The following is a 51,519-nucleotide window of genomic DNA, read 5'->3' on the forward strand; positions in this document are numbered from 1 at the left end:
CTCTCTGCTGATTAGAAAGACAGCTTATCTCAACTGTATATCTACCCACTGATTGAAATCCTGGTATTGCGACCGATTTATTTACCTAATACATCTTCGTACAATAGGATGAAATTGTCGCTATCAGCAGAGTACAAATATTCATATATATATATATATATACGTACAATAAGCGTTCAAGCTGTCGTTCTTTCTTCTAATTTTGGGTATACGATAAAGATCTGAGGCACTGTCTTAATACTTTTACTTGAAACAATAATCGTAGACTTACCTACCAGCTGTCTACGATTTGCTCAAAAGTAAATCAATGAACAGGATTCGTTGGCCAATAATAATCGTTACCTTATATTATATGTATACTTGTCTTATTATCCAATATTTGAATAACTTCCTCAAGAAATTATATCGTATTTTTTCTTGGACTGAATTGATGATCGCTTCGGAAGCTCGTGTCGAACCAACGTTTAACTGGCAAGAGCTTGAATTTATACTAGCATCGCTCAGTATCGCGCTTCAGCATTTTGGACATCAACGCTGATGTCTAAAGGCAGCCAGGAGGTGGGGTCATGGGATTATCGGTCCGAGTGACGTGCGAACTACTTTTATCTAAAGGCGTACGCGCTTGTATGGCAAAAAAAATAAAAAAATGCTTTCGTTCCGTTCGTAATACTCAAATGTAGGCGACGCATATATGCGTGTTAATAGAATAATCAAATTTCGCAACATTATCGTCCGTTTGAGTGGAGCGTCAATAATTATAGTCGTTTAAAAATAAAGGCAAACGTCCGTTGAAATTTTTTTAGCAATTTAAATTTTTGGTAAGTTTTATTTGAACTATTTTCTATCTTACATCAAAAAATGTTATCTTGCGTTCATTAATTAAATGATATGATGATTCGGACTGGTGATTTTGAAAAAATAGCGTAGTCAAACATGATTCCATTAAACAATATTCATTTGACTTGATGTCTAAATTATATGTGAATATTCACTTTAAATTTTCTGTGCCTTGTTGTTTTTTCAATGCGTGAATAAGCATGAGAATTCAAATAAGCACAACATTTGAGAAAAATATGGAACCATCCTCGAATCGGCTACCGAAATTTGTACCGGAAACGTTATTACTGCCACTGTTGAACACTGTTGCACGGCTCACGTTAATGAAATCGAAAATAACTGCGGATTATTTATGTGACAATGAGAAGTATCGGGTTAAGACTGCGTTGGTAATGTAAAACCGTTGCGCAATGAAGCCTGAATAATTATTGGCCCTGTTTCATTTGCCAAGCTGTCGTTTCTCAATCACACAACTCAATATAGTTGGGGGTTTAAAAACAGAAGCAAAACTTGCAAGGTTCTCATGCATCGCGTTTTGCTCATTCGAGAAAGAATATCCAAATCTTACGTTTATTAGTCAACTGTGCTCGGTGAGATAGCCCATATTACTATCTTGAAGACAGTAAATATTTTTGCTGAAAAATTAATCGCAATACCGCAATACGTTATTAGCACAAACAACTGTGTATAAATTATTTTTTTCCCTTTTTTTCGATATCGTTCACGCTTATTATCATTTTCGACTCAACAGTTGTTAGATAAAATTGGTGGAGTTTTTCCGCAAATAAATATTCCGCAACATTAATTTGATCACGCATACTGACTTTCGTTACGACGAACGTGATTTGAGCTTGATCTGCAACATAGCGTCATTCATTTTTATTTTTTGTTATAAACATTCGTTACACTTAAGCCATCCATTGATCTCATTGAACTATCAAGACTGTTCCCGTTTCACAATCAGTAATCTCTAGTGTGATCTAAGTGTTATAAAATACGTAGTGGAAAACCTAAGACGCTCAAGAATTATCTTTGAGACATAAATAGCGGTCGCTTTGTTCCTTTTCCAGCTAATTTACAAATTCATTGGGCTTCAGACAGTATATTCAAGAACTAAATAAATGCGTAGATTTTAGTTTTGCGAAACCTTCGATCGATCGTTCGATGAGACTCGCCGAAAATATTTACTCACCAAAAGAAAAAGTTTGTGTCACTAGCATCAATTATAGAATGTAACCCAAATATGATTTCCGTCAAACAGCCAGTTTCAACCATTTTTTTAGAGATTGTTTTAGGAGACTGCTGTCCATCAGGCATGATCGTTTTTCACATAATTTATTGGTTTCATTATATAGTTTGGTTATTCTTTCCATCTAAACTGCATAATGTTGTGAATGACGAATATTTGGAAACATATTTTCAGGGATAAATCTTCGAATCCTACCAAGGTTTGGTGAAATCTTTTAAAAATTTTCTAGTTGTGCTTATTCAGAAGGGTCAGCTGATTTCTGGCAGACTCCATTTCATTATCGCAAAAGTCAAGTCATTTGCGTCAATAAGCAAGCATGGTCTGGTGTGTTTTCTTTCTAATTTTTTTTTTTTTTTTATCCTGCTTATTTTAAAATCTGAACAAAAAGAGTGCTGAGATAACGGTAATATAAGTTGTTTGCCAATGAGAATGAGTGAGTTATTACACCGAGGGCTCGATGGGATCAAAATCCAATCACAGACGGACTTTGCACGATTTACAATGAAAACGATTATAAAGTTTTCTTCATCATATTTTCATGTTTCTTACTATAAAGTTGGCTCTTTTATTTGTCTTTTTGTCTAGTTGTTTGAGAGTGCGATATTACAGCGTGTAATGAATCATACAATCGCCCTCCGTCCGATGGTCAATATTTCCCAAGAGTTCTTGACTTGCAAAGGGGTGGGCAAACGATTGCTTCAGAAATAAGGATAAAAGGAATTGAAAACGTTTCGAGTAAACGTCACTCGATCCGAAACTTCTGAGTTTATTACTCGCGTACTTTTTTTTCTTTTTATCATTTACTTGGTATTGTTACACTTATCGCTTGGTTGCAGGTCGTCGCAGTGCACGTTGATCCAACAGTATTCGATTCCTACTACAACGGGTGCTGCAATGGTACTTTTTGGCCACTGTTTCACTCCATGCCCGACCGGGCAACTTTCATTGCTGATCATTGGCGTGCTTATGCCACCGTCAATCAAGAGTTTGCTGCTCAAAGCGTAGGTCCTTTGATCTGATTATAAATCACTCTAAGTTGTAAGCACAGTTAAAAAAGCGAATACGAAAATGTGTAAATATTACAACAGCACCTTCCATTTATATCTGCAATTCAATAATCTGGTGTCAGTCAAACGGTTACATATCCGTTAGTAGAAAAACGTTTTATGCTGGGTTTCATGTTCTTTACATCTCTTGTCAACATTTGTTTGGCGCCTGCTTTTTCGACTCTACATTGTACCCTTGATTGTTTATTCTCTTTTCTTTTTTTTGTAATCCAATTTCACCCTGTGAAATTCATTTGTTCAGGTTAACGCCCTCGAAAAAATTCACAAAGAACAGTCCGGGCAACCTAATGGAACACCTTTGGTCTGGGTCCACGACTATCACTTGATGCTGGCCGCAAATTGGATCAGACAGTCCGCCGAAGAAAAAAATCTCAGGTTGAAATTGGGATTCTTTCTTCATATTCCATTCCCGCCTTGGGATATTTTCAGGCTATTTCCATGGGCTGATGAAATACTCCAAGGAATGCTCGGTAAGAATGACCCACAAAATGACTTGTATTCTATTGGATACGACTGAAAGACATCAAGTTTGAACTGAAATCAAATTCGACCTCGTAAATCCGTTGCTTTTCTAAAATTACTTTCACTTAGGCTGTGATATGGTCGGTTTCCACATCCAGGACTACTGTTTAAACTTCGTCGACTGCTGTCAAAGGAGTCTCGGCTGTCGTGTCGACCGCAAAAATCTCCTCGTCGAACATGGTGGTCGAACAGTTCGTGTAAGGCCTCTGCCGATCGGAATCCCCTTCGACAGATTCGTTGCTTTATCCGAAAGTGCGCCGAAGGTTATGCTTACCAATCAAAAAATAGTCCTGGGTGTCGATCGTCTCGATTACACCAAGGGATTGGTGCACAGGTTAAAAGCCTTCGAGATGCTATTGGAAAAACATCCTCAACACAGAGAGCAGGTATGAAGAATCGCATGAGTACATTCAGGAACAAAAAGTTGTGCATAAATTGTAATTTTGACAACGATTTCACGCAGGTAACCATGCTTCAAATCGCTGTCCCATCGAGAACGGACGTGCGCGAATACCAGGACTTGAAACTCGAGATGGATCAATTGGTGGGACGTATCAACGGTCGATTCACGACACCAAATTGGTCGCCAATTCGATATATCTATGGATGCGTTAGCCAAGAAGAATTGGCCGCTTTTTACAGAGAAGCCGCGGTCGCACTTGTCACACCTTTGCGCGATGGTATGAATCTTGTGGCGAAAGAATTTGTCGCATGTCAAATCAAGGTGCCTCCGGGTGTCTTGATTGTTTCACCCTTCGCCGGCGCTGGTGAAATGATGCACGAAGCTCTCATCTGCAATCCATACGAAATCGACGAGGCGGCTGAGGTGATACACAGGTATGTTGTAATATCCTTTATAACCATTTGAATTGACGTTGAAAAGGGGAGTGCATCTGTCTCCTTGACGCATCTTAAAGTGGTACATTGCTTATTGCTGATTCCGCGCATTCATTTTGAATTTTGTTTGTGTTTAACGTATGTCATTTACAAATTTGTATCCTTGTATTGTACTGTATATACGTATATTTTATTATACAACACAATGACGATAAAAGTGACTTTCAGAGCTCTGACGATGCCGGAAGACGAGCGTACCCTTCGTATGAATCATCTTCGTCGTCGGGAGAGAATCTACGACGTGAATTACTGGATGAAGTCGTTCCTTCAAGTAATGGGCTCGCTCGAAGAGAGGGACGCCGTAGGTGCGACGACCATGCACCCAGTTACCATGGACGACTTCGACGATTATTTGAGCAAGTAGGTACCATAGACAGGAGAATTGTGCATGACTGGGCCCAGCCAGCGCATGTGCTAGAGGGCACACATATCTAACACTGCAAAGTCAATGAAATGTTTAGCCGACATTTTGTGGATGTCGTTTTTCTCTTTGTCGCATAAATATTGTTCAATAGCAAGATGAGGACTTTTGTCAATCGAATGATTCGGACCATCTGGAGAAGAAAACGAATGTGTAAGAGGGGATTGCAATGATATTATATGTTGCTCGAACGGTGTCATGGTAATATTGATATTCACTTTCTAAATTCGTTTATCCTCATCTTTCTGCAGGGTAAAGAGCTGTGTTTTACTATCGTGAGATACATGTTTTCGATATCCTCGTTTATCGAGGTCCAGTTGATGTGGGAATATTTATTAAAAAAACTTGATAAAACGCATGAGTTTGGGTACGTCACTGCGAAGGCAATGCCTACGCGGGGTCTTTTAAATTTCTCAGTCAAATGAGAGGTGCATGGTATCTCACCCGTGTTTGGGGACCACTCGGTAAGAACAAGTATACAAATGGCCTCCCTGCACCTGCACGTACTTCCGAACGATGCAGGGAGATTTAAATTTGCTACGGAAATGGGCAGCTAACTGCTTCTAACGTGGCGGGCCCGTGCTGTGCCGCGACCTGACTCATGATGAAAGCCGGGTAACGATCCAGTGATGGCGCATGTCCCCTAGGTATATTGGCGATAATCACAAGTTGGCCCTCCTCCTGGACTACGACGGTACCTTGGCTCCGATAGCGACTCATCCCGACCTGGCCATCCTACCTTTAGAGACAAAGAACGTCCTTCAGAGGTTGTCCAACATGTCGGACGTCTACATCGCTATCATCAGTGGCAGAAACGTGAACAACGTCAAGTCCATGGTGGGGATCGACGGTATTACTTATGCCGGAAATCACGGACTCGAGATATTACATCCGGATGGAAGCAAATTCGTGCATCCGATGCCCGTCGAGTTTGAAGGCAAAGTTGCCGGTTTGATGCAGAGTTTACAGGATCAGGTAAAGAGTATTTCCAATCGTGCGGTTATTCTTTTCTTAGCTTAGGCTTATGCAATACATGTGAAAACGACTACATTTGACTCGCATCAAGTTGCAATAAGTACTGTTTTAGGTTTGCAACGAAGGTGCCTGGGTGGAAAACAAAGGGGCTCTACTGACTTTCCACTATCGAGAGGCGCCGATGGAGAGCCGACCTCAGATGGTTGAGCAGGCCAGAAAATTGATAGAAGAGGCTGGGTTCAAAGCTTGTGCTGCTCATTGCGCGATAGAAGCTAAGCCCCCGGTAGAGTGGAACAAAGGTCGTGCATCTATCTACATACTGAGAACTGCGTTTGGTCTCGACTGGAGCGAACGGATCAGGATCATTTACGCGGGTGACGACGCGACCGACGAAGACGCCATGAAGGTGTGTTTTATAGCGCGGGAAACCTAGTGCACATGCATGCTGGTAGTTGAGCTACAGATGTTTTTATCCATCATCATTCATCGGCGTAAAAAAAATTTGACGAAAAGCGAACACTGCTTCCAAGCATGAGCTGAATCTAACGACCTTGAAATTTTTCAACATTGGTCGTATAGTATAACATTTAAACGATGTCTCAAAATCGAGTTTGCTTTCTGCCAAACGGCGAAAAAGTCTATCAATAAGATATATTGTTGAACTGGTTTGTACAGGCATTAAAAGGTATGGCGGCGACTTTCCGAGTGGCTTCGTCGCACATAATTCGTACATCAGCAGAACGACGTCTTCCGAGCACGGATTCGGTGTTGACGATGCTGAAGTGGGTCGAGAGGCACTTGAGCAGACGCAAACCACGCAACAGCGTAGATATATCATCAAGATTCCGGCGAGGAAGCACCGGCATTGCTATGGAGATGTCATTCACGTCGCCAGAAAAACAGAAAATCGAGCAACAGGTAGCGTAGTCGTCGTGAGTCGCGGACTCGTGTGTCGCTCTGCTATAAACGATGAGAGTAGTCTGTAATAATTATTATCGTGTCCTCGCAACTATATAATACCTATATGTGTAAATTTGTAATGATGGCACCGGACGCAGCGAGCGAGCAACGGTCATCCGTATTTCACTTCATTTACAGCGATCTATTAGTTCGAAAATCAATTTTTCTGACGAACATACCTACCTGTTATTAGGAAAATGACGATGTTCGCCGTGTCCTTCGCAGATTTTTTCTTCCGTGCTGTAATTGTATGTCACTGAATTATCGAAGGTGTATAATTGCGACCGTTCGTATCGATCAAACACTCGATCAATTCTTCCAGCCTATTGCAATCGTCCAGTGGTCAATGTAAATCAACCAGCCATCCTGAAACCTGAATTCTGTTATCTTCGAGATTATGTTTGCGTCAATTTAAGGATCACGTATGTGAAACGATTCCCACCAAGTTTCATTCCTAATTTTCTCATGTTTTGCGAACGAATGGTTTTGACAAACACGAAAGAAAGTATTCAAACGATTGATGAGTAAAGTCAAGATTTTGGTCGAGAGCGAAAAAATTCACTTTAGTTGGAATGAAGCGCCCCGCAACAGTGGATTTGCGCAACTGCCCAATCAACAAGTAAATTATTTCCTGACCAAGGGTTAAATTTAAAGTATTTGTTTTCGTTTTTTTTTTTTTTTCATCTAGCTTAAAGACTAAATTCCAATTGATGTATTAATTTTTTCCGCATGTGCCATATACGCGAAAATTCATTCTCTGTAAATTTAAATTTACGTCGTTATTGTCACCTATGTAAGATACAAAGCCAATGGCTGAAATTATTCGTAATGTTGCACAACGTGCCGATTAAAATCTTCCTTGTTTTTATTTTTTTCCTCCCTCCTGAATCGTAATTGTCAACATTTATGATGGAGTCACGAGTTCGGACTTGGAAACGGAGTAGCAAGTTGCACAAATAGTTTTGGAACAGTAACACGCGTTTTATACGTTCCGATGCCATACTAGATACGTAGATTTTGTCAGATACGTACTATGCGATCATTACAGCTCAGTTGGTTGAACATCGCGTGATTCATTGTGCAGACTTAAACGCTCAGCTTAAATATTCTAGATTTCAATTTTATTCTTGAATATTGATCGAGAGAACACAGAGTATTATCAAATATAATCACAAGAATTTTTATACCGACAAGACTGCTCGTTAAAATATCATTATTTTTGCAATAATCAAAGATGGTATATGGCCGTAAAGAAATTATGCAAAACCGTAGAAACAAGAAATAAAGGAATATATTTTTAGGTATTTTTACATCGATATCTTTGTACGTTCTTCAAAACATTCACACTAAAGTTTACGAGAAGAAGTAAACGGAAAAATCCAAATAAACATTCAACGAGAAACAAGCAAAATATTTAAGAAAAAAGAAAAAAAAAAAAAAGAAACGAATCAATACTTCAAGGCATCATAAACTGAAACAGAAAAAAGGAAGATCAAGTTGCGTAGAAATCAATGTGTGAAAATTTCGATCTTAATGTCGCACATTTGTGAACGGACCTTTAGCCCGAATTTGTATAGTAAATTCGAAATTTCTGTGTCTGTTTCAAATAGGTTCTATGTCAAATTAGGGTAAATACGTATAATTCATAACTTTCGATCTTAAAACGAATTTCATTTTTCAAGTACGAAATCAGAGCAACTTGTATTTGGTCTTTTCTGTTACTCGCTACTTTGTTTTGCGTTTATCGTTATTTAGTATTTAGCATTCAAATGTAGATTTTAGTCCACTTAAATGATAGTAATTTGAAAGCTACTGAGTATAAGGCTAATAACCGCAATCTCGTATTTCCAGGCGTATTTATTAGTCAGTTATCACTACTAGTCAATAAAGAATCCATAAATATGGAGTTTATTCATTACACGCTGAGAAGCCGGAAGTCAGAAATTTTTTAGCTCATTTTTACATTACATTTATTGAGCAACTTGTCAGTTTTTGTAAAAACAAGATGTTTCTAAATATTGAAGCAATCCATTTAATGAATAAAAATTGCAAAATTATTTGTAAAAAAGAAAACGTCACGCCGCTCGAACCACTCGATCGGTGCGTTCAAATAATTGTAAGAATTAAATTACTGTCAATCAATGTGTATCGAAAGTTCCTTGACGTATCATCAAAGTACAAATAATCCGATCAATTTTTTGATAATGGCTCGGGAAATTGAATCCAATGCTCTTATGCCAAAGTAATAATGATTATTATCAGTCAATTTTTATTCACTACACTCCCATAGCAAAAAAATCCGCGATTAAGTTATTACAGTTGTCAATTTGCAGTCGATGTGAAAAAGTAATGTAGTATAAGTGTAGGGACACCAAAGGTAATCTATCCTCGTAAAATTGTATTCAACAAAAAGTTGGAGAATGTTTAGAAACTTGAAAATAAGTATAGCGTGAAAGTAAATTTGGTGTGCTCTCGAATTTCGCAAGTAAGTTTTCGACAAGTATATTTTATATAGCATGTCAAAGTTTTTGATGATTTATATAACTTCTGTTTTAAGGTGTTGTTCTCAAAAAGGCTGTTAGTAAGAATGTGTATAAAGTAAAGTAGAAAGAAAAAAACTGATAAGGCTGAATCACGTTGTATCGCGTTTGCCTGCCGTGAAAGTGGCCCGGTATTTTATACTTACGCTGTAATGAAATGCTACTTGCTATAATACTTGTGAAAGATGAAAAATGGAAATAAAAATAAAGGAACGTATCTACTTCGTAGTTATAAATAAGTAATTTTTTCCTTCGTATATTTGTACAAAGAGTACGCTATGTACATATCAACTCAATACATAGTGTTTTTTTTTTATCTATTCCTCGAATCGTGCATCTCCAAATTCAAATTCGAAATATCAAATTACACTTCACGTTCTATTCCAACTATACAACACTACCTAGTAGAAGTATCTAACATATGCGACGCCGGTAATATCGCGTGATAATATTCGTTCGAAAATATTAGCTATCAACGCCAGTTAAACGTGATAACATTTATTGGTAAGACAAAATAGTAGGAACCACCGGTATGGTGGCTGTTGGTATACACGCTCATACCACCATCGGTAAGCACTGACGGTGAGTATTGATTCATTCTCAATTCTAGCATCGCCTGCCTATTCGTACAAATGCCAGGCGGAGACACTCGGAGCTGTGAATTTGCCCAATTTTTTTCTCAAAGCGTTTACAAATAGGTTCAATTTAAAAACTAATTTTCAGACTTCAGAGAGTTTGAAATAAGTTTTACATAATTATTGCAGGCATTCCGAAGTCACTGGCTGATTTCAAGCGATGAGTACTTTTTGAAATAAATTTTTGAAAGAACAACATCAAGAAAAATAGGTAAATAATTAAAGATGCGGATCAGCTTACTCGGAAAGAATGTATTTTTTACTCGTCATTAATCGGTTCTTTGTTATACGCTACATTCAATACATACTCAGTTGGATTCCCCCTTTTTTCCCTCGGAGAAAAGGCATGAAGAGCTTCTCAATGATAATAAAATTTAATTCTCCTCGAGGAAAACCCTAGCGTAGACTGTAGAGTTTGATGTCAAAGGGAGAAATACTTTTCACCGGACATAATACGGCTCTCCTCTATGCGATTCCGAAAACATCCAAATATTTTCATTGGATCCGACGGTCGGTTGCTACAATGGAACGCATGGTTTCGGAACCCTTAGAAATCGCGCAGCTCGCATAATATATTTCTCCATTGCAAGCTCGTCGCTTGCGAACGGAACGGCACGCATAAAGGCGCGATTACACGGTGTCCATTTCAGATGTAGGGAAGAAAGAGACCAAACACTCGGTTTGCAGCGGCGATCGCTTTTCTCGCTCTTGGTCCCGGTGGGCGGGTGGGTATTATTTTCGGTATTTTGCCGATTCAATTGTGTGCGATGAAAAGGCAGCGTTTAACAAGAGTTTAATAAAAGGCAAACAAGGATGTCTTGGCCAGGCCAAGGATCCTGGATTATTTGCTTACAATGGAACCAGAGGACCGCAGCTGCTGGCTCACTGATTCCTTCACTCGTGGTATATTCGCGTTTGCCACGTTCAGCCGTATATCCTTCTCTTTCAAGGATGCAGGACTACCAGGGCTTAAGACCACGAAGTACGAATTGTACAAATTCTCCGTTCAAATTTGTTAAATTGCAAATTTACGCGTCGTCAACAAACGATTACAACGTACATGCAAATATGGTCAACGATTACACTCGGAAGAATGCTCAGTTTCAACAGCTAGTATCCTGTTGCCTTGGTAAATTTTAAGATCAATGTACGAACCGTCAAACGTTGCGGATTTCGACGCGCCTAAAACAAAATTACTAAAATTATTTTACTCGTGAAACACAAAATTTTACACAGTCTTTTTATAAGTTTTCATAAAGTTTGTCAAGACATTCCGAAACACTTTGCAGCAATTGTGACATATCAGATCCACGCATTGAGATTATTCTCCAAAGATTGCAAATCGACTTTGTCGTTCTTTGCCGTGGAGGAAGTCGTACGATTTGCGAACCGAAATTCAGGGGGTTGAGGTAACCCTGTGGAGGGGTTTGAACATTTTTACGGCTCAGACCTAGGGACGCGGTCTAAGTTGCGTAAGCCTGCAGCCTAACTTTGCCGGCGGCAACAATCGATGCTGATGTAATTATCCAAACGTTGAATTCTTTATCGGGCTGAAACAATGGCGTATTTTCAGACCAAACAACATCGCGTACCCACTGACTGGGGTGGCACCCCCCTGCCGTGTTCTCTTTGTTTATACTACGCAATAGAATAATCTCTGCACAGAGTTCTGTAACTACAATCGTGGAAGAGCCGATGGATGTGTACATGCTAGACGTACGCGGCGCACGTACGTCGTAAGAAAAATGCATACCTCAACAAGCAATCCCTTGGAGAAATTGTCCATTATTATCAGTGACGATAATTCTATAACAGACGGCGACAACTCTAAACAATAATGGCGCATGTAATCAGTGAAAAAGTTTTGCTAGGCACGGGGACGAGAATTGTGGTGAGCAATCAGGTGCCTGTTTCAAAGTTTTCCTCGCGATGGAGGATTGTAGTTGTTTCGTACAGTCGGCTGAGTGTAGACCGACTCCCTTTAGACTCAAGGAAATTAATGAATTTTGCGGGTCGTCTCGAGGATCACGTTAGGATTTCGGAGAAGCTGAATTCGGATTTCAGTTAACAAAACAAGATAGAAAAGAGGACGAAGCTCCGATTTTCCCGTACCGTCTTAATTTAAATCAAAGATCCATGCTTATCTGGTGTGCGATAGTGCGCGGCGGGCTAAGGCTTTTAGTCGAAGAGTTATTCGAACGTGGATTTTACTAAGTGAGATGATAATGCATTGGGACAACAATCCGGAAGGCGATGCGGCAGCGAGCGTCCGGGCCCTGCATAGATATCTTACCGGGGATCCCCGCGTATCCGCGGTATATAGCGTTATCTAATCCCGAAGGAGTGTTGATTCTGCAGCTCACACCCGCATCACGCGATGAGGTTTTCGTGTCGCCGGGGATTACCCCTATTTTGCGACCGGGAACCCCCTACCTTCGGCCACCTACTCAGCCAGCACCCTCGGGCCGCCGTCGTAAGTTCGAATGAAAACAAAATTAATGCTTTGCCACAACACGGTTGTAAGCTCCTTGAGTAATTACCCAGCCGTTTTGGTTCCTCGGTTGGTTGCATAACGAATTGTATAAGTAGGAAAACCGATCGGTATGTAGAAGAATAAGTGACTTGGGTAGAATTTTCACCTTCGCCGAATCACCCGATCTTACGAATCACCGCCCTGCGAACTTTATTCGGCTTCCTCAGTTTTGATGATACTGTAACCGCTGATAAAAATTTACTTTAAGTGTAATGTATAATTAACTTGTATACCGAATGTAAATCCTCGTGCCTTACGTAATTTTTACAAATCTTTCCACCAACATTTCTCCAATTTACCGAAGCCTCGAGTTCGGCCATCGATTTACAGTGATAATGAGAAAAATAAGAGAGATAAAAATGTTTTTATCGGAAAAGTGAAAGAGAGAACGGACGCGGGCGGATTTTGTTTCCGTTGAGTGTTAATTGGTTCTATCGAAAATATGACGGTCACGCCAATTGGCTGCATTTACATGTATCTCGTATGTATATGTACACTGCCGTTGTCCAATTATAGAAAATTAATTGGCAATCGATCAACTACGACGACTCGGTTGCATTAAACTAGCGACGAGGCAAACAGCAAATAACGCGCCAGATTGCACGGAATTTACTGTCAAGCCCTTTGAATATATCGATGTTATTGTAACGCGTCCACCAATTACGTTTGTGATAACCGTTGACGCGTATATTTACTCCTCGTTCGCCGCTGCAGCATAAAATTAGTTTCGCCCAACATCCGGTTTCCATGACGTGATTTGGTGCGATCGCGATACCAATAATGATCAATTTATAAACCGGACGTGGCGTCACGGATGTTGTTACAGAGATCATTTGCAAGACGAGTACCTGAGGGTAAATTATGCGTTAACGTAAGTTTCTGCTAGATGAATACTGGAATTACGTTTCGTGAGAGTTCCCGTAAAAATCGCCTGACAAAGGTATAATAATATATAATACATTACACTCCTTTTTAGCGGTCCGTTCCTCTTCATCTTTCCTGCTCGCAGCGGGTCTAGAAAGCAAATATTTGCCGCAACGAATTATAATCCGTGTGGAAGTTAAAATATAGTGACGCGGATGCCCGAGCTTTTGTGTTGAGACTTCTTTTTTTATAGAATTCGGCATCTTTCATGATGCTGCGGCAGGATTTAACGCGGGATGGAAATTGAGGAGATATTTAGCTTAGGATGAAGAGGGAATTCGCAACGCGTAGTTCTCTGTCGGCTCTATTCTTCCAGCTCCGGCATGTTACTGCACAGAATTCTTTCCTCGATGAAGGTGACATCTGATATCTTTCTTAACGAACCCATCAGTCGCGCCTTTATTATACGTACATTACACTATCGGCCAGAAACGTATTTTTTTCATTACCGCGTCCCAATTTCCAGTGTCGGAATAATGAAATCTGATCTGTTCAGACTTTCTTTTTTTTTCTCTGTTCAATTTTTCTCGCAAAAATAAATGTTTATTTCTCACGAGTATAAGTTATTACGATGAATCGGAGAAAGGCACTTTTGGCGAAGATTCACGTAGACGCACAGAGATAGGATTAGGACCTACGGGCAATCAGTGCGAAAATCTAATACCGCCGTGCCCTAATACCGTGACAATACCTGCAAAACAGACAAAACAGATGTTTTCACGTCTATAAGCACGACGTTAAGTGGATGCTGGGGACACCTGCTGAGCTTGTTTCTCGGGGGTCACACTCGAACCTCTTGGCTTAAAAATCAAAGGCTTTCGTCCGGGAAACACCCGTGAAACTGCGCCAGTGTTGCCGCGCTACGGGATGCTCGTCCTTTCCCGCAAACGGAATCGTGGAAATTCGCAAAGCCATCTTTACAGGCTTGACGTTGAAATTCTGACATGGAATGTGCCTGCATAACGACAAAGAAGAAACTATGGCACAGAAGAATGCCGCCTGTTTGTTGTATCGGTAACAGTACAGCCAGCAGATACCAAAAAGCAAACAAGGAAACTACTGCCGTGTTAAAAAACAGTGACGGAACTCTTGGGGATAAGTGAATTCAGCAGCGTGACAGTATTATAATTGTTGAACTTGATTACACGTATGCCTTCTTTGTTGTTCTCCCGTGACTATTTATCGTAATTAATTATCCAGACAAAGCCACGTATTCGCCGGAGGCATGATCACGCTGTATGCAATAATTCCTGCAGGCGATGCCTGTATAATAACAAGTGTAACAGCTGCTGCAGGCGCGAGCGAATGAGGTAATATTTTCACGGTAGGTATACTTTAAGACCGAGATTCGAAACGCACGTCCCTGCCGCGGATGCCCCTGGGGGATGAAAATATTCAGAGTAAACTTCACCTCGGGATTATCCATGAACCTCATCTTTTCGCGTTGAGTACCGCAGCCAATTAGGTGTTACATCTCGTGAAAATACGACTGGAATTGAAGAGATTTGGGAGGACGGTGGGTTCGGTGGTTACGCGTCGCGATGTAATTTGTATAATATACTTCTTGACTTGGGATTCCTGATCCTTCCACAATGTGTTTATATCCTTGTAAATCCTTCGAGCGCTAAAAAACTCTGAGTGGAGTAAAAATCAGGTTGCGATCTTACGCGAAAACCAAACTCGAAACGTTTGACTCGAGAGGAATCCGAGTTCATGCAATCGGTCTCCGTTTGCCGGACTTGAGATTCTACGCAGCTGTAACGCTCGATTATCGCAAAAGCTTGATTCCGAAAAAATTAAGTCTCGCCTCTCAAACATCCGACGTAACATCTCCGGCAGCGATGCGACTGGATTCGAAGACTTTTATTGACTTCCGATTGCATTACCATTTATTTCACTCACCCGTGATAATTTGATAAGATCGGTGAAAGGATAGCGCGGCACTCTGCCGTTGACAATGCAATTAACTTTTCCTTTGTCCCGCGAACGCGAGTTGTCATATACTTGTCGCGGGCAGGCCAATAAGCAGGGCTCTCGCCTCTCCGACAATGGGGCCAACTTATTATATTCATGAGTCTCAGCTCGTTCGCACTTCGGGGGAAGTGAGAATACGAGAAGTACTTTGATGCGGCAAATTTACCCATCCTCGATCCAGTCGACGCGTTCTATTATATGATTTGCAGAGAATGAGACCACCGCTGCTGACAACAATTCACACGATGGTCCCATAATTTTTTTTTATCACGAAGCAGCGAATACTTGGAACGGAGATGAAATCAACTGCGGCGCTTAAAAAAATGTTGAAAGCCGTTTCGCTTTGCGATACGTTTTGATCGGGTAATGGGTTAAATTTTCAAGAAACAAATCCTTTTTATAGGCCTTAATGGAGTTCGTACGTGGTTTTGTAATTACTCTCTTGACGAATCTCCGTGAGACGGAAAGCTGCTCACAGTACAGAATCCTAGTGAAATGCTATAGTAATCTAAATCGTGTTTTGTACCACCATCTTGGTCTCGCATAGACTTCGATGTGCGACGAGTCGCAAGGCTGGCTCGCGCCAGATCCTTCGAACTGGTCCCACAAAATGGGCCCTAATCCACAGCGCGGCTAATCCCACATCTCGCACGCTGCCTCGAATTGCAACTGCAGCCTAGTACGGAACTTGTGGATGTGCAGCATGGCCCGTTTATATCCTCATATCGCGCATATGCCGGTATCCTATGGTTGCTCCGAGAATGCGAGCAAAACATTTAAGGCGCGGTTAGCGTTCGACATTTGGACTCGGATTGCAACCGAATTTGAATTTTTCAATCAAGTATAACTATAATTGGAACTGCAACGAACAGCGTGCAACGTGTGTTCAATATTCGTCTCTGTAATGACGGACGTACAGCAACCAGAAATTCATATAAAAGAAGTAGAATGACGAAGGGTTCTAACAGCATCCCGCGTGTAAAGCTGTAAGGGTGATTCAGGGGGCAGGGATACATGGGATCTAGGATCTCTGGATTCGACCACGATTAACGTCCGGATTAGGATTAGGGTTGGCATATATGTATCCCTGCGAAAGAATAGCCCATATATACGTATTCGCACACGCGGCGAAATTGTACGCGTATGTAAGTTTCCGAACGGTTTCAACGTATGGACGGACTGTTATATAATACAACGTCGAACACACGTACGCGGTTTCGTTTGTACCGTCGTACCCACACGAACCGGAACTATGTACATAACATACACATACGTACGTGTATAATATTTCTACTACGCGTGTAGAAGCTGCACGCGAGATTTTCCCATCCCCTAATACCCATTACAACGGTTTTATGTTCTTAAATCGGGCACACGGACGCGGGATTTTAAATAATTGAAGAGACATTTTACGGATTACAGTTCAACGATACCCGGCGTATCTCGCATCACGACGGGTACCTAATTTTTCTACGGTCTGACGAAAATTTGAATAACTCTAATAATATCAGGTTTAAAGTGTTAGTTTCACGACTGTTGTAAAAAGAGGTATTAAAGAAAAAAAATTCTTACGCTAAAGAGAGCGATCCGGTCCGATTATCTCAATACGGTACAAGTTCGATAATTGAGGAATCAGTATGAAATGATTAATGTCGAATAATCTGGACAATATGGAAATTGGAAAATGGGCATTTGAATTTGCACCCGATTATGACATATAATTCACTGTACATTTTGGACACAGAATTTGCGTAATTGTACAACCTTCGTGGATGAGGATCTTCGCGTAAATGCATATCGCGTATGCAGAGACGTACGTGCATAGATCCAGGGAACAGACGAACGGAAGGTACAAAGAGAACGGCGTGAAAAAACGGTAACACACGGGGCGTCTGATGATTATCCACACTAAATGCGTCAGCCCCCTCCACCGGCTTCAACCCTCCGGTTACGAAGTTACGCTTCCGGTTGTCATCGCGAAATTCTGTCCCCGAGAGCGGCGTTTTCCTAGGGGATGGAACTCGAAGCCACGCCTAGCAGCCAATCCGCGAGAAGACTGCAGGGTGGCTCAGGCAGCGAGGGTGGCGCGTCGACGAGGAACTACGAGGCCGGGGCTTCGTGTCTGGACATTTGTCTCTTCTAGTTATCGAAAAGCTCGTCGAGGAGAGGGCGTCGAAATTCGCCAATGCACCGGCCCGAGTTTTCAACCAAGTTGTAAAATTTCTTTCCGCCTTCCATTGCCGTCAATTTATTTTCTCATTCGTCTCGGTAATCAGTCGACGAATCGAAACACCCGGGGTGTCGCAACATGTTCAAATCGACGATTTTCATCAATCGACGCTGTTAAATCATCGCCCGGCGTGTTTTAAACGGGCGGTAAAACGTCCATGATCAGAAGTTTCGTGAAGTTAGAACCAACGGGATTGAAGAAAGATGAAAAAGTGCCAGAGTGCCTGATTCGTTGATTAGTTTCTTACTTCGATTGGCTCGGGCTGATCGAATTCGGTCGATTTTAAGGTGAAAGTGATCCAACACTCGGCCGACGCGACGGATGCTGAAATCTGTGCGGAACACCGATGTGAAATAGATGTAGAGAGTGGGAAAGCTCGAGAATAATTCGCTACAAACGTCGAGGCGATTGCTTTGAGTTGCAAATATCGTGGACAGGGAGATCCGTCCGTCAAAGCGAATGTTGCCTCCGACTTCCGGTGAAGTGGATCCCCTGAAGGACCTCGGAAATACAATTGACAAAGCTTCACGGTCTGCCAATTCGTGCGGAGTGACATCGGAGGTAATAATATTTGGAACATGGTAGAAAGCATCTTCGCCGGCGATTCCCCAAAATCAAGATCCTCGATGACCGAACCTTCCAGCCCTGTTCAGGACGGACCAGGACTTTCTGGGTACAGTCACGCCTACTTGTACGGCTACGGGGCCGACACCTTGCAGCAAAAGATCAAGTCCGAATCCCAGATAATCCAGTCGTCAAGAGATCATGCGGATCTCGATCGCGAACGCGTATTTTCCAGGAATATCCACAGTCCCGCGAGCCCTGACCAATTGAATTACCGTCCGTCCGTCTCCAGGCCCAGCTCTTCGGCTACCATGTCTTCGCCCACGTCCATATTCACCATTGACAGTATCCTCGCCCCTCGCACAGGTGGCAACGTCACCCCGACGAGCTCCGGGAGTTTGTCAGCCCTGCCGAATGCCGAACCAATTAACTCGCCGCCGAGGACAGCGACCATGCATCCCCTTCAGCAGCAGCTCCATCACTTGGCGTTCACGTCTGCAGATTTTCTAGGTGGGTTTGAATTTTCAAATCACCCGTGTGATGAAGATTGCGTGTTTTTATCAAAATACGGCCGAATCAGTGTCGACGAAGGGAACTTCATTCAAGGGGAATTTTCATCACGTGTACTCGACTCGTATTTCAGATTTTTCGAGACAAGTGTTGTAACCATCGTTTAAATTTTGCGACATTTTTTATCGACGGACGCACGAGAGCAATCTTTTCAACGAACGGTTCAAGCCTTTTTAGAAAAATATCGGAGGGGTCGTTTCGACGCAGAATGTATTTACACAGCAAATACGACGATTCGCTAAATTAAAATTCTGTTGTCTTTACTGATGCGCGAGGCTTCCGTAGAAACGTTACAAGAAGCCGTAGCAAGTGCGAAACGAAGATTCATCGCTTTGCCTTCCTCGATGAGCCGCGCCGATTGTTATCAGACGATAAAACATATTTCGAAGTCAAATTTCATTTCTAAACACCAAGGATATATTTCTTGCCCTTTTCGCGTATAACGCGATAGACGAGTATAAATCAATTATCGGTCCTGCTTATCAATCGATGGAATCGTTCTTGCGAAAATTCTCTGACAGCCCAAGCGATTCGGATACGGATGAATGGGTGTTGGAATGATATTTTCACCCTGCAGTCACGGGCTGCAGTATTTTTCCGTTTCAAAGGAATATTGTCTGGTCCGCGGTGCACTCGAGCCGAGACAAATCCGACGTGAAACCTGAAGGCATCACCCGTCTCGCCTTTTTACCACCTTAAAAGCGCTAAGTATTTTCGTATTTTTTCCCACCCCGAGACTGGAACTAGAAACGCATCGTCGCCCTGAAACCTACAATCCGTCTTCCTTTCGCACGGACGGTTTCGCGCTTGCAAATCTGCCGCGAAACTCCGGATGGTGAGCAAAGCTCTTTTTCTACGGAGAGCGTACATCCATCGACGAGCGGGGCGGTGAAACGTTTAGGGGTAAAATGTAAGCAGCTTTTTTTGTAAGATTTTAAATAAGGTCTCCCGGGGGAATACGGACTCGGCACCGGCGTCTCGACGCCTCGTGACATGCGAGGGAACGCTAAGTGTACGCCGCAGAGTTTAAACTCTGGAGAAATGTAATCCAGGTGAAGCCTTAATGGACTCACAGCTAAACTGGATTCATATTTGCCAATCTGATATACATTCTTAGACTCGTTTATTTCCTCGCCTCAAGCGGCTCTACACTGTTGCATAAATTTGTATAAAAAAAAAAAGAAACAAACTTAAGTTATTCCGATTCGAACCAATTTCAAATCCATTTCCACTATCCCATTCGGTCAGATTCTTACAATAAGTTTAGCTCTTTCATTTAGCTTGCGAAGAATCTGTGTAAACTGATTAAACTTCGAGAAGAAGCGCATAATTATGGTGGACTCATTTTAACCTGAATTGTCACACCGGCATGTAGCATTCCAGATTATCAATATACAATTCGATTGCGATTCGTTACAGTTCGTAAGAGAGCAATAATTTCACAATATTATAAAGCGTGATGGGCGAGAGTGCGCAGCTTTTTTCAAATTCGATTACTTACTTAGGCTAGCTTAGAGTAAACGGTAAATTTTTGACCAGACTGACTCCTGCTTATCCGATTGTTGCCGCTCTGTTTGTTTCAGCTGCCGCCTATCCGGGATTGTATCCTGGAGGTTACGTCGCTGCGATGGCAGCGGCCGGTGTTTCGCTCCACGGGCAACCGGCTTTTTATCACGCGACGCATCCTTATCACATGAATCCAGGAGTTCCGGGGGCTGGACCGATGACCAAGAGGAAACGGCGCCATCGTACAATATTCACCGAAGAACAATTGGAGCAGCTGGAAGCGACTTTCGACAAAACTCATTACCCCGATGTCTTGCTCAGAGAGCAGCTGGCCCTTCAGGTTGATCTGAAGGAAGAGCGCATCGAAGTGAGTTGAATTTTAACGAATTAAGAAACGTTTGAACATTTGGTTGAAAATCTATTAGCTTGAGATGAAAAATCATCCGTGAAGCAATCGTTTTCTGGACGGTAAACTCGCGAGGATTTCTTCCGAATACCTAACCGAGTATATTACAGTTACATGTGTCCTTTGAAGCGTCTGGTCGGATCGACGCGTTCGCTTTCAATTATTGAGGTTTTGCTGATACCCCGAATTTGTTGTGTTAAAATAATACAGGACTGTGTTCCCAAATATTTGTAAAGCCCTTGAAATTCTTTCCCTTTAAAGTCCAAACATGAATGGATTCGGTAGAATTATTTCGACAAATAGCGCTGACAAGCCTTGTATACCTATGAAAGAACGAGGGTCTTCCACGACTGGCAGGAAGAGACACGAACGACAGAGTATCCAGTGGTGGAACCTCCGCAGTGGGTCTGACAAATTGGTTTTTTGAGAAATGAAAGATATTCGGTTACTCTCTGGTAAATATTTGACCTACCCGCGTTTGGTCGATATGCACAATTTATAATGTAAGCAAAGCCTCACTGTCGGAAGTCAATTGTTTGTAGCGTTAATGCCGTTAATGCACAAAGCCTATAATATTTTAATGTGACCAAAATGTCCTAAAATAGTCCAACCGGAGTGCTTTTGTTTGACTTGCTGAGACTCTACGATACATTTCTGTCATCCATTAACTCTCCCACTTATTGTCACCCTCGTTTTTCATACGCACCGTATCAAGTTTTATATTTTCACACATTCTCACCCGGATTTTCGATAATTGTATTCTCACCATTAAAAAAAAAAGAAGATATTTCGAAAATCGCATAATCACAACTTGTCCCAACCGTTCTACGCGCATATATTTTTACCTGCTTTTCAGTAAATTCAACCGAGATGTTTAATTACGACGTAATTTTGAGACTCGCGTTGAAACATGATCGACGCCTAAGGATGATTTTACAGCACGATGTAGCGTTCAGGCTTCCGAACTTTACTTATTCGATAGTTCTTAACTAGGAAACTCGTACTACGTCACCTTCGAACACCCTTCAAGTTTAAGCTAATATTTTCAGAGCATATTCTGCGCTTCGATAAGTGACCTGGGTAATAGACCGAGGTGTAACTTATTCGTAATTTCTTACGTAATCGTCGATTGATTATCAATCGCTGCATACAATTTACACAAGATGTAAAATTCCAAACTCACTCGATGCTTGTTCGGTCACGACGCACAACACTTAAAAATTTCGCAATATTCTCTATCTACAAACGAGATTTGCGACAAAGGTATTTAAGGATCTCTGGCAGATCTTACCCTCATGATACAGCGTTTTGGAAGCGAGTATATGACGTATATTCCTGGACCACCCACGTCGAGAGGTAATATCGCTTGGAGTTTGAGAGGCTTAGTCAAGGAGTCTTTTCTGCGGTGAGGTAGCTCATGGATTTTGGAACAACATCAATCTTGCCGCAACGCGCGACTACGCCGGAGATCTTCGCTTCTCTGGATCTTCTATGGATCTAAATTCCTAAAGAAATACAAAATTTGTTTGCATAGACGGCTCTTCACCGCTGCGAGGAAAGATATTCGGGAGGGTATATATTCCCTACGAAATGCTAGTCGTCCTGTTTCCTTGTAAGACTTTACCGTTTTATCGTCGGGAGCTTTTCTCCGTCGGAGTTCAAAGCATTGGCAAAATTACAATTCGTCACTCCTCGCGCTTCACTTTTTACGGGCCAATGCGCAGGTTTCAATTTTTCGCAAAACCTTACCACCAATTTTATCTCGCTACGCTACGAGTAATGCTGGGAAACCTTTACTCTTCCCTTATTCAAATATCACTCGCACGCCACCGTGAATACCTACGTAAATCGTAAAATTTGTCTGAGAATATGCAATATCATTAGCGAATCAAACCGTCTGACAATGAGTATCGGTTGTCTTCCTAATCGACTCGGACAGGCGTGTCGTGCAAACGCAGGCGTGATATACACGAGTTAAAATTCTTTGATCCCTTCTCGTCCCCTCGCCCTTTCTCCATTACCTCTGGTCCTCTCACCCTTACAGTTCTCATCCATTCGGAGGGTGTCGCTGTTGGTTCATAAATCAGCAGAGCATCTTTTACGAGTTGTTTTCATGAAACGAATCATATAATATTCAAATAAGTTCAGTTATTATCATGCGTATCTAGAAAAAAAATTTTTTTCAAGTGATAACAGTTTTTTGTCGAAATTTAAAAAATATATTAGCAACTGAATACGAAAGACTAGACGGCATATCATATAAATATTTTAGCAGCACTTGTTTCGTCCAATTCAAGGTTTAGAGTTGAATACATGAAAGCTCAGACACGACGGATGAAAAAACAAATTTGACCACGCAATTACGGTACCTAAGTATACAAATTTTAATGCCTACAGATTTAAAGAAAATTGTGTTAGTATAAATTCAAGGAAGAGTTTGTCATCCACATACTAACTCGGGTTTTTTTTTTTCTCAACAGAAATGATGAAGCAAGTAAATATGACATAATACCGCCGCAGATAAGAAAACTCTGACTTCACTGTGAAATTTCGCACCTAGGGAGTCCTGGAAAAACCTAATCTGCTTTTACTGCCTAAAACTTTGAACAGACCGTACACAGTGAAAAGGCGCATTCATTTATTTGGGAAAAGTAAATAGCCAAAGACTTTACCGATTATACTGTTTTCTTTGTGTTTTCTATTTTACTTCCGTAGTATAACACACGTTTCCACGAAGTTTAAACGAAAATGCTGCTGCCTACCTTCAAAAGGGGACAAGACACAATTTATACGAAGTTTCAGAAAAATTTACTGATACGCGTTACGCGTAGATACACAAACTGACGATATTTCAAATTATCAAATTCAATCGTTGACGTCAGCGTGACAACCTTGGATACGCGTGTCTCTGAATGGTAAAGCTGATTATACAGGGACGAACGGATATGCAAGTCAATATTCGCAAGATATGTTGCAAAAAAATGAAAAAAGATAGGGCTTTTCACGCCAACTCAGTAACATTTTTTAATTTTGCCTAGGATTTTTTCTACGTTCGTACGACGCCTGAAAAGCTTCGAAGAATTTTTTAAAAAATTTTGAATCACGCGTCTTTACCCAATAATTTTTTAAGCCCATCTCAAAAACACAAAAACAAAAAGTTGATTTTTATCAAACAAGATAAAAAACATTTGATTTCCGAAATGATCCATTTTCACGCACGGTTCAAAGTGGGTCCTCGTATATTTAAAATTGTTCAAAAATCTTTTTCTGTTATTTCAGTTGTTCTTTCTCGTTTTATACCTGTTAAGAATCTGTTACAATACACACCGCATCTCCTATGTTTTTTCAGTTTCAAAACAAACTCACTATTTTTTTTACGATCAATTTGCGTGTTTCTGAGATGGGTTTAAAAAATGACAGGTTAAAGAAGAGTGACGAGAAAAATTTGAAAAAATACTTCGAAGTTTTTCAGGAGTCGTAGTAAGTTGGAAAAAATCCTTGATGAAATTAAAAATGTTATGGTCAAACATTTACTGAGTTTTCGTGGAAAGCCCTGTACATATAAATGTATGAGTTTGCTCAGGCTTCCGTTGATACTCGGTCGATCTACGTTAAATTTTGAAATGTAATGTTCACACGAAGACGATGTTGGGTTCACACGTCCTCTGGTCGATTGCTCATCATAAAATGCATCGGGTAAAATTTCGGTGAGACCGTAGAAGAAATTAACAAGACAATAAGTAAAGCGGTTTTGGTTTTATGATATTACGAATTCTTTCCAGATTGTTCTTTAAGGTTACTCTTTAGTCAATATAAAATCCATGGCTGTATATGAGACTTGGATTGGTTGTTAATAGGAACGAAGCGAATCCCCTCGTTGAATATTGGACCAGATTACCGGTCAAAAATGTGAAAACGGGCTTTTTGATAATTGGACTTTTAAGATAGCACTTATGGCCGTTTCAAGTTTTATCGACGGAGATACTGTCACAATTATTTCATAAAATTCATAAACCTTGACAAAAAACGAGATAATGGTTGTTCGAATAATGATCTTTCCAACGACATGTTGAAAAAGAGACGTTGCTGACCGTTTCGAAAAGATTTTTAATGATAAAAACAATGGTGTATAATTTAAAAATCTCACAACCGGGACGCGATGATATGGCGCGGAATTTGAGCATCGTGAATCGAATCTTCGCATAACTTGTATTGACTTATTACTAATAATAACAAAATGAAGATTAAAACGTTCATTTTTGATTAAAAGAATTCTATTGTACATTGATATGTATGAAAATAATGCAACTGTTATACACTCGCTATCAATTGTGTCTGATGACTACTACATTCAAATGAAAAACTATGGACAGAAGTTTATTAATAAAATTATAATAAACCATCATTCGAAATGTTCTTAATATTCGTAAATCTAATTTTCGCGGATTAATCAAACAACCTTAACGTAAATTAAACAATTTTCCAAAAGGATGTTCTACTGTCACCGTAATCACTGAAGAACCACCTTAATTCCCAGAGACTTGTTATACATCCAGTCAAGACGTATTGCCACGTGCTTTTCTGCTTCGCACTAATTGAATCTGACGCATACAAGTCTCGTTCGTTCGCTCGCAAGCTCGTGTCACGGCTTAATTCCGTCGCTTCATTGCCTATTATCAATGTTGTTGTTTCAGGTGTGGTTCAAAAACAGACGGGCCAAGTGGCGTAAGCAAAAAAGAGAGGAACAGGAAAGGCTTCGTAAGCTGCAGCTCGAACAACGGCAACGTACCGACGACGCTGTCGTCATGTCGCCGATAAGAGTCGCGAATCATCTAACCCTTAGGAAAGATCCCCATGACCAGGATACCGATAGCTCTGATCTCGAAGTGGCGTAGTCTTCGAAAACAACCTCGCAAACAGACTCATGTCTTGTCGCGTACACCAGCGTGCATGCTTTCACGATTTAGAAATTTGAAATTAAGATTTCGCGGGATGCGGTATTCGGTCGTATCTCATTCTCAGCCGAGTGTAAATAAGATGTATATATGCCTGTAAATACTGATAAACTATGAATGTAGAGAAATTAATAAATTATTGTTCGAATAGGAAAGACGAAAATGAACGCAATTACGTTTATGATTCAGGAATTCCTGAACGATCGTCGTCGATATATTTACATTAAGTATAGATATGAAAACGGAATGCCTATCGATTTCACTCGCAATCTTATAGCATGGGTAGGTACGTTGGAAAAAATACATTGTAACATTTTCGTTTGAAGGAAAATAACAAGATCTCCACGTCTGGAAATTAATTCATTGCCTTGCAGGTAATTCTAATTTGGACAGATGTTCTATCTGTATTATTCTTATCTATCTTATTAGAAACAGCGATACCAGCAGTCAATAAACATCACGAGATAGGAGCCGACAGTGTGTCGGAAATTTCTGTAGAGTATAGACATGTTTAATAAATCAGAAACTAGCTTGAGACGTTTTCCATAAAAACAAAACTCCACGGTGTACACACGCTTCGCGTTCACACATTGTCTAATAAGTAAGTGAATCCTGACCTTCGACGTCAACGGATTCGATATCGGGCACTGTAAACTGATAAAACACGTGCACCTAGATTAATTCAGTCACGCAGCGTCGCTTGCCGACACTGGATCGGTCTCAAAATTAATTATCTCATAAAATGTAAAATGTTACGGACGAGGGTTTTCCGAGTGTAGAATCAGTGCGGTAGATGAGAAAGTAAAACAAAGAGATGAATCAAAATATGCGTCAGTGATCGAGCATATTTTAACAAAACTTTACACCTACCTGTCCTTTGAATAATGACGTCAAGTTGTACTCAGGCAGATCAGACTTCGTAGATTCAATTTAAATACTGAGTGTCTTGTTGTGTGGAATGCACAAAGTGCTATTCGACTAACAATTCACAGTTTTCATAAGATTGTGTGGCACGGTTTAAAGTAGGAACGGTTGTAACAATCGCATTTGTAAAGGGTGTTCAAAGGTTCAGATCCATTACGCCACAGGTAAAGATAGATAAGAATTCATACTCTAACGACAGTCAAGACTTACATAAGGCATCGCATGTTTCAAAAATGAGTTGTATAATGAGCCATTTACAGCGTGTTTTTTTACCTTGCGAATTTACACGATTGTTGCATTGTTTATTACACCAATGATTCTTCCATTTTTTTACGACGGAACATACTGTCAGAACGAGGCTTTGTATGGGTTCGAGTCGAGTTTGGAACGTAGAAATCACGTAGCACCGCTTATCACGGCGAAGAATGAAGCAGTTTTCGCTTGAAAGTGTACTGATGTGCATTACATATAGACGGATCGACGACATTTCAAATCTTTAATAAATGTTTAACGTCACCGATAGCCTTGGATACACCTGTCTGTAAACGGCGATGCTTGATTGTACAGGTGAAAATGGGATATGTTTATATATATAAGTTCTACCTAAATATATGTACATTGTATATATTAAGTTTGATGAGGCATCAAATGATAATTTGCCAAATTATGTTGGATTCTAAAGAAGGGTTAATATTCAGTTTGAAATTACGATGGATTAATTACATGAGAAAAAAGAGGCAAGGTTTTGGGGATTTTGATACAGTCTTGGCCGTTTTAGGAAATCGAAAATCCCCTATTTATCAAGACAAATGTATTCTACAATAAAAAAAATCCGCGACGTACGTTTAGCATCGACATATTTACTAAATAAGTGAATCCTGTACTTAAACGTGAACAAATCCAATATCAGCCACTGAGAACTGATAAACTACGTGCATGTAGATTAAGTCAGTCACGCAGCGTCGCTTGTCGGCACTAGTTCGGTCTCAAAGGCAGTTCTCTCATAATCTTGAAATGTTACGAATACGGGCTTTGGAAGTGCAAAGTCAGTGATGCAGATTAGGAAGTGCGAAAAAATATTGATGAAGAAATCTACCAGTGGCGTAGCATATTTTAACAAATATTTATAACTACCTCCCCGTTGAATAATTACATTAAGTTATAATCAGACATATGAAAGTTCGTAAATCCAATTCAAAGATTAAGGATTTTGTTGTAACGTACAAAATGCCGTTCGGCTCATGATACAAGGTTTTTATAAGACTGTAGGGCAGGTTTTGAAGTGGAAGAAAATGTAACTATTGCATTGTTATAGGACATCTGTTTAAACAAATAATCGCTGTTTATTTAAATCCATTTTGCACGCTTCCATCAGTCTACCGGTTAAGATAGATAATTAGACTATAGACTCTAACGACAGTCAAGACTTACATAAGGCATCGCATGTTTCAAAAATGAGTTGTATAATGAGCCATTTACAGCGTGTAGTTACCTTGCGAATGTACACGATTGTTGCATTGTTTATTACACCAATGATTCTTCCATTTTTTTACGACGGAACATATTGTCAGTACGAGGCTCCGTATGGGTTCGAGTCGAGTTTGGAACGTAGAAATCCCGTGGCACCGCTTACGGTAGTTAAGGATGAACCAGCCAAACCACCGGAAGTAATGAAGAAGAAAAAGACAGTTTTGTATTGGACAAAAATGTTTTCGAGTAAAAATTTTCGCTTAAGCGTACACGACGAAAATCCTGACGTTTTCGCAAACTGTCCTGTCAGCTCTTGCATGGGAACAAGCGACCGAAATTATCAGCCCGTCGAGGAATTCGACGCTCTTCTATTTCACGGTTCGGAATTAAACGCCAGAGATTTGCCAAAAACAAGGTCACCAAATCAACGATACATATTCGCGGATTTCGAGACACAAGTCTTTCATCCGATACCGAAAAAATTAGAATTCAACAATTTTTTCAACTGGACAATGACTTACAGGAGAGATGGAGACATTATGCGACCACACGCAATGTTCAGGAAAATTAGCACCAACGAGTTTATACCCCCCGACATTCCGGCACAGTGGTTGGACGTTTCCGACGGCAACGTGTCCGAGTCTACGCGTCTCTTGTTCAAGAAGAAATCGAAAATGGCCGCATGGTTCGTTTCTCATTGTTCGACGAACAGCAAGCGAGAGAACATCGTGAAGAAGTTGCAGAAATATGTGAAGGTAGACGTTTATGGAACGTGTGGAACATTGAAATGCCCGAAAGCCAAAGGAGCCGAATGTTACGAGCAATTGGAACAAGGATATTTCTTCTACCTGTCATTCGAGAACTCCTTGTGCCGTGATTACGTCACGGAAAAAGTGTACCGGATACTGGACTACGACGTGATACCCGTCGTTTACGGTGCGGCTGACTACGAAACTTTTCTCCCGCCGAATTCCTACATCAACATCCTGGACTTTCCCTCGATCGAGGCACTCGCCAATTTCCTCACGGAACTGAGTCAGGACGAGGAGAGGTATCTGAGCTACTTCAAGTGGAGAAGTTTTTACAAAATGGTCACTGGGGATCCCCATATTATCGCTTGCGAGTTTTGCAAGATGCTCCATGAGCCAAATATGCCTAGACAGGTAATTGCCGACATATACGATTGGTGGGCTAAAGGATCGCAGTGTGTCCCACCGCCTGTAATCAACTAATAAAGTCATTGGTGATAATCAAAAAGATGTCATTGGTATGTGATAAGATAAAATAAGTATAGATGTATACCATGTAATTGAAACAAAGATCTAATTTAGTGATATTAATGTTCACCTCACGCGTACCAAAGTTATAATTATATCATTTTTATCATTTATGTTAAACTTGGATCTCACTGGAATCAACGATGCGAAACAAGCTCAAGTTGTCGAGATAATATTCAAAGGAGCAAGGCCCAGGTGTGTGGTCAAGTCTTGTAAGGTAATTTAAAGACACATAAATTAAGAAATTTAATCTGGTGTATTCAGTAATACATTACAGCCAATAAGTGATAATTAACAATCACCATTCTCGTTTTCAACCTCTGATCTGTTCGCGACCAAATGAATAATTAGCAGTAAGGACGAAGAAAGCAGCCTCGTACAAGATTGCGACGACAATAAACCACGTTCTACGGAAGGAAACAATAACTGTCTGCTTCAACTGGATTCATTCTGTACCGTAACGTCATTTATTTCAGATATGTGTATAATATTTTATACCAGGAAATTGTTTAAATAAAATGTTTGACACCTTCTGGAAAAATAGAAAAAAACCGGAATCACGCTAATGACCGTCGAATCTAACCTTATTTATAACTACACTGCTTTTACACTCATTGATCGTATAAAATTCATACTTTATACCATTACTGGTTCATTGGGATATGATGTGATAACAAAACAACTAATTCGTCTGGAATTGAATTACTTGTAAATAGAAATAAACTAATCTATTCCAGACTGTCAGATATTAAATATGATTTGCAGTGATGTATAAAGTATAATTTAAAACTGAAATAGAGTAAAAACTGCTTTAGGGTGAAGAATAGTTTTATGTTTATCAGAAAATTTATTTCGTTCGATAATAGCAGCTGCATTACGTAATCTGGTGTTCGGTTCGAAGAGAAATCCCTAATGAACATCTGATTTAAATAAATGATAACGTTCCAACTGTTGCCACGTGGAGTTGTTGTAATCTTTTAATATGGTCCTTCGATGTGCTCGTTTTAAAAGTGTACTGATGTGCATTACATATAGACGGATCGACGACATTTCAAATCTTTAATAAATGTTTAACGTCACCGATATCCTTGGATACACCTGTCTGTAAACGGCGATGCTTGATTGTACAGGTGAAAATGGGATATGTTTACATATATATGTAAGTTCTACCTAAATATATGTACATTGAATATATTAAGTTTGATGAGGCATCAAATGATAATTTGCCAAATTACGTTGGATTCTAAAGAAGGTATAATATTCAGTTTGAAATTACGATGGATTAATTACATGAGAAAAAAGAGGCAAGGTTTTGGGGATTTTGATACAGTCTTGGCCGTTTTAGGAAATCTAAAATCCCCTATTTATCAAGTCAAATGTATTCTACAGTAAAAAAAATCCGCGACGTACGTTTACCATCGACATATTTATTAAATAAGTGAATCCTGTACTTAAACGTGAACAAATCCAATATCAGCCACTGAGAACTGATAAACCACGTGCACGTAGATTAAGTCAGTCACGCAGCGTCGCTTGTCGGCACTAGTTCGGTCTCAAAGGCAGTTCTCTCATAAGCTTGAAATGTTACGAATACGGGCTTTGGAAGTGCAAAGTCAGTGATGCAGATTAGGAAGTGCAAAAAAAATATTGATGAAGAAATTTACCAGTGGCGTAGCATATTTTAACAAATATTTATAACTACCTCCCCGTTGAATAATTACATTAAGTTATAATCAGACATATGAAAGTTCGTAAATCCAATTCAAAGATTAAGGATTTTGTTGTAACGTACAAAATGCCGTTCGGCTCATGATACAAGGTTTTTATAAGACTGTAGGGCAGGTTTTGAAGTGAAAAAAAATGTAACTATTGCATTGTTATAGGACATCTGTTTAAACAAATCATCGCTGTTTATTTAAATCCATTTTGCACGCTTCCGTCAGTCTACCGGTTAAGATAGATAATTAGACTATAGACTCTAACGATAGTCAATATTTACATGACACATCACATACCTGAAAAATGAGTTGTACAATGAATCATTTGCAGCGTGTACTTACCTTGCGAATGTACATGATTGTTGGATTGTTCATTGTACCAATGATTATGGTATTTTTGAACGGCAGAACATATTGTCAGTACGAGGCTCCGTATGGGTTCGAGTCGAGTTTGGAACTTAGAAGTCCCGTGGCACCGCTTACGGTAGTTAAGGATGAACCAGCCAAACCACCGGAAGTAATGAAGAAGAAAAAGACGGTTTTGTATTGGACAAAAATGTTTTCGAGCAAAAATTTTTACCTTAGTGAACGTGGGGTAGATGGTGACATTTTTGCAAACTGTCCTGTCAGCTTTTGCATGGGAACAAACGACCGAAATTATCAGCCCGTCGAGGAATTCGACGCTCTTTTGTTCCACGGTCCGGAATTGAACGCGAAAGATCTACCGAAAACAAGATCACCAAATCAACGCTACATTTTCATGGATTCGGAGACTCAGGTTTTCCATCCAGTACCAAACAGACCAGAATTCAATAATTTTTTCAACTGGACAATGGCTTACAGGAGAGATGCAGATGTCATGAGGCCGTATGGGATCTTCAGGAAACTTGATACCAACGAAGTTATACCTCCATATATTCCGGCACAGTGGTTGGACGTCTCCGACGGTAACGTGTCCGAATCCACGAGTCTCTTGTTCAAAAAGAAGTCGAAAATGAGCGCGTGGTTCGTCTCTCATTGTGGGACGAACAGTAAGCGAGAGGACATTGCGAGAAAGTTACAGGAATACGTGACGGTTGACATTTATGGAAAGTGTGGTAAATTTCAGTGTTCGAGAGCCAATGAGGACGAATGTTACGAGCAATTGGAACAAGGATATTTCTTCTACCTGTCGTTCGAGAACTCGATGTGTCGTGATTACATCACGGAAAAAGTGTACCGGATACTGGACTACGACGTGATACCTGTCGTTTACGGTGCGGCTGACTACGAAACTTTTCTCCCGCCGAATTCCTACATCAACGTCAAGGATTTTCCCTCGATCGAGGCACTCGCCACCTTCCTCAGGGAACTGAGTCAGGATGAGGAGAGGTATCTGAGCTACTTCAAATGGAAAAGTTTTTACAAAGTTGACACCAAAAAGCACTATATCGTTTGTGAGTTTTGCAAGGCCCTCCATGATCCGAATTTGCCGAGACAGGTTATTGCCAACATATACGACTGGTGGGCTAAAGGATCGCAGTGTGTCCCACCCTTAGACATGAACTAATCGAGGGAACAGTGCCAATTAGGAAGATTTCTGTGGTAAATGTTTAAATTATTGTTATATGAGTTAGTTGGTGTAGTCCGACGTGAAAGAGAAATAACATTCTTTCGAAAAAAATTACGTTAAATTGTACAACGAACTACGATTTAGAACGGAATACCGTAAACGTGTTCGGTAACTAACCATTAAGTCTTGTTGGATATTATTCGGCACTTTTTTGACACGTCGCTGAGAAACAATATTTTACATTCATAATTTAGATAAGTATTAACACTAACGACCACGATTCAGTTCTACAGGATTATTTCCTAAGTTGTACGCGTTGTTTCTCCTCAATTTATATTTATCTACATGTATAAAAAAAAGGTTGATCTGTTATTTTACGACTTTGGGATGTGATGTTAGAACAATCGATTCGTCTGGAATAAAATGACCTTTAAGTAAAAATTAATGAATCTACCCCAGACGAAGAGACCTTTCTGACTAGTCACCTTACATCAATTTTTTTGGATCTATAGGTGTATTTGAAAAATAAAAATAGTCCAATGCTAATTCGGGATAAAGAATAATTTCATTCGGAATAAAAGATTTATTTTATACAATTAGGGTACCAGTATGATGTAGTCTCATGTTCGATTCTAGGATAGGAATCTTCAATTAATATCTAATTTAAGGCAATGGTAACATTCCAGCTGTCATGATGAGGAATTCTTGTGGTCTAAGAGAATTCTGGTTGCTCAAGAGACCACCTACATTATAGCAACGTATGCTGTTAATCACGTGTACTTTAATAGCAAGCTCATGGAATTCCTCGGAAACTAGGCTCACGTAAGCACTGATCGGTTGTCCACCAACCGTAAATATCGTCGATTATCATAGGCGATTGAGCGACTTCGTGCAATTTTTTACAAAGTTTGCACACGGTATAATGTTCGGGTCTGAGTTCGACATTATAGTAATTTTTCCACTTAAAAAAGTTCAAATATCGCTCCGGGTTCTGGCTGACGACCCAAAGGTAATCGGCCAGTGCCTCAGGACTGGAAAAGTCCTGTATATCAATGTAAGAACCAGGAGGTAACACGCTGGCGTAATCGGCTGCTCCATAGACGACAGGTACAACATTATACCGAAGGAATTTGAAAGCTTTTTCTGTTATGTAGTCTCTGCAGAGAGAATTTTCCATGGCAAGATAAAAGTAATAATCTCTTTCAACCATCTCAAAACAATCAGTTTCCTCTTGATCACACTTAAGGGATCCACAGTCCCCGAAAATGTCTACTGGTATGTGCTGTTTCAAGGCTTGCACGTAGAGTTCCCTTTTACTGGAGGTAAAGCAATTGGACACAAACCAAGAGACCATTTTTGTTTTTCCCTGTACCTTCCGTCGGGTTTCCTCGGGAATGGTACCCTCGGAAACGTTCCTCCATGTAACTGGAATATGAGGAGGAACGTACTCCATTAAGTCGGTCACTTTAACAACACCGTACGGTCTCATCAGCGTCGAGTCTCTTCGATAAGTCATTGTCCAATTGAAGAAGTTTCTGTATATCTGGTTATCCGGGATTGGGTGAAACACCTGAGTCTCCAAATTGAGGAACACGTAGCGCTGATGTGGGGACCTTTGCTGCGGCAAGTCATTAGCCTTGATGTCTAATGCGTGGAAGATGATCATGTCGAAGTCTTGCACGTTCAGAGCTGTCCTGTTGTTCGTAGCAACGCACTTCCACACGGCACACGAGGCGAAGATATCCCCATCCCCAAAATCCATGTTGTCGCTTTCCCACATCTTCGTCCAGTACAAAATCGTCTTGGTGTTTGTCTCGTGGACGGAAGAGGCCGCCCTGTCGACGAGTCGCTCTTCCTGATGATGTGAGAATCTCACCTCCTTATCGCATGACCGTGTCTCGCTAATGTGTCTACCTAATATCCAGAATATAATTACCGGAACTGATATCAGCAGAATCAAAAGGTATAATTTAACGGACACTCTTCGATTCAATGACATGATTTCGCGCACTTGATATTTTTCAAATATTTCAAAAACCGTAATTATTTAGGTTTGAAAAAACTCCAGTCTAGCCACAGCTACTATGTACATTTCATCTACAACACGAGATTTTCAGTGGCATTGCTAGCACTACACCGTGTCAAGCAGTCCAATAATAGGTGGAGAGGACGTCTTAAAAAATTTACATGCAATAAAACAGTACGTGCCGGCAGTGTGTTCCACGTGTAGCGTACTAAAATTGGTTGATACAGGTGTATATGTGTACATTGGAGAACTTGCTGAGATAATTTCCAGCACGTTCGCGTACCCGCCTATCATTTCAAATTGGGCACCTTCTAGCTGATAAGATATCATGCAGGCATGATAATATTAGTAACGGCTGTCAATGACGAATCCCACGTCGTACTATGTATAATAAATCAATTTATGAAGCACAAATGCGTACCAGACCAATTCAGTCAATCTCTACTAAATAACATATAACTTTGCATATGTTTAAAAAATTACGTAGCACAAATTTTTGAAAGGTGGAAGCACCCTACAGTATCAAATTTCTTTGGATATATACAAGGCGATTATACTGATTATCTATCGACAGATTGGTCCGTCATTTGATATACCATAATGATTAATGCGCATGCGCTAAAATTTGAGAGCAATTGTATGTCAGGGTGACCAACAGTCATAAATTCAGATAACAGGTCGCCGTGATGTATGTAACCCCAATAATTTTGATAGCTGTCGATGTCGAACATACTACCGGTGCCAACTGTCAAAAGCTTTGAGGTTACGTTCGTGATGTCTGGTCACCCTGACAAACAACTGTTTACGGATTGTAGCGCATGCGTATTAAACTATAGCAAACGACGGACCATTCTGTCGATAGATAATCACTCTGTATATGGCTGACAATGAATTGATTTCATTCATGTCTCTCGTCTATGCACTTTCAAAACATGGCAAAGTCAGATCCGGTTGTTGAGTAAGTGCGATGCACACATGACATCGAGAAGTATGCAGCACAAGGAAGGATAGGGAGCGTCCGGAAACTACGTAATCGGTTTGAGGGGGGGGAGGGGGGGGAACAGAAATTATGACGTCATATGCGAAAGGCGCTGCGGCTCGGAACTAGTGTGGATCCTATCACAGGTAATAGATAAAGTTTCTGTACTGCATATACTTCCTCTCATTACGCTAATTTTTAAAAATTTTGTGTCGAGAAATTGCATTATATACTTATATAAGAATAGGAAGCGGAGGGTCAAAAACCCTCAAAATCCGATGACGTAACTTATGGACGCTCCCTTATGAGTATATGTCTCACGGAACACAATGCTTACCCCACTACATGCCCAGGCCCTTGCGAGGAGTTGTTTCGACAAATTATGAAGGACCAGACTCGCAGTATTCATCAAGTTTGGTTAAGTTCACTAAGCACGTAAACTCTGCAGAACCGTGGCTAATTGTAAGACAATCAGCCCTACAAGTTTAACGGCCCCAACGCTATTGGGCCGTTGAGACCTAAAGGCGATCAACTTAAGTGCTTTTCTCGACTGGACGAGCTCGAACCACTTCATTATTTACGTCAGTCAAGGACTCACTAAAGCAAAGAGCAAGCGACTGGTACATTCGCCTGGAAAAAAATTGTTCTAGTTAATCTACATTAATCGACAATTCTTATTCAATGTCTCGACTGGTCAGCATGCCTTGATTTCATTTTTATACATATTTCGGACACGTAACGTAGTTTATTATCTACAAATTATTAATCGACGCTCAAAATTGTGGTGTTGTAACAAAAACTATACTCTAGCCTCAGACTTTGATCAGATATACAGATTATGATAGAAATCCAAGTACTTTTTATACGTGAATTTAATTTTCAATTTGAAAACGACCGTTTACTTTACGGTTATCGTGTTACATCCAGCCACGTCTTCAGCTGACGCAAATAAAAAAAAAAAACGAAAAAAAAGTCTTTGCGTAAAGAAAAGTTTACAGGCTTCGCACAAGATTGGCTTTTGATGAGTTTCAGTATGGTCTATGGATCTCAGTTACCTAGAATAAACAAAGCAAAAAAGTTACCCTTCACTTTGCACTCTGTTTTCCGTAAAGTTATAGACTCAGAATCAGTCGTAATAATGTTTCAGATCAATTTAGGCACATTCTTAGTCGCGTAATACAAGTATGAAAGTACAGTAACGGTTACATGTGAAAATCAATTTAATAACTCCTGCACTTCACGATAAGTAGCACTTTATTCAAACACTTGTACAGTTATAATTTTTTTGTTATAGATCACAATAGGACAAGAAAATGAATACATAAGAAGCGTTTTTTAATTGCTCAGTTCATCGACGATGCCTGGATCACTTTAGTGCCGTTGGTGGTTTCAGATAAGCGGCAGCTTCGCACGGAGAATCTTCGCAAGCACTCTTGTCCGTAGTTTTATTTTTCTGCTTCGCACCTCTGGACCGGCACTTATTATGATCTGAATTGTCATCGTCTTCGTGGGGACAGGTTACCTTGCGCCGCTTTTTAGGTGGTTTGTGCCTAACTTTCTTACCGACCTTTGCCAGACACCTTGTCGGCCCTACGTCGATGGCGTTGGCAATTCGGATAGGATTAACAACGAACTCGCTGCATTCGGTAGAAGCGATGGTCAGCGTAAGGACGTGCATAAACTTGAGGAAGCATGTCGTTCTGATGAGATAAATCACGCCACCGCCATACTGGAAAAGTGGTGGACCTGTCGAGTGAACGTCGCACATGTAATATGCGCCGCAGAACTTGAAGACACAAACGCAGGTGCTTTCACACGTCACAACACCGAACGGATGCTCCAAGAACATGTCCTGCAAGGTCGCCCACAGTGAGTTCGACGACTTGAGGTACAGACGACCTGTGACACCGGGCAGCAAGGTACCTTGAAATATCGTCTCTCCGATTTTAACATTTTTCGCCAGATATCGGTCCCAGTTTTCGACGTCCGCGTACTCCGGCCTCTTCGCTTTCAACTCCGCCTCGAGTGTGCTGATCGTGTAATACTTATCCCCGCACATTACTATCGCGTCAAGAGTCTTGGGACTCCAGTACTCCGGTGCGGTGATTCGCGTCATGCCGGCGCAGACGACGTAGCAGGCGTAGGTCTGTTTACCGCGGTGTTCAGCAGGAAAGAGTGCCTGGGTGGGGTGGATCTCACCCCACAGAGAGAACAGCTTGTAAGGTTCTTCGACGTAGAATTGGTGCCAGCGCAACTTTCCCGTAACGACGTTTTCTCGAACCATTTTCTTTCTCGAACTCGGACAACGTATCCACGTAATTTTAAACTGTTTCAACCAGCCGGGATTCTCCGTTTTATCAGTGTCTTCGTTTCCGTCGCACCAGTTCACGGTGTCCAACGGGTCGTATGGACAGGCTTCGATTTGCTTCTGCACGATCGGGCGCATCATCGGTTTCGGTGCTTGGCGCTCGAGCAGCTTGGTGTTTATCAACTCATACTTGTTATATATAACTTGGAATATCTGAACGGTAAATACGTCTTGCTTGGGCTCATCTTTCGCTGGCTCTCCTTTCTCTCCATTGTCAACATTGCCTTCCTCGCCTGTTTTATCCTCGCCAGCTGGTCCACTGTCAGTGTTTTTCACATCAGGTTTTGGTGTTTCGTAAACGTATGCCCTCAGCAATAGAATCATCAAGTGTCTTCTCAGAGCGTCCCGACTGCAAAACTTGACGATAGAAGCATACCCGGTGTCATCCCAAAATCCAGTATCATCGCAGCGGTAAGGATTGTACAAATACCAGAACAAACCTTCTTTCCAGAATGCAAGGCAATACCTAGATGTCCTGAAAATGCAGTTCTGATACTGAAAAGGCAACTTGTCAAACCATTTTTCAATTTCCTTTGTCCCCTTGTGAACCGGAGCTGTCTGTTGGTCTCGCGTTTTTTCAACTCCAATTTTACTCTCCACCTTGACAAAATCTTTTCGCTCAATTTCAGTCAGACGACCATGGTTGGATTCGACGTAATCCCAATCAACGTCACTGACCCGTGGAATATCCTTCATCTCTTGGACTAATTCGATCCCAATGCAGTACGTGTAATTGTAAACGGCAACCTCGTCCAGTTTCTGTATTCCAACGTGTTTCACGTTGATGTTACCCATGTGTGTAAAGAGGCTCCATCCTCTGTCGTAAATGTAATCAATGTTACCACTCCAAGCATACTTGTATCTCAACTGCGTTTTCACTAGAAGAGCAACAACTGCCTGGTAAAAACACCACTTCCAAGTCTTCTCGCGTACTCTCAGCACATCCAACTCTGGCAGATGCATGCCTTTCAGACCGCGTAGACAAATGTTTGCGTAAATTCTGTTGCCTTTTTTCTTCGAGACAATTTCAGTCAAGATGTAATCCCCGCTGACCAAACCGCGATTAGGACCAACGGCTCGATCAACCATTGGAGGATTCGCTCTCGGTGATGGACACGTCGGTGGGATTCTGGCATGCCAAAGTTCCTTGTGAGTGGCAAAGTCATCCTTCGTTTCAGGGGACGCATTGTCTTCCGGGTTCGACTCAACACACGGTTCTCCAAACTTCCTTTTCTTTTTCGATGGGTCAGGTTTTGAGGCCGGCTTTTTACATGGCCAAACACCCGGCCAGCGGCCACTATCCGTTTTTGACACTAACGGTGCTTCGTCAGGAATGAAGCAGCTCATGTCAACCTACAGTTTAGGACGTTCATTGTGAAGCCATCCGAAAAGGTAATCAGAAACCTTCTGTCTATCCGAAAGTGATTCCAAGGTTACTTACTGGAGGATTGTCCCGCATTCTGTCCCATACTTGGACATTTTCTTCGGGCTTCAATCGGTTTGGAAGTTTTGTTCTCTGACCTTGATTGAACATGTTTATTGGGTATCCTTTAGGGATGAATTCCTCTTCTAATTCCACAAAAGGTAGGTCAGGTAGATCCGCAGGTTGCCTCAAGTGTAGTTTGTCCTTAGCTTCCAATTCTTTTTCTTTTCTCATATAACTGTGCAATTTAACATTGCCGTGATGAATTTATATATCTTTTCTCATCTGACATCTCGCAGTTTAAATGAAACGGTACGTAAGAAATAGTAGCTAACAAAAACATATATTGGAGTATGAAATGATATTTCAAGCTGGTGAAATTGGTCAATACGTACGTATTTATGTACACTCTCCATAAATCGTCATCGGGTTCCTTAATTTTTTCCTCCGTCTTTTCGGCATTTTCGTCTTTCTCTGTGTCGCTCATCTTCACTTTGTACACATTGACGTTAAATCAAGAATAAATATTATACAGTGACTAGAAAAGTTCGAGGTTATCCTCAAGAATCCAACTGACTATTAATTGTCATTCAATTCTAATCAGACGGAGCTGTCAATACTCAACTCCGAACTGGATGAAGCTTGTTATTTCGGAGTGAAAGTATCACTTGTAAATTTGTGGATGGAAATAAAGTGTGCCAAAGAAATAAATGTCGCGTCCGAGAAACGTCGCGGACACGGAAATACAAGCCACGGAAATCGTGTGACTTGTGAAAACGAAGACAAACGATAGTAAGACAAAGGAACGGCCATGTTTTGAACCCCATGCCAGAAGTAATGTTGTTAGTAAGTATTGTTAATAGTGAATATTTCAGCAAATCGAACGCAGCTGAATATTCAACGTTATTCAATACTATGAAACTTTTACAGAGTACTTGCTTGTGAAGTGAGAATAATTAAGGTCGCGCGGGCTTAGCGTGGAAAATAAGTTAACCAACACTCGTTTGACTCGAGTATATACTACGTTTCGTTATGTGATTTTGTAATTATTTTCCTCCTCACTCAACGAAGCCCCACAGCGAAGGCAATCTCGCCCGAAGCCATTTCTCGACGCAAGATTTTCAAAGTGTTTATAAAATTACCGCGATACAAGGTAGAAGTAACTTGAAACCCTACGACGCCGCGCATATTGAGATCATTTGGATTTTACTCCCGCGCGTGGAGCGGCGGTTAGAAAAGCAGGGAATAAACGTACCTGCAGGGGGAACCTTTTTCGCGCCGAAGTCTTAGCGTCAATTCGCTAACCCTTTTAGTGCTCTCTCTCGAATCCCAAACCGTCCAGGGGACGTTAATGTTTTCTATACACAAATGCAGGGTGCACGATGGCTGCGAAAGCCGTCTCAGCGTAAAAAACATTCTTCGAAACCTATTCCTTCATTAGGTTTATACATCGCGCGTAATACTAAAAGCTAAAACGTTTTCAGGTATAAATGAAATGCAAAATTTCATCAACGTTTTTATTAACTTTTAATTACAACCGTCGCGATCGTCGATGCAGGAAGCTTCGGCTTGTAATAATTCGTGCAGTCAATTTTAAAAGTGCCATGTCGCTGCTTCGGTCAGCTTCAATACTTGCGGGTCGATTGATCAAACAGGTTTCTGATTTTGTTTCGATCGAATCCGAGACCCGATTAAAGAGAAACGAGAAATCCGTTTTCAATCTTTACGCTCCACGCCTCCCCAGGCTCTCACGAATATCCCCCGGGAATCCGAACAGGGATACGTACAACGTTGAGCCCGGAGTGGTGGCTGAGTTTCTAACAAAGTTTGTCTAAGTCAAGCGTAGCGGGCAAGTCGAACCGAGGAAAGCGAAGATCAAGACAATTCGCGATGAAAATTTAATGAAATAGGTACAACCTTAGTTCCCGATCCGCAAACTCTGGGAACCCGGTTTCACCGCCAACTGGTGCACTTGCGATTACGCTCCTTCGGTAAACCTGGGAAATCCTTACAACTGGAGACCCACAGGGTTCCGATACCTCCCCTCTGTATGCCTGTGGGATTTTTTTTACATTCCCGTGCTCTCTGACAATAATTAAGCACCGTCTGTTACCCGTAATGCCTGTGAACTGACACAAATGTGAATTATATTTTGCGACTACAGCGTGCAGGATTCGTTTCGGCTTACGAGAGGGGTTGGGGAGGAGGGGTTGTATTGCGGTGGGGGATCAGAATCGCAAAACAAACAGTACATTACACGCAATAACGCACAACAGTAGCCGGCGGGCATCAGGGATATAATATTTCCATCGCTGTATGTGCAGCTCAATCCAATTAATTCTATTTTAATCACCGCATCACGATGCATTTATTTTTATTTTTTTCAATAATCAGGCTAATAATGAGTATAAAATCATTTGTGATTACTAACGAATTCGATTTGATAGTTTGTAATGTTAGGAGCGATAGTGGTAACTAGAAAAATAAATATCGAAAATGCTTGTCACGTTATACCATACAAAAACAGGCTGTGATTATACTCCGTTTATAGAAGAAATATGTTGCACAATATACCGTTTAGGATTTGCAATTGTATCATCGGTTCTATACCGAAAAATTCCCGAGGGACGAGGTTTCAGATTTTCTCGAAATGTGTAAATGAACACGAGAAATTAAAGTCGGCGTTCACCATCGAGTAAACAGAATATATTACTATTCTCTTCCAGAAACGAGATGGGGAAATAATGATCACAGGAAATGCGCAAGTATTTAATTCAATGTCGGTATACGCGTTAAGCGAATCTCATTACGGATAAAAATGTAGCACCGCGTTATATACGTGATATATATAATTTTCCAACGATACAAATCCTACTGACCTCGGAACTCGAAAGAGCCGGTAAGGGGTTTAAAAAAGAACAACACGAGGTGTCCCGGGGCGTATCTTTTAATTATCCGCGATGGTAAATTCTTTATCCTCCTGGAACAGTGTGCGCGGCAATGTTTTCAGAACAAACAGTTTCCATGTTGATACGCTGTAATAGAATAATCTGACGACTGATTCCAGGGTTATTATATAGCCCAAGGGGCTCACACTGTGTATAGCTGGGGAACGAAACCTGCAGAATCCGTAAAATCTCGTCGCCCACGACGCTTCCATAGGTACGTATTGATTACGAACTGACAATGAGATCATACCAACTTGACCGCAAGCTCTGCTCTCTGGTTCGCAATATCAGTCGCATATTTTTTACGCAGTCGATCAAAAGTTTAATTTTGCCAAATCGGCTGGGATCGGATCGAGTTTAAAGACTTTTTAACAGCTGCATTTAAGTGGCTGCCCAATTGTCGTCGGGGAAGGTCTTTCATAAGTGGGTATAAAAAAATCATCCGCGTCGAAATTTTTGGTTGTGAATCACCTCGAATAAATGATTGAAATATGAAATTCCAAGCCTTGGCGTTTACTCATTTTATTACATTTTTCTCCGATACCGGAATCCAACCGAATATCACCCCTCGCGCCTTACGTCAGGATCACCTTTTCACTATCGAATAGTAGGTAAATGAAAATGAGACGAGGTACTTTCACCAAAGTATTTGCGAAAACCAATGATCCAAAGACGTTGAAAAGTTTTTTCGAAAAAAAAACAAATTATCGGCACGCTACAACGCGACAAGACACCGTCGAGTGTTGGAGAAATAGATTTGCAGACGCAGTTTCCCTCCCGAGGCAAACCGTGACGTTATACGTAAACGAGGTTGAAGGTTGCGCCTGCAGACAGGGTCACCTGCTGTGGAATACGACTTGCGTTGCTAAGGGAGTAGCGAAAACCCATCTGCGTGGAAAACAAGACAGAATCAAAAGCTTTTTTGTTGCCACTGTGCTTCGGTTAACAAGCGCGTGCCCCTTTCTTCTGTCTTTATGCTACGTATTCGTCCGCCTGATTCCCCCTCCAACAATGAGATACATTACCTGCCGCGATTCTTATTATTTGCTCTTTCAAGTAGAGAGGAGCACGCCCCGGGTAACGAGACGACGTCTGCTCAAAGGAGACGAAAAGGTACCTGACTTACGCCCGAAACTTATATTCCGTAGGATTCTTCAGCTTCTCGGTTTTCGTCGAAGTTCCAACTACCTGAAAAACTGTACGTATGCAATGGTCATCAGTAACCGTCGTAAAGCTGATAATGTCATTAAATACATTCTAGTGTCAGTCAAGATTTCACTTGAATTCTTATAATGCAGAATTGGTAACATTCTGGGATTCAATATTTTGTGGATTCGTAATCAAAGAATGTCTCTGAATCTTACGACTAATTCTCAAAATTTTTCCACCTCGTTAGCATATCTATATGTGGAAGGAAGGTGAGCTGTGTATAACAGGGACATTGCTTCTGGTAATATTTGAACACATACATGCAGGAAATATATATGTCTTAACAACCCTACGCGATGCTCGTAGAGAAAACTGGCGATTCCTCAGAGCCCAACAGAGTTGAATTTATGGTGCAAATGGATAGAGAACAGTCGCCGGTTTGAAAACTAGTTTCTTTTACGGTGAAACGTTCTTGTTAATAAAAGAGGAAACGCCGGGTTCAAACTAAGACATTCAAAATCGGCAGGTAGGTATTAATGTTCCGACCGAAATCCGTAAAGAAACATTTGCTTTCATGTTTTCACGCCCAGAACTGCGTACTAACAAGATTGGGCATTAAAGGTGGACAGTGGTAAGCGGCAAGCGGTTGTGGAAATGTTCGTATTCGTAACCGTTTGCCTGTGTGCAAAGTAACATCCTGTATATGTACATAGAAGTATCGAATTATGACCGGCTGGCATAAGGAGTCGTCCAAGTGGGTAATATCCGAGACTTTGTGAGCTGCGGTGTAACGCGATAGTTTATGTAGAACTTGACTGGACATTGGGCTGTCGGAGATTATCCCCCAGGTGCTCGGACAATGCTCTCCTCGCTTATCGACGGATGCCAAAATCCTCGGGACTTCCTCGTCTGCAAGGCGCGGTTAAGACTCTTCTGGGTCAATGGTTATCTGAAACAAGTGACCAATACCGTTTTTTCCTTCGTTCTTTTTGCCTCGACACCTTCGATGTCCGACGCAGCTGTAACGTGCAATAATTCAATATCGCGTTCGTAAAAGTGATCGATTACGTATTTTATTCGTTCACTGTGTTAACTTGCAATTCAGAACGTGTAAGTAACTACATGTAATACGTCTACAATGTCTGTTGACGAAAAGACGCGAGAATTGGATTCCACTGTTGGATGTATGGGTAAAAGGTGTTTCTCTGCAAATGGTGGAAGATAGTCGTAGGCGCACCTTTATGTCAATGCGTTTGTAAACCTGAAGACAGACAACCCTTTCGAAATGAAGCTGCTTAGGCAGAGAGTTACCACCGAATAATCATCACGACATTTTTAGGTCAAAAGATGGCTGGGCGGTGTGTTGGCAGTGTTAGGGTAATGTTTGCCAGTCTTGTTGCCTGGTATTTTTCAAGGATTTTCGACTTAAATTAACTCTTACTTAACTTAGATCGCGCAGAAAATCCTACTACGAGTAGATATAATAGTTCAATACTGCTGATGGCAGGTTTGTTAAGTTGCAACGCATAATACTATCGATTGCACCTAAATACTGGATCTTTCTATAATATATTTATTATACTGTAGATACGCTGCATCTCCGTTCTGTCATTCTTTCTTTGCTACGTCAGGCGCCAATGGTTTGGCAAGGTTACACCTTGCAAATAAGCGTGTCATTGTGTAAACATTTTCTTTTCTCCGTATCTAACGCCAGAAAATTTTCATCTTAATCTTCAGGTAGAACTTTTCAATTTTAACCGCACAGATTCAGGTTAACAAGCTACTAAGCTTCCCCTACTATAAACGATCGAAATAAAACATTTACATAGGGTACGGGAAGAATATAAAAATAACTTCGATCACGCAAAATTTGTGCAAAAATTTAACAGATAACACTTTGTACTTTGCTTTTCTGTAGCCATATTTTGTTTTGCTTTGCTCGAGTTTATTGTTTCTCTATTTCTCCTACTTTGACTAGATTTTGGTTGGTTTCAGTCAGTTTGAGGATTTTCGATTGTATTTTATTTTCTAGGGTTGGATTTTCACCTTTCTTCTCTTTCAAATTTTGGTATTGTAATTGTTGCACTTGTTTTGGACAGGCAAATCTTCGCTACCCAATATTGACATGGACGTTAACAAAGACAACAAATAATAAACAGCAACTGCAGGTTTTCACAGGTGTTGAAAATTTGCTTCATAACCGAAGACCAATTTCATGGCTCTTCGTCGAATTTGCCTTTACAGCTGATACGAGACACGGTATCAAGGATCCTGATTATTTCACCATCTTCTTCAAAAGGTAAATGAATAAGAATTCAATATCACTAAAAAAAAAGAAACTTCCCCTGAGGGGTTCCAATCCTTAAAAGACATTCCATTTGCACGAATCGTTGCCCGAACATTGCAGAAAATTTAATACACCATTCATTTGATCGTAGTGTGGCAATTAAGAAGACGAAGTACGACGAACGGAACGTTACACGTAATTTTTGGACAAAGTTTTAAGATTCAATTAAGGGCAACCAAGCCCAAAAAAGGAAGAGAGTAGTAGTCACTTAGGAGGCGTAGCTTTTTAATGGATTCATTACCGGTGGGCACGTCTTCATTGTCTCTCCTAAGATGGTGTAATTATAGAAGCGACAGCTCTCTAATAATAATTATCGGTTCCATAAAAGTAAAGAAGCGAAACACACCCTGGACGGCGTCCGGGATAACTCGTAGACAATGCGAACCAACGCCGCAAGGCAATCGCAAGGCGAAACGTGGCACGCGACATTCGTGGCAAATAATAAACCGCGGTAAAATCGCTGAAGTCAATCCATTCGGAGGCAATGAGTCTTTTATGCGTCGCACGGCGGTTAATTCAACTCACAATGGGGGCTCGTCGGTTTCTCGCGGGGAAGTTCGGGGGTGTCGGAGGGATATTCAAGGATCGCGTTCTAGTACATTAGGGAGTTTGCGGGCGTCACCGTGTAAGGACCCCGTGTTGTGGAGATAATTGAGCCGTCAGCTGCAAAAGCTCTGGGCGCCATGATAGCCCTTAGCGGTGTTGTGCTTCGGCCTCGATTTCACCGACCGGGGACTCTCCGGGAGTGCTCCACGCACCCCGGCCATGTATGCGTGCACACCAACGTTTCTCTATCCTCGACAGCCACGAGGCGGCCTTACGCGATGCTCATATTACCCCGGAATGTACCACCACTATACCCACCCCGAGGATGCATTGTGATGTTAAGTGAAGACATTTTATCCGCACCCCCCCCCAGGATACGCCGATAGATGTTCCCTTTCGACCCCGAAAATTCAAAAACTGCGACTCGACACTCGATGTGACCAGTTGGTAATAGGTACTTGCACTGTTCTCCTTGATATTGTGACGCGTTTAGTTTCCGGTTAAAAACATAATGCGAGTTCAATTCCGTACGAGTCATGTGATAATGACTGGCGATGCAGCTGACGCGAGAATATAAGACGCATTTTCACATAATTCGTACGGAATCGAAGTCGCATTTTCTTTTGGAGACCGAAAAGAAGTTAGCCGTAAGGTTCAGGCAATATGTATTCCGAAATATATGCTATCCATGGGTAGACGAAGTACGAGAAGCGTGGTGAAAATAAAGACGGGCGGAGTGTGAGGTCAGACGTAATATGGAGGGATTGAGGATGTTCGGAGGTGAAAATCTTCCTTCGAGAATTACAAACTAGCGCCTGGAATGAGATTTCGCAAACATCAACGCGTACCGCGACCCGCAGAGACGGGCGGAACCAGAACCTTTGGTGCATACTTGACACGAGATCAAGTAATGCAAGGCGATGCGTGAAATCCAGCTGAGCCGGAGGCCGCACGCGGGGGTTCCCGTGGGGATGGATGAAGGTAAGGGGAGAAACGAGCACCATCCTCGACCACGGACTAAAAACCCCAACTTTACAAACCTCTCGGATTCCTGGCGATGCAGAAGCGAGAGTTCACCATGCCGAGAGTAACGCGAGGATCTTGATTCTTGCGTATTGTATATAATATCGTGGATGGAAATTTTTAATACCTCACACGTGCATGCCGGGGCGGAAATAAGCGAGTACCGGATGTGCGGGGGTGAATTTTCGCGTCAGCTGGCTGTGTTTGGAGAAATCGGCTCCCTTCCGTTTGTCTTTGAGTTATGCACGAGGTGCGAGGTGGGCAGTGTTTTGACTTGTGATTTCTCGAGAATCGGTCGGCTCGGTTTTATGATTGCTACGTAATAAATTTAATTCCCGAACAAGCACGACGCTTTATTTATCAACTCGGCGTTTTCGAGATGTTTGACGGTGTTTCAACTTTTATACCTTTTCCATTCAACTTCAACCCTCGTAGAAGAGTACCCGGTGAATTCCGGCGAGAAAAAGATTAAGGTCCTCGGTCCTAATCGCTGACGGTGTTTTAATTGTTTACAGAGGCTTTTATTGTAGCCGTAAAAATTACCGTTTCCCTTTCCAACTGCCCCGTGGCCCGGGATATTTTCCGATACCCAGAGAACCGGTTAAATTCCGCGAAATGAAACATGCCGCAACACGTTACTGCGACGTACCAGCAACGCTAAATTTCACATCGAACAAAGCAGTTCTCAATTTTTTAACTACTGGATAACTACTCTGACCTCAATAAACGGCGTCTTCCGCGATTTTACCCGACCGGAATTCCAAATCATTTTCAATGACACTGGTATGACAGACGTAGCGTCCGTTGAACGGAATATGGCGGCTGCACAAAGCGTCAGACATAAAAGCTGCAGTAATGCGGTCCGATTATCCATCGCTAAGCACGGATATCTCGGTCCCAAGGGAGGTTAGTGTTCACCCTGCATCCAGGTAAGCTAGGCGCTTGACGACGGCCGTGGTGGGGTGCGAACCAGGCACGGTGAGGGATGTTGGCCCCGCCTTCTACCCTCGAATTGCGACCAATGGGTCCGAGGCTGCAGGGAGGGTGAAGCGGTGAACTGTTGGAACGGTAGAGATTGCGTCCGGGCGTGAAGAGGAAAGATTCGAAAATTTTGCACGAAAATTCGTCAAATCTGATCAGGCTTTATAAGGAGATATGAAAGGCCGATCGTTAGCTCAGATTTTTATTTCAAACAGAAATATGGTCGACGAGGTGCATAGTGATAACTGGCGCAATCTGAATGGATTAAATGCAAGATAATCAAATCCTACTTTTTTCTCGTCGCGTATATGGTATTCCTTACCATGAAGACGTTGGGTTTAACGTATAGATACACCGAATGTTCAACAAAGCATTGGAAACCGTCACTTTGATGTTAGTGAACTCTTAGACCATTGCGTCTTCTGTGATTATTGAATGGCATATTTCGGAACGGACAAACTTTTGAGTATATTGGAACAAAGTCGCAACAGCGATTTCGAAGTGAAATATCTGGGACTGATATCTGCTTCTCAGTTCATCGCGGGAATTCTTCCAACCCACGATAAATCCCCGATTGTTTTATTCCACTGTGCCAATTACATTGAAGAGCATTGAAACCAATTGGAGAACCTCGTTAGCCATAATTATTTTGCTCGGAGAACAATCGGTCTCTCTGTAAGTTGATGTGAGAAATTGAACTAGAGATTGACGAGTGCGTTTCTTAGCAATACCAAATGAAAATTATTTCGGAGTGCTTTATGCAAAATGCAGACAGATCTCAGGCAGCGTGAAGAGATAATTATAAGCAACGAGTGTAAAGAGGGAACGAATTACTTTAATCATCAAGTATTTCGTCGGCTTAGGTGCGCGACAAGCCTCGGCGAATCTTCAACCCTCGGGGTCAGTACTAATGGGAGCAGATCAAACGGTATAATATAACGCACCGAATGGAGACACCTGTCAGTTTAAATGTAATCGTAGAAATCAAAGAGATATCCGGCTTGGGGGCAGCGGGTCGAAAACTCTCCCAGGTGTAGAATGATCCGGTGAGATATTCGGCGGAGGGTGTTACCATGCAGGAAGCCATTTCGAGATACCAACTTGATTAACTTCCCCGCGTATGTCTGAACCACCTTTCAAAGTGAATATATGAACACATGTGAGCAGGTTTACGCGTGTCGACTGTCTGTGGGATTCTCCATTATCACCAATCGTATGCTTAAATAAGCTAATCGCTTAAGCGTAATTCTATAGCTTCCCATTCGTCGTCAGGAGTAATTTTGGATGTTGGATGTACACGGAAAGAATGAATCTTAGATTGTCACGAAGGAATTGTAAGTAGAACGAGTTAAAAGAACAATTTCTGCATCGCTAATTACGAGGTTACGTAATTTATTCTTGTCCAACAGTTGAATAAATGGAATGAGTTTAGAACGCCACCTTTTACCAAGGTCCAGGTGATGCATGGCGAGCAAATACTTTAACGTCGTGAATGCAGCCGCACGTACGCCGGATATTGTGTAAATAACGCGTACGCTGCCCAGGTCCACGTCCTCTTCAAATATTTTCAACTCGATGTCAATTGCCTGGTTTTGAAGAAAGGCAGTACGGTTGCAGTTGCATCGTGAAACCGTTCGGCAAACATATTTTTTACAATCGACTAAAAATCTGAATAACAAATGAATCCAATAATTCCTCCACGTGCAGTGTTTAGTCAAATTTCTATTTCAGGATATACATTGCCGAGCGGATCGAAATATCACCTCCAACTGTGTCTGTCGTAGTAATACCATTGGGTTGTAGAAATGCCTGACAGGTTAATTTTTAATTAGAAGTATCGATGACGTTTCAACGATGTGAATACTAAGTGCAATTCACATCTGACAAGATTATTTTTTTTTCTAGAGTGCAGCAGTCGAGTATAATAGATACCTATCGTTGAAACTACCCTTGCGTAATGTTGTAATTGGGGTCGTTCGTCTGGGTGGTTGGGATTGGGTGAAGCCCTAAGCTGACTCTAAAACAACAATCTATGGGTGAGGTAGGTATGAATGGAGGAGATGCAGCCCTTCCAGAGAGATGAGGCAGATGATGAAGTAATCGACTAATTATTAGATATCGGAACTGTCACACGAATGGCTTCCCCAATTCAGTAGCAAAGAAAATGATTGCCAATCGAATTCTGGTACTCGGATAACTTTTATCCTGACGCTCGGAAATTTCGGTGGGTTTATTTTTCATCAAAAAAAAAAAAAAAAAAAACAAAAAAAAACAGTTTAAGAACAAAAAAAAATGTACTAATCTCTCGACAATACGTTATTACCGTAATTTAGAACTTTGGCGAAAAGGCGATGGCTTACCACTCTCCCTGATTGTAAATGTAATGAGATTGTAAAATAGGCATCAAGGTAAAGAGCAGCTCCCTGTCTAAGGACAGATAGATTCTCGTTATAGAAGCACCATTAACCCTGGATTACACCGTTGCACTGTTTGCAGAGCCCCAAGGCATGTCCTGATGCAGGAACCCTCCCTTGCGTCATAAGCCAACCTATTTGGTTGGTCCGCCTGTGGCAGAGTCCCCGCGTTTTCGCGACTATCCCCTTAAAATATCACTTCGCTTCGTTAAATAGCGTGGGATGACGGGAGGAGCTGCACCCAATACCATTACCGTGGCTAATAGCGGATCATATTAGAATAATACCCGTTGATGAATTCGAGTGAGAAACTCGGGGCTGTTTTTACAATTAAACCAATATTCGTCTCTCTCTCTCTCTCTATCTCTCTCTCTCTCTCTCACTCTCTCTCTCTCTCTCTGCGCTACAATTGTCAGCCTTCGACCTCGTAAAATCGTAGTCATCATTCGTCGGAATCGTCCGTAGTAATATTAGCAATAATATCATGATGTTGGAACGTTGTCCTCCCTCAAAGATCCGCAGGTTCTCATATTATACGTTAATGTACTATAAGACTCGGTTAATTTCTCTTTCGTTTCTAACGAACGTTACGGTGCACCTTTGGGCATA

At 41.3% G+C, this 51,519-nt stretch overlaps 5 protein-coding genes across 10 annotated transcripts in view; 4 read left to right on the top strand and 1 right to left on the bottom strand.

Annotated features, from left to right (window-relative positions):
* The window catches only part of LOC124177210 (alpha,alpha-trehalose-phosphate synthase [UDP-forming]), a 23,305-nt gene extending 13,609 nt beyond the window's left edge, over positions 1-9,696 (top strand). For 2 of the 3 annotated variants that reach the window (XM_046559354.1, XM_046559352.1), the window contains 8 exons: positions 2,923-3,087; positions 3,395-3,623; positions 3,745-4,061; positions 4,139-4,512; positions 4,741-4,932; positions 5,632-5,968; positions 6,081-6,374; positions 6,644-9,696. In XM_046559354.1, coding sequence (XP_046415310.1) covers positions 2,923-3,087; positions 3,395-3,623; positions 3,745-4,061; positions 4,139-4,512; positions 4,741-4,932; positions 5,632-5,968; positions 6,081-6,374; positions 6,644-6,895 — 2,160 coding nt within the window. In that variant the 3' untranslated portion in view covers positions 6,896-9,696. The remainder of the gene's footprint in view (positions 1-2,922; positions 3,088-3,394; positions 3,624-3,744; positions 4,062-4,138; positions 4,513-4,740; positions 4,933-5,631; positions 5,969-6,080; positions 6,375-6,643) is intronic. The other variant, XM_046559353.1, reaches the window with a different exon arrangement.
* Positions 9,697-18,028: 8,332 nt separating this feature from the next.
* LOC124177186 (homeobox protein goosecoid-like) lies at positions 18,029-25,911 on the top strand. Its single transcript, XM_046559302.1, has 3 exons — positions 18,029-18,838; positions 20,482-20,771; positions 25,505-25,911. Exons 1-3 carry the CDS (start codon positions 18,343-18,345, stop codon positions 25,703-25,705), a joined length of 987 nt encoding a protein of 328 aa, XP_046415258.1. The 5' UTR covers positions 18,029-18,342; the 3' UTR covers positions 25,706-25,911.
* A 1,744-nt stretch (positions 25,912-27,655) lies between these two features.
* Positions 27,656-29,909, top strand: LOC124177979 (alpha-(1,3)-fucosyltransferase C-like). 4 transcript variants are annotated; one of them, XR_006869699.1, is made up of 3 exons: positions 27,656-29,426; positions 29,592-29,653; positions 29,788-29,909. XR_006869699.1 is itself a non-coding variant. In XM_046560993.1 (2 exons), exon 1 carries the CDS (start codon positions 28,144-28,146, stop codon positions 29,389-29,391), a length of 1,248 nt encoding a protein of 415 aa, XP_046416949.1. In that variant the 5' UTR covers positions 27,656-28,143; the 3' UTR covers positions 29,392-29,426; positions 29,592-29,903. The 4 variants fall into 4 exon arrangements, 2 of the variants coding, with proteins under 2 accessions (XP_046416949.1, XP_046416950.1); XR_006869698.1 differs by having other exon boundaries at positions 27,656-29,653; XM_046560993.1 differs by having other exon boundaries at positions 29,592-29,903.
* A 932-nt stretch (positions 29,910-30,841) lies between these two features.
* LOC124177980 (alpha-(1,3)-fucosyltransferase C-like) lies at positions 30,842-33,251 on the top strand. Its single transcript, XM_046560995.1, has one exon. The coding sequence runs from the start codon at positions 31,459-31,461 to the stop codon at positions 32,701-32,703; it is 1,245 nt and encodes a 414-aa protein (XP_046416951.1). The 5' UTR covers positions 30,842-31,458; the 3' UTR covers positions 32,704-33,251.
* Positions 33,252-33,285: 34 nt separating this feature from the next.
* Positions 33,286-34,964, bottom strand: LOC124177981 (alpha-(1,3)-fucosyltransferase C-like). The gene has a single exon (XM_046560997.1). It carries the CDS (start codon positions 34,703-34,705, stop codon positions 33,500-33,502), a length of 1,206 nt encoding a protein of 401 aa, XP_046416953.1. The 5' UTR covers positions 34,706-34,964; the 3' UTR covers positions 33,286-33,499.
* Positions 34,965-51,519: the final 16,555 nt, after the last annotated feature.

Source organism: Neodiprion fabricii, chromosome 3 (assembly GCF_021155785.1).
Source record: "Neodiprion fabricii isolate iyNeoFabr1 chromosome 3, iyNeoFabr1.1, whole genome shotgun sequence".
NCBI lineage: Eukaryota > Metazoa > Arthropoda > Insecta > Hymenoptera > Diprionidae > Neodiprion > Neodiprion fabricii.

Excerpts from the sequence above, each read along its gene's own strand:
- LOC124177980 (XM_046560995.1), top strand. The coding sequence starts at position 31,459 with ATGAGTTGTACAATGAATCATTTGCAGCGTGTACTTACCTTGCGAATG.
- LOC124177186 (XM_046559302.1), top strand. The coding sequence starts at position 18,343 with ATGGTAGAAAGCATCTTCGCCGGCGATTCCCCAAAATCAAGATCCTCG. Across the intron at positions 18,839-20,481 it reads CACGTCTGCAGATTTTCTAG|CTGCCGCCTATCCGGGATTG; the intron begins GTGGGTTTGAAT and ends TGTTTGTTTCAG. Across the intron at positions 20,772-25,504 it reads TGAAGGAAGAGCGCATCGAA|GTGTGGTTCAAAAACAGACG; the intron begins GTGAGTTGAATT and ends TTGTTGTTTCAG.
- LOC124177979 (XM_046560993.1), top strand. The coding sequence starts at position 28,144 with ATGAGTTGTATAATGAGCCATTTACAGCGTGTAGTTACCTTGCGAATG.
- LOC124177981 (XM_046560997.1), bottom strand. The coding sequence starts at position 34,705 with ATGTCATTGAATCGAAGAGTGTCCGTTAAATTATACCTTTTGATTCTG.